Source organism: Camellia sinensis, chromosome 5 (assembly GCF_055761805.1).
Source record: "Camellia sinensis isolate YWXY chromosome 5, ASM5576180v1, whole genome shotgun sequence".
Taxonomy (NCBI): Eukaryota; Viridiplantae; Streptophyta; class Magnoliopsida; order Ericales; family Theaceae; genus Camellia; species Camellia sinensis.
In genome coordinates, this window is record NC_138965.1 from 194,936,971 (window position 1) to 195,009,059 (window position 72,089).

The 72,089-nt window shown below is 34.9% G+C and overlaps 4 protein-coding genes, 1 long non-coding RNA gene and 1 pseudogene across 10 annotated transcripts; 2 read left to right on the top strand and 4 right to left on the bottom strand.

Moving 5' to 3' along the window:
* Positions 1-6,580: 6,580 nt before the first annotated feature.
* Positions 6,581-15,725, bottom strand: LOC114261697 (uncharacterized). The gene is made up of 3 exons (XR_003629044.2): positions 15,355-15,725; positions 13,791-13,874; positions 6,581-6,872 (listed from the first exon to the last, which is right to left on the bottom strand). It is a non-coding gene; the product is annotated as an uncharacterized LOC114261697 (long non-coding RNA).
* A 2,819-nt stretch (positions 15,726-18,544) lies between these two features.
* LOC114261693 (uncharacterized) lies at positions 18,545-21,321 on the top strand (annotated as a pseudogene).
* A 931-nt stretch (positions 21,322-22,252) lies between these two features.
* On the top strand, positions 22,253-31,567 carry LOC114261685 (ATPase E1-E2 type family protein / haloacid dehalogenase-like hydrolase family protein). Of its 4 annotated transcripts, none has more exons than XM_028201975.2 (11): positions 22,253-23,593; positions 24,271-25,604; positions 26,476-26,586; positions 26,733-27,009; positions 27,114-27,202; positions 27,296-27,404; positions 28,271-28,480; positions 29,042-29,167; positions 29,289-29,387; positions 29,602-29,793; positions 30,645-31,567. In XM_028201975.2, exons 1-11 carry the CDS (start codon positions 23,189-23,191, stop codon positions 31,233-31,235), a joined length of 3,543 nt encoding a protein of 1,180 aa, XP_028057776.2. In that variant the 5' UTR covers positions 22,253-23,188; the 3' UTR covers positions 31,236-31,567. The 4 variants fall into 4 exon arrangements, with proteins under 4 accessions (XP_028057776.2, XP_028057777.2, XP_028057778.2 ...); XM_028201976.2 differs by having other exon boundaries at positions 22,255-23,593; positions 29,322-29,387; XM_028201977.2 differs by lacking the exon at positions 26,476-26,586 and having other exon boundaries at positions 22,261-23,593.
* Positions 31,568-34,755: 3,188 nt separating this feature from the next.
* LOC114261684 (uncharacterized) lies at positions 34,756-35,294 on the bottom strand. Its single transcript, XM_082872458.1, has 2 exons — positions 34,908-35,294; positions 34,756-34,773 (listed from the first exon to the last, which is right to left on the bottom strand). Exons 1-2 carry the CDS (start codon positions 35,292-35,294, stop codon positions 34,756-34,758), a joined length of 405 nt encoding a protein of 134 aa, XP_082728584.1.
* A 1,484-nt stretch (positions 35,295-36,778) lies between these two features.
* On the bottom strand, positions 36,779-47,012 carry PERK9 (Protein kinase superfamily protein). 3 transcript variants are annotated; one of them, XM_028201970.2, is made up of 9 exons: positions 46,791-47,012; positions 44,736-46,600; positions 43,711-44,121; positions 43,541-43,627; positions 43,199-43,269; positions 43,038-43,114; positions 42,807-42,954; positions 37,723-37,884; positions 36,779-37,261 (listed from the first exon to the last, which is right to left on the bottom strand). In XM_028201970.2, the coding sequence occupies exons 2-9, from the start codon at positions 46,078-46,080 to the stop codon at positions 37,040-37,042; spliced, it is 2,523 nt and encodes an 840-aa protein (XP_028057771.2). In that variant the 5' UTR covers positions 46,081-46,600; positions 46,791-47,012; the 3' UTR covers positions 36,779-37,039. The 3 variants fall into 3 exon arrangements, with proteins under 3 accessions (XP_028057771.2, XP_028057770.2, XP_082727120.1); XM_028201969.2 differs by having other exon boundaries at positions 46,785-47,012; XM_082870994.1 differs by lacking the exon at positions 46,791-47,012 and having other exon boundaries at positions 44,736-46,773.
* An 8,913-nt stretch (positions 47,013-55,925) lies between these two features.
* Positions 55,926-63,355, bottom strand: LOC114261680 (5'-deoxynucleotidase hdd1). The gene is made up of 8 exons (XM_028201968.2): positions 62,893-63,355; positions 60,332-60,456; positions 59,757-59,794; positions 58,699-58,809; positions 58,522-58,601; positions 57,541-57,577; positions 56,495-56,536; positions 55,926-56,372 (listed from the first exon to the last, which is right to left on the bottom strand). Exons 1-8 carry the CDS (start codon positions 63,157-63,159, stop codon positions 56,287-56,289), a joined length of 786 nt encoding a protein of 261 aa, XP_028057769.1. The 5' UTR covers positions 63,160-63,355; the 3' UTR covers positions 55,926-56,286.
* Positions 63,356-72,089: the final 8,734 nt, after the last annotated feature.

Sequence of the window (72,089 nt, forward strand, 5' to 3'; positions counted from 1 at the left end):
CGGTGAAACACTAGGGCGAACAAAGCCCTTATCTAGCAATTCCTGGAGCTGAACTTTCAACTCAACCAACTCTGCTGGAGCAAAACGGTAAGGTGCCATAGAAATCGGCGCCGTACCAGGCACTAAATCAATAGAGAACTCTATCTCTCGGTGAGGTGGCAAACTAACAAGATCTTCGGGAAAAACATCCGAATACTCACAAACCACCCTCGGTAATACATGCTGGGTCTCACCACGCTCACCACTCTCAAAGCTAGCAAGTAGACTACTAAGCTCACTTCGCCCTCGCGAATCATACCCCGGTGGCAAAACACTACCAACCCGGTCTCCCAAGAAATGGAACCACTCCCCGCTCAAGGTACACAATGTAACCCTCTGGCGGTAGCAATCAATAACAGCCCGGTATGACGATAACCAGTCCATACCCAAAATAACATCAAAACCCTTCATGGGCATGACAACAAACGGAAAAGGAAGCCTATAGTCGGCGACCTCTATATCACATCCTCTAACACCCTGTTTCAGAATCAACTCACCGCCCAAAGGCGATACCACACAAATAGGAGATGCTAACTGTGCTAACTCCAATTCCAAAACAGATGCAAATGCAGCAGATACAAAAGAATGAGATGCACCCGTGTCTATCAACACATTAGCAACTGAGTTGCAAAACAGAAAAGTACCTCTCACTACTGATGGAGCTGGTACTAAATCCTGCGCGGTAACAGCATACACGCGCCCCGTAGGCCCCTGGTCTACCTGCTCACCTCTCGGAGCAAAAGACTGCTGCACAGACTGGGATGACGAAGCTCCCGGATTGGCCCTCGAGGCCTGCACAGACTGAGCTGGCTGAAAACCCTGCGTCTGTCTAGAACCAGACGCTCCCGAAGTGGCACTCAACTGTGGGCAAAACCTCTTCATGTGCCCAGGTTGTCCACACTGATAACAAGTCAAGAGCTGCCCCCTGCCCAAACTCTGACTCTGCGGTCTAGCTGAAGAAGAAGCAGCTTTCTGACCTCCACCCTTCTGCGGGCAAACAGATACCTTGTGACCCAGCTGGCCACACTTGTAACAAGTGAATTCTCCCAGACTGCCTCTCCCCGAGCCTACACTAGGCACTGGAAAGGTCGATCTAGCAACACCACCCTGTGACTGCTGAGGGTTAGAACCCCTCTGTCTCCTGCCATCACTCTGACTATCCTGGCTCCTCTTGGAGCCTCTCTGCCCCTCATCCTCCTCCTGCATCATAAGCTCCATATGAGCTGCAGCATCCACCAGGTGTCTATACTCCCGGATATAGGACCCACCAACTCTCAACTTGAGGCCCCGCCTCAACTTCCGCTCAAACTCATAGCAACGGCGTTCCTCAGACGCCACCAGTTCAGGTGCAAACCTAGACAGACTGGTAAAAGTAGCCTCAAACTCGGCCACTGACAAGCCCTGCTGATTAAGCCGGCTAAACTGATCCCTCAGCTTCTCCCTAGCTACTGCAGACAAAAACCTCTCCTGGAAAGCATTTATAAACGCCTCCCAAGTACTGCCAACACGAGCTTTCTCGTACTTCCACCATTGACCCGCATCTCCCTTCAGTTGGAAGGATGCCAAGGTCACTTTCAGTGCTCCGTCCTCGATGCCAAGCATCTCAAACGTCTTCGTTGTCTGTTCGAGCCATTCATCTGCCTTAAGCGGCTCCTTAGGATCCCCAATAAACTCGTCCGGATTACACCGAAAGAACTCCCTCTTCAAGAAGGAAGGCCCTGCCTCAACTGCCTGATTCTCAGCTCTAAGAATACCTAAAGCTCCTGCTATCTCTCTGGCCAAGGCACCCATAGCCTGCTGACCTACTGGCTCGGCCACATTGGCCTGCCCAACTCCCTCCTGCACTGCCGGAATCTCACCCTGTAACGGTACTTCCTGCCTCGCAGGTCTACCACGCCTAGCACCTCTTCCTCGTCCTGACATCCTAATAAAGGTAACACAGAACGTTAGCACATTCATAGGTGTGCCGAAACTAAACACTCACGTCCTAATGCATGGACAAGTGTATTTCACTCCACATAAGCACATAAACACATAAGCACTTACGAATTTCATTTCCGGATAATGATAGTCCCAAGACGTTACTAGAGTTCCGGTTAGAAACAGCATTGATCAAGTGCTTTTCCAACAAGACTCCCAGAAACTCAAGGATCCAATCAACATCCTAGAAATTAAATCCCATACCCACATAGTCACATAAGCATGTTATCAAATAAGCACATAGGATATGGTACTACATCTAAGTCTCTATCAAGCGAGACAAACCCATTGTGATCTTAATCACTTCCCACGTACCCAAAGTATTCGAACCCGGTACGCTCTGATACCAAGTTGTAACGCCCTCAAAATAATAACAATAACCCATCAGATAAGGCATGCATTTACATATAAACTAACCACATTCTTACATTCATTAGAGTTCCGTTACATAAGTATTACATGTTAACCTCATAACAAAATGCCCTACGGGCTTACAGCTTTCCAAGTTAACACTTGGTTACAACAAAGAGTTCTAACTCGTTTACACATTAAGCCCTTGGCTTGAAATTACATGTAATACATCAAAGTAAAACGACAAAACTATGCCCGCCACAAGCCTCCCAGCTATGTCCTTGGAGGTGGCATGCTTCCTGTACCTGAAAATGATATTCCCATATAGGGTGAGCCACAGCCCAGTAGAAATACACTAAACCAACCATGGACAATGACTAAAACATTAGCAATTGATAGTTGGTCAACACTGATTCAATCACATAATTTACATATTTATGTCAACGACTTACAAGTCCCAATTACTTTTCATTTTCCCTTTATCAACAGATAAGCATTCTAGCTCTATCATCATTTCCACAGATATGTATAAAAACTATATCTCACATTCAGATAAGCATAAAAGCTATATCCACATTCTCAACAGATATGTATATTAACAATATCCACAGATAAGCATACAAGCTGTATCCACACTCTACAACAGATATGTATATCAACAATATCCACAGATAAGCATACAAGCTGTATCCACACTTCACTTCACAAAGATAAGCATATGAGCTCTATCTTCACTTCTCTAGACAAGCATATGAGCTCTGTCTACGGAGTACATCCCCTATCTCCTCCAAATACCTATCCGGTTTAGAGGTACATCCCCTATCTTCCCCTAAACCGCGGAGTACATCCCCTATCTCCTCCTCTACACATAACGTATATAAACACATTGGTTCTATATACAATCACACAATACACACAATTAATGTATTCTATCAACCGTCAAGTTCCATGACACATTCCATTGATTAGTTTCCGTTTACCTAATCATCATGCATTGTCTACAACAATCTCGACTATCCTCCACCGATAGCCCAAAGCAGTTATTTCTAAAACAGAAAATAAACGCACAAATGGATATTCAATCAACATTTCATTTCCTCATTTCTCACCAATTAATTATCCCAATTAATTAAATAATGTAATTAGGCCATTTTCCATAATTACCATTTCAACCCTTAGGTTCCATTTTCATCAATGATCCAACAATCATTCCATTTTCTCTATGCCAAACCTGCATCTAGGTTTATTATGAATAAAACCCCAACTTTTGTAAAATTACACAAAAGCCCAAAACCTTTACAAGATTTCCAAACCAAGCCCAACATCTCAAAATACCAAAATTTAAAGACAAAACCCATAGAGAGGAGTAGGTTATCCCTACCTCAAATTCGGAGTCCCAAAGGAGAAAACGACAAAACCCAACGTGCTCCAAAACCCGAGATTTTCAGATTAAAATGAAGCCCTCGACGATCAACAACTTTTTTGTAAAGGCCAAAGGTGAGTAAATCACTCCTACTAGATCAAAACCTAGAGAGAAGGTAGAGTCTAGAGTGAGAGGCTCAACAATGGTGATTTTGGAAAAGTAAGAGAGAGAAGGGAAAGTGAAAAAGTGATTTGGAAAGTCACAACTTCGGGACTTTAACCCAGGTCTCCGCTCGAGCGCAAAACACCCCGCTCGAGCGTACACTCACAGACTTCCGCTCGAGCGGCCAACCTCCCGCTCGAGCGCAGGATGCACTCGCCCAGCACTTTTGCAGAACCAGGCCTCCGCTCGAGCTCCCAACCCTACGCTCGAGCTCACAACACTGCACAACAAGATACTGGATGGACGTAATCTACGCTCGAGCGCCAACACCTCCGCTCGAGCGTACAGGCCAAAAATCTGGGCAACTAGTTTTGGTTTCTAAACTCAACCAACCTGAAACCAACCCGCCCAACACATCCTATAACTCAAATACAAAGTAAGAAAGGATGTAAACAAGATAATAAACAACTACCAACATCCACGGACACATGTCCGGATCACTATACAACAAGGGTAAACCCCGGGATCGCTATAGCTTTTTGGTTAAAGTATGTATTGATTGAACTGATGCAGTTATCATGGTTTTATATATATATATATATAGAGAGAGAGAGAGAGAGAGAGAGCAGTGCCTAAACCTATACTCCCTCCATCCCAAAATATTAGTCCCTTATTTCATTTTTCATTGTCCCAAAATATTAATCCCTCTTCAAAAATCAAGTACAAAAATAATATAAATTTCTTATTTTGTCATTCTTTTAAATTAATAAACAATATAAAAGTACAATTATGACATTGATATTCCAAAAAATGTACTATCAAAAGGGTAATTTTGGAAAATCAACTTTTTTCAAATGCAATAATTGTATTACCAAAAAAAGTTAGATTCCCCAAAATAGACCATTATTTTGGGACAGAGGGAGTATTTGAATTTACTTTACATTTAACACATATTTTAATTAAATTATTGAATTATAAATTAACATATACTAATATACAAAATTAAATTTTACTTTTACCAGTTAATACAAATGTTATCATAACCTCAAAAAGTTAGCCGAATGATAAAGATTTGAGAATAAAATTTAAGAATTTGAATTCGAATCACCTCAAAAGTTATTGGAGATTTGTTCGATCGTTAACTTCATGATCATAAAATTAGTCAAGAGCGCTGCAAACTAATTGAGACACCCAATCAAAAAAAAAAAAAAAAAAAACATGATAAACACAGAAAAACTTAACTATCCCATTCATAATGCTCTAACATCCCCTTAAAAAAAATTGATAGAAATTCCTACTAAACTTTTCTCCTGAGTTGGTTTGGGCAAAATTACCTATCACATATTAACCTCACTTTTTTTTTTTGTAAAAGAACTGTTTATTTTGGGGCACCCGGCCAGCAGTTCAAATTTATTATTTTTTAGATTTTTTTTTAATTTTTTTATCCACAAGAACAACAATAATTTGAAAGACTACATTATTATCATCCATTTGTCTCTCTGTCTACTGCCGTCATTGGTCACCAGTGACTTTTCCGGCAATTTTCTAGTCAGTAGGCGACAATTAATAGTAATGTGTGAGAATAAATAGCGAAAGTTGAGATAAAAAAAGTAAAAATGAACCAAAAAAAGAAGAAGAAGTTATTTAAAACAATTTATGGCGTTTATTACTAAAAAAAAATTGATGGTTTGTTTTAAAAAAGAGAATAACTTGTCTGCAGTCTACATTGTAGACTGAATACTACTATTTGGACTTGTAAGACCTACGACGGAGTCTTATCTCGATAATTTAAATTGTTCATTTTTAGATTACAACGTATAGATCATTCATTAAAAAAAACAGGTTGGTTTCATAGCCGTAGCCACGTCAAAAAATAAAAAAACACTACCAAAAGAAAAGCATTCACACTCAATAGAAATTGAGATCTCTTTGACTATTCCCAAACATTTTTCCCCCCATTTTTGTTAGTATGTCAATTTTCATTTTTTACAATTTGGGGATAGCTCATTTTCATACTTTTTCATATTTCATTTTTTAGGTTCCACTCTACACCCACAATAATAATTTAAATTGTTCATCTCGTAATCTCAATCATTAGATGAGTTATGTAAAAAATTAGTTTCGTCGGATATCATTAAATACTTAAATAAATTGCATCTTTTTATTTTTTTTTAAATGGACAATAATTCACTACAAGAAAATGCACTTTTGGCGACTAAAGTTTTAGTCGCCAAAAGTAAGGTTTTTAGTCACTGAAGCCTTTTCCCAACTAAATATTTTAGTCGCTAGATTTGTCGCGAGAAAACGGTCGGGGAAGGTTTTGGCGACTAAAAAAAATTTAGTCGCCAAAAGTCCTATAAATGGCTACTAATGTTTTTGTAGGGAAAAGTACGAGGTATTGGCGACTAAATATTTTTTAGTAGCCAAAAGTCATAAATTGGCGACTAAATATTTAGTCACAAAAAGTTTTCAAATAAAATTAATTTTCATTTTCAGTGACTAAAACTTTTAGTCGCCCAAAGTATTATTTATTATTAGCTACTAAATATTTAGTCGCTAAAAAATCTTTGGTTTGTTTTTGACTACTAAACATTTAGTCACCAAAAACTTTATTTAGAGTTTTTTTTTATTATTATTATTAATTTCTGCACAACCTGTATTTATTTCATGCAACCTGCACCCTGTATATAAACAAAATAATACATATGTCTATTTCTATTTCACTTTCAACCATCCAAAAATTTGGTCTTGTAACTTCAAATTCTATACAAACCAAATATAATCCAACCCAAAATAATAATTCCATACAAACAGATAATCATACAAAAATGATGTCCTCCGTATACAAAAAAAAAAATCACTAGTAATCTATACCACCAGAAAATAACTTCATCTTTGTTGGATCAACAACTATTGCAGTAATTGGTAGTGGAAAAACTCGAGTTTGTAAAAGTCTTCCAGTAACAAGGTCCCATACCTACAATACGAAAATAAGTCATTTCGAGAAACAAAAATACTCATACTTGGAAGATATTATTATGAAACATTTAACATAATTAAGGAACCTTGCATGTGCCATAGAGGGAGCTTGATAAAAAAATTGAACTTGAGCCACTTGATGCAATTAATAGGACCGTTATAGAGGATGAAAGCTCTAACGAAAAATTTAGTTTTAAAGCCACAGTCCAATAATATATACGAATTAAGCTAATGGCCCACAACGACAACTATTCAGTAATTTTTTATATTGTGATCAATTTAATGTGAAGTACTGATGAGATTAAAAAAAAATGATCTTTGCATGTGGGGCTACAAAAAGAGTTTATTAACCTCCCAAATTCAAGTGATTGTAACTAATGATCGCTATGATAGATGAATTTTAAAAGTAATTACTAATAGTATTATTACTTTTGTCCAGTTAATCATATGCTATTCACAACGGGAAAGAGAATATTATTACAAACCAAAAATAGAGCAAAAATAAAGAATCCAGCTAATAGGTAATCAATGATAAAGAGCTTTTTCTTTGTCAATACTTGGACTGGACTTTTTCATTAATATAATCATGACATTTAGCTAACCAGTTGTTTTAGACCATCACATCATGTTTTGGATGAGAAGAAAGAAGAAAATAAACCAGGACACGAGGGGGAAAAAACAGCAAAAACATGAAACACTTGTTATCGATTTCAACACATTTTTCACAGTTGTCCCCATAATTTTTATAAATATCATTAACACATAATTTTGGATATATTTTCTATTTAAACTGTCTGTTTTTAAAATACCCAAAAAGTAAGGGATACTTGTAAACAGGGAATCATCTCAATTCACCCCCAATTAATCCAGACAGACACTAGAATTAGATATTCGACATGCACTGAGAAAATTGGTAAGCATTAACACAATATTCACATAATGAGAAGATGAAGGGACATATTTTCCCTCATTTATCACTAACATTTATATGATCCTAGCATTCCTTGTGTTGTATTGGCATTTGTAACCATGTAATATTACAAGTTGCATTTTCTCCAGATGCTATAAAATGAAAATAGAATAATCCATGTTCACACATGTGTAGACGCGCCCTGGGAACTCTCTGATATCTGCACTGCGAGGGCGCGGATCTCGTTTTGTTCTGAGCTACTACAGTTCGGACTCAATGTCACGGTTCTGAATCTAATCTTGCAAAGTGCAATGCAAGATTGATAAATCACCAAAGAGTCCAAATCCAGCAAATCATTTTGAAAAGCTGATTTTTATTAAAGAAGTGCCAAACATGGACTGCTTTGCCAGATACAGAGTCGCCACCTAAATATTTTATTTTGGGGGAATTTAGGAAATCTTGATTCGTGCCTAAGGCCACGTGTCTGTCATCACCAAAGTTGCCTCGGCTCAGGAACTTGGGTACGAGAGGGGAAGATCGTGCAATGAGAATCCCCGCTCGCTCGATCAAAGATCGGCCTTTACTAACATGATATTTTGTTTTTGAAAATCCATGTGTTCTTATTCCGGTTATTAACCTAGAATTACTATGTGATGCGCACAACATACAAGTATAGACTAGATCGCCTAAGTTGGAACAAAACATTGCATGTTCGTTTGTGAAAATAATTTGAAGTTTGCTACTCGCAAGTAGGCTAAAACGAGAATTTTGGTGAATTGTTCCAATTCAAGCAATCCAACCTTCACCCACAGGCATTTAGGCAGTTATATCAAATAAACAGTTAGCCTCATGGCAAGCATGCTTTCATGATAACATTAATACACATGCAGTATGCTAAAGCGTAAACACTTACAGTGTACTCAAGGCCAAAACAAAGAACTAGTTAGAAATCATGCATGATCCTAGTTCATGTTAAGATGGCTAATGCAACACATGCAAAATGTAATTAAAATAGGCTCGGCTATTCTAAAATGACATGTGAAATGCAGATTGATAACTTGTTGTTTGAACACGTATTCAGGTAAGTGTATTGAAATACAATGCAGTTAGTATGATGCGCCGAGCTCGGTGCATACAAAACAGATGAATGGATGCACGCATAAGGTATGCTAAACAAAATATGCCCTAAAAGTAACCATCGTAAGCGGTTAAGTAAAAGGGAGAAATAAATGGGGGTTAGAAGACATGCATCACACACACGCACGCTTATTACAATAGTTGGCCCTCTTGATGGAGGGACCGAATAAAGAGCTAACTAGCTAATCTAAGCTAATTAAACTAATTATTATAGAATAAAGCTAATTAACTAATCATAGTTAACTAACTATTATAAAACAATTGAATAGTTAAATGCATTAACTACTTAAGGTACAAACCAAAGCGTAAACTAGCTAAGCAAATTAGCTAAGTAAAACAGTAAAGCAAGGCCCTCAAAGGGAAGAATGCATGCATGCCCGGTCGCCTCGTTCAGAAATCCGTCGCGATGCCCCAACTTGCCTCTGTTTGCAACTGCTCTCAGAAACTTGCACCAAGCTCTAGATAGCTTCTAACTGATGTTGAGGACCTGTAGGAGGGTGGCCGACTAGTTGTTGGTGTGGGAGACCACCTACCGATCACTTTTTGTTGTTGTAGGGTAGAAAAAGTGGTCAGCCAGCTAGTTTTTCTGGCTGGTCGACCAGTTGTTGCTGCATTCCTCCAATTTGCTGCAACAGAGAGCAAGAAAGGGCATGGCAATGTAATTGCAAGATATGTGTGCACAACCACCTTCTCTATCATTTCGTAAGCTCAAGGGAGTATGGTTCTCGACCCTCGGGCCACCAATCGTGCATTTTGATGCATGATGGCCGAGAGGCGAAGTTGCACAATTCAATATGAAATTAATGCACACATATATACTTAAATGCCTAGAACTCTATCATGTATGATCAAGAGCGTCGACGACCGAGAATCGATGCACGTTTCATCACTTCAAGTATGAAACGTCCCTTGTTTCTCGTGTTTGGACTAACACCTATTCCAAACAAAATGCAACACATAACATGGCATGCACAATGCTATGTAACATGGAGCATGCAAAAATGCAATACAACACAAGCATGCAAATATGCAATATGACTTAAGCATGCAAACATGCAATGCAATATGAACAACCTAACAAGGCTAATGGCATGCATGCACAATGCAATGTAATATAAGCATACACAATGCAAAGAACATGGCATATACAATGCGATGAATCAAAATGCAAACAACCTGGCATACTCAATGCAATAAACCACATGGCATACACAATCCTCAATGGAGTTAAACCAAAATGGGCAGACCTCGGTCATGCCCAAATCAGTGGCAAAAACACCAAAACAAAGGCACAAAAGGGCAAGGCATGCATGCACAATGCATTGGCCATTCGACTAGGCCAAAGAGCACAACTCTCAAGAGTGCTCAAGGAGCGATAAACATGGAAGTGTGACAACACTAAATGCACTGAAATGAGGTAAGAAATGATGCCAAATCATTCAAACAAAGCAAGCATAGCATGCAAAGGTCCTTAAAGCATGAGACTGGCAAAGAGCAACACATAGGAGGCATGCAAAACATGGCACAAATGCATGAACCAAATATGGACAGAGCTCAAAGAGGTCTAAACAAAGACCAAAAGGTGCTAAGATGAGGGCTCAAGTGTCTAGGCATGCAAGCATACAAACTAGGCCACAAGCAAGGCAACAATGCATAACACTCAAAGACACTTAAAGAGTGAATGAAGTGGGAACATGACAGTCCTATATGCTCTGAAATGTCATGGTAAATGATGCCAAATCATGTACACAACACAAATGAAGCATGCTATGATACCCAAAGCTTGAAGCTAGCATAGGCATTTGTACTACAACTATGCAAAACATGAAGCATATGGACAAGGCAACCCAAAACAGTCCTAGAACATGTCAAAATGATATTAAAACATGTATGGAAGGAAGCCCAAGCAAGCTAGCATGAAGGGCATAAGGCATAATGCATACAAGGCAAATAAGGTGGATTACACTACACATATTAAGACCAAGCATGGAATGACTTAACCAACAAAAATCAGAGTTATATCATGGCAAAATAATCCCCAAAACACATTGAAATGATAGCTCGCAAGCTTAGGCATGAAGCATACGCAATGACTCATGTTAAGGCATAAAGGGAGAAACCCTCAAACGCATTGAAAGAGTGATAAATGCAAGTGCATGAACATGAAACATGGACTGAAATCACATTTTAAATGATGTTAAATCATTCAAATAGTCCAAGTAATGCATGCTAGTGAACTTGATACACAAAGCTAACAAGCTATAATGCACTACAGCTATATAAAGCATGGCATGCATGACCAAAACAACACAAATCAGAGCTTAAGCATGCTAAAGCATGGACAAAAGGTTCTTAGAGTTAAGCCAAAAGCATGCTAGAATGACATGTTTAAGCATGATGCATGTTAGGCTAATTCATGGAATTGCACTACAAGTGCATGGAACATGCAAAGGCCAACCAAACCAAACCTTAACAGAGGTATGACATGGCACAACATCACCAAAAACATGCTGAGATGGACTCAAATGAAGCTAGAATGGCATGCTACTTCATGAAGCATACAAAGACTAGTTTGTGGAATTTACACTACAAGTGTATTAGGCATGCATGGAGTGACAAAACCAAGTAAAAACAATGGTATGCCACAACAAAACAACCCCAAATACATGCTAAGATATGGCCAACATAAGCTTAACAAACATGCTCACACATGAGGCATTCAAAGCAAGTAAACAAGACACAAGGAGATGTGATGACCCTCTCCTATTTGGGACCTCAAAACACCACTTCCACCACTGAAATTCCTCTGAGTTTCAGTGGTGAGAAGGCCAAAATAAGGTGGTCCCAAAAGCTCAAAAAGAAGGCACAAAAGAAAGGCCAAACAAGGCTTAAGAGGGGGTAGACAACCCCCAACACAAAAGTGACCTTAAACAAAGATGTTAAGCACCAAAATTCAGAACTTTTTGCAGTAGAAAGTTAAGTCGAAAACACCATGCAAATAGGTCTAAAAGCTTAAACAAAAATAAGGATTCAAGGAGTTAAAGGCTCACCCTTGAAGAACACTTTTGAAGCTACAACTCCAGGAAGTTTTTCCAACTCAAACCAAACCAAAAACCTCAAAACCAGCTCCTAAGCACCTCAGCAACAAAAGGATGGTGTTTGAGTGTGTGTTTGTGTACAAAAGTGTGATAAAATGACATTTTAAGGCACAAAAATGAAAGAGATGGAGGATTATAGAGACAAGAGTGTATGTATCTCTCAATCCACTAAAATCTGAACCTGGAGGAGGGAGGGGGAGCCTCCCTCTTATAGAGAACAAAAGCTCAAGCTTCTTAAAGAAGCTAAGGGTTCAAGGCCATTCCTCCATACACGTGTATGGAGGATGGTTTCAGTGTTCTCCAGCTGTGTCAGCTGGCTAAAAATATCTCCAAAAATGTGACAAAAAGCAGTCGACCACTTCAAGTGGTCAGCCGACCACTATAAGTGGTCTCCCAAAAATGAAATTGGTCGGCCATGGTGGGAGAGGGTTAGCAGCATGAAAACAATGTAGTGGTGTAGTGGCCGACCAGAAAAAATGGCCCAAAGACCAAGGAGACCAGTTGTCAGACCAGAAAACTGGCTGGCAGGAAGAAAAGTGGTTTGCGGGGAGAGAAACTGGTCTCCCATCCTTGTACCACCTTCCAAACAAGGAAAACAAGATTTGTACCAAAAACAAACCAAAATGGATGTAAGACGAAAGTCCGGGAGGCAAGGCGCACAGCCAGGAGACCCCAAAACTAGCTAACAAGCACCAAAAGTGGTTTGCGACCACAAAAGTGATCTCCCAAACCACAGTGGCCCTCTAGGCCAAGAAAACAAGGTGTGGTTCAAAAACCACGCCAAACGGAGAACGTTAAGCGGTCCTGAGACAAGGCGCACGACCGAAGGCTCCGAAAATCGGAAACTAGTCTCCAAGCGGAAAAAGTGGTCTACGATCACAAAAAAGTGGTCTACAAGACCTTTCCTTCCCTCAGGCAAGGAAAACGAGGCTTGGTCCACAAATCGAGCCGAAGCATAAAGCGTTCAGAGGTCTGGAGGCAAGGCACTCAGCCGAAACTCCGGAAACTCGAAACGAGCACAACATGCATTATCACCGAGCGCTCAATCGATGACGTCTGAGTCTTAAGGTCGGTCAAAAATGGGGTGTCTACAATATGTTGAGTGGTTTTCCAATTAGAAACATTTGATAATGAATAATCATCTACCACAGAAACCTGAACATGGCTGTGAACTTTCATTGTTGGGTTGGTTACAATCTCAAGTTTGGTATGTTAGTGCAATTTGTTGCAGCTACAGTAATTTATCAACAAAATTCCCAAGGATTTGATAGGTGTTTAAGACTATTGATTTTTACTACAAACAAATAAATTTCATTTAATGGCCTCTAATATTTAGAATAGTAGTATAAAGCTTAAAAGCAATTATACTACTCTACTTCTAGTTGGTTTAATGGATTCATTATAATATTTTGTCAAAGAACACATTTATTACATAGTCTGAATTTTCATTCTATGTATTGTCCCTGTTCTCAAACTAAAATTATATATAGTTTAAAGGCCTATTTTTTGATGTATGTTTCAAATTTTAAATAGAGTGATTGATTGGACTAGAGATAAGGATATCTAAAATAAGGATATCTGAAATATGTGGACTAGAGATAAGGATATCTGAAATATTTGCATCGCCTCTGATGAAAGATGTGCCAGTCAAATCCAAATCCAAGTATCCAAATGCACCCAAGACATTCAACAAACAGTGGCCTAATACAAAAAGAAGTTCTAAAAGAAGCGCTAAGAACTAGAAACATAACAAAAAAATAAATTAATGAACCTTATCAGCTGCTAGTTGATTGCCAAAAGCATTGATTAAGTCAGAGAACTCAGAGAATGAGAGCTTCCCATCTCCATCATAGTCCTGTATAAACCATAGGGCTCAATTCAATTCAATTAAATCCATTAAAAAGCATAGCTCCCAAAATCTTGTATATTATCAAATATTAATTTTGTATTTCTCCCATCATGTATTGTTTATAATCCTGCTTCATAAGATATGTTTTCAAGCTGAAATGATTGAAGTAGAAACATATATGGAAAAAAAGATCTTGACAATTAGAAATTATGTACGCAAGAGTATTTTCTTTTACTTGACAAGGTATTTATAAATTTGTTCATCCAACACGATAACATAATAGTATAACTGAGATTTAAGTTTATAATATGACATTTTAACCCATTCCATGGATTAATGGAATGCAAACAGAACTCAATGTTTTATAAATACCTCAGTTTTTCACCATAAAGGAACAGAAAATAAAAAGAACATGTAACTGAATTCAATAACTATAACATGTTACTACGTAGTACGTATTTTAGCCACTAATTTTAATATTTAGCTTTCTCAAAATTTCACAACAAAGTTCTCCAAACTTGCCTCCCATTCACCAATAAATATCTTCTCCCACATCACAAAATCAAAAATCATCTCATCAACCTCCAAATCTTGTTAGACCATCATTAAACACCTAATTCCTCTTAATTCTGAAGTAATCAGCCACACCACATCAGGTTATTTATCAACCAAAATTCGATAAAGCCTCTGTACTTGCTACCTTCCCAAACTCCTTGCATTCCCACAGAAGTTTTCCTTCCTCTGATAAACCCCTACTACCCTATGTAGAGGGTCCAAAATGATTAGGAACAATACAATGAGCATGTAATACTGGAGAGATGAAATTATAGACGATCAGCTGAGATGAAGAAATTAGTTGTTGGGTGAAATATAAGGCAGACAGGACAAGAAAGAGAAAAAATGGCAGAGTTTCCCTTTAACCAATCCCGTTATCAGCTTTTATCGTTGTGTATTGAGTTATTCTTTCGCTCTCAGCTTTTATCACTATGTATCAAGCTATTCTTTCACTCTCAGCTACATTACCTTCACAATTATGAAGTGGAGGCCTCTGAATAATCTCGCATTTTTGTCTTGTCAAATTTTCTATGAAATAGCAAAAGAGAGAAATACTCTGTGGAATATGACTCTTCAAACCCAGAATGCATAATACCAATGCCTGACTAGATTACAATTATCATTTGACATCACCCAAGACATTCCAAACCTATTGAAGAAGTGTCACATAATAATTAGAAAGAAAACACTTGGTGACCATGTTCCAATTGTTTCTGATAAATTTGTCACTTGAGAATAGATTCAAACACTTGGTGGGCAAAAAATTTAACAATCCACATATCAAACAAACAATCACCTAAACCAATGGTCCAAATTCAGAGTTTATCATCACGACCCATTTCAGAGTTTGTCCACACAATCCACATATCAAACACATTCAATACACAACAAAAACACACAGAGAAAGTTAAAAATCGAAATAGGTACTCACTAGAACAGCCTTATGGGCAGAGACGGGAATGGGGTTAGACGCGGGTTTACCGGAATCGTCATCGGAAGCGACTAAAACGATGTTGGAGAAGCAACGAGTAGAGCGATGGTGGTAATCATCGAAGGGAGTCCAGAATCTAAAGAAGGAGACTTTGGAGTTGAGATCTTCGATCTTGGCTTGGAGTTGTTCTGGATCTTGGCTCCGAATCGGTGTTCATGAACTCATCATGTATCTGAGGTAACGGTGACCAAAAGGAGTAGGAATCGATGCTCCGGTTCCCGGCGACCGCGAGAGAAGGGAGAGGAGCATCGGAGAGATAAAGAGACGCTGAAGAGAGAGACAGACAGAGGCGCTGGTAAAATTTTGGAAACCAAATATATATAGATATTACACCATTAGCGACTAAAAGCCAATTACTTTTATAAATCCCTCAAATTTAAATTAGAAATGTCTCCCTCCAATTTTTTATTTTTTGGCAACTAAACTAATTTTTGGTTGCTGAAAATATGTTTTGGCGACTAAACTTTTGGTCACGAAATATAGTTTTTTTTTTAAATTTTACATTTGGCGACTAAATATTTTAGTAGCCAATACCTAATATACGATGAGTAAGCTAATTTTTGGTCGCTGAAAATATGTTTTGACGACTACACTTTTGGTCGCCAAAGATAAAAAATAAATTTTTAATTTTACATTCGGCGACTAAATATTTTAGTAGTCAAAACTCAATATACGACGACTAAATTTTTTTTTTATCGCCAATTCTAGTATTTTTAGCGACTAAATTATTTTTTAGTCACCAATAATCAATATATCCTGACTAAAAAAATTTAGTAGCTAAATATTATACTTTTGGCGACCAAAAAAGAGTTTTAGTCGCCAATTCCAAAACTTTTGGCGACTAAATTTGTTTTAATCGCCAAAGGTGTATTTTGTTGTAGTGATTGTGAGTTAAACTTAAACTTTTTATTTTATAAAATAAAAGACAATTTGTTTATGTATTCATCGATATCCAATGAAATTGATTTTTTGCACAAACGGTCTTCATTGTGAGATTTACAAGATGAACAATTTAGATTACTATTGTAGATTTAGGATTGAGCTCCAAAAATAAAATATGAAAAAGTATAAAGGATATGAGTATGGAGGAGAAGCATTTCTCATGTAAAAACTTTAGGACTTGTCCAGAAAGCATTGGGTAAATAATCTCATCAGTAAATAAAATTGAACATAGGGTAAAAAACAAGTTTGAGCTGTACAATATAATAACATTAGCCAACTTTAATAATGTAATGCTTATATAAATATTTATAAATTTAATGAGTATTAAGTATTTATCTATTTAAATTTTTTGAACTAAGAGTCACTTAGATGTTTACCTAACACTAATTATGGCTAAATAGGTTTAGACTTTTCATCAATTAACTCATAAAAATACTATAAATATTACATAAATATATATATACAATTACATAATAAGTACATAAAAGGAATGTAATTGAGAGGTCACGCTTCCAAATTGTTTAGAGGATTGTTTTGGAAAGTTGGTTAAAATTTTTTTTTTTTTTTTTTTTTTTACTTTTAAATATATATATATATATATATAAGAGTAGAGAAATATGTGACTCAAAATAGATTAAAAGTTAACTTTTAACTTTTAGACAAATACCCAAATTAAGCCTGAGTCATTGAGGCGTTTATTGCACGCTACACACTCTTTGTTGCAATAGGGTACAACATCTTTTTTAATCCTTACAATTGTTTTACATAGGGATGTTCGTGGATTGAGTTTTGACGGTTTGGTTTGCAATTTGGATCTGTCTGCATGTTTATGGTTTAGAAAAAATTGAACTTACAATAGTTCACATGCGGATTGCGATTTGTGCGAATAGGGTTTACGAATGTGCAGATAGTTTGCGGATTGAGTTTTTCCTTCAAAATTTTATTTTTGAGCTTTTTTTACCCCATTTTTTAAATATTATTTTTGGGCCTTTTCTCTCCATTTTTTAAATATTATTTTGGGCCATAAAATCACATAGTTCTTATCATGAAATCATTATTTTCCAAATGATTTATCCCAACTAAATTACAGCCTATCTATCCAATTTACTTCTCGAAGGAAATAGACCATAAGTACAGGTTAGGATCAGTCAATTGAGTTACATTCACTATGCAAAAAATGTATAAGGTAAACAATGTATACATATGCGGGCAGATGAGTGTAGATGTGGATAAAACCCATGACTCGCAAAACAGAAAAAAAATCCTAACCCGCATCCGACCCTAACAACTATACGAAATAACCTAAATAGGTGCGGACGATTTGGGTTGGGCAGTTTTCGTGGGTCGAATAACCCTATGTCTAGCCCTAGTTTTACATGTGTTATTTTAGTATATCTTTTTTATTTTATTTTATTTGGATCATATCATCTCTTTATCATGTTATACATCTTTTCATAAAAAATCAAAAATATATTTATTTAGATCATTCTAAACAATATTTTAATTGTTTAAGAGATTAACATGTCTTAATTACTTTTTTTTTTTTATTATTATTATCTATAAACCCTAATTAAACTTTTACTCTTCCTTTATTTTTAGGGGAAAATGGAGAAATTATTATTCAGGGGTGATTTTCAAAAATTATTGCACACCAGTAAAAAAAAATTATAATTATAATTATTAATATTTATCATTTCTTCGTAAATAATTTTTTTGATTACAGGTAACTTTTTCAAAAAAAAAAAAATTTAAAAATTACTAACATTTTACTATGTAGATAAATATACATATAGTTATTGGACTTTATAGACCAACAATTAGGGAATGACTCTTCTCCATATCACTGTGAAGCCTACGATAATTTAAATTGTTCATCTCGTAAGTCCAATAGTAAAGATGAGTTATGCAAAAAAATAATTTCATCGAATGTCAATAAAAACATGAACAAAGAATTTTTTTTAAAAATAAAAAATAAACAGCGGCTATGAGTTTAAATTTAGGAAAAATTAGTCTAAGATCCCTCTCTCATTTTTAGTAATGAAAGAGATCCACGATATTATTTTATGATGTCTAAGGTTTCTTAATTCTACACCCATATATCATAGAGAAATTTGACTCCCTCAAATCAAATCAGTCCGTAAAGAAGGAGCTGCGAGAAAGGATGAGGCGGTGAAGACGGTGATCATACCACACGATCCAAGCCATTCCCAAGGAGTACACTAGCCGCAAAGTCTCCGCTATAGACAGACTCCAAGGCTGAATCCCTGTCGTCATGTTAGCCCAAGACAACGGCGGCCATACCACCATCCCCACCAGCAGGTCGGCCTCCAGAAAACACCTCGTTACCAACGAGAGGACGTAGATTCAGGCCATCCTCAACTCTATTCAACTCCCCTTCTTCTGCTCCACCACTTTCCCTCTCCAGATCCACGCTGGTTTTAGTTCCTTCATTCTCCTCGAATCTAGCACTGTTCTCCCCATCAAGATTCATAGGGATGAGGAGAGTAGGAAGATTTTGAATATGGTGTTTGTTTGGGCTGATGAGGGATCGGAGTTGAAGGTTAATGTGCCCATTGTTTTCCAAGCAGAAGATGTTTGTCCTAGTCTCAAGAAATGAGGTACTTTAAATAGGATAAGGACCACTTTAAAATATCTATGCCCAGCTGAACACATCACCTCCAAAAATGAGGTAGACGTAAGCAATCTAGACATTGAAGATAAGGTGTTTTCTTGACGGGATTGTCTTTCACTTTTGTGCATAACGATCGCTGCTTCTGCTTCGTGTATTGGATTGAATTTTTCTGGTTTGGACTAGAAACCAAAGAAATTCTTTGGTTTGAACTGAATTTGCTCTGGGTTGGTCCAGAAAAATTCTCTGGTTTGAACTGAATTTTCTCTGGGTTGGTCCAAAGAAATTCTCTAGTTTGAACTAAATTTTCTCTGGGTTGGTCCAAAGAAATTCTCTAGTTTGAACTGAATTTTCTTTGGTTTGGATTGAAATTTCTCTAGATTGATTTGAGAGATCTTAGACATTATGAAAATATTAAATATCATTTATGCTATAAAATCTTAATACCAAAGATCCTGAAAAAAAATCCCCTTAAATTTGAACTGTTAATTTTATAAAACAAAATATAATTTATTTATCTAATCATCGGTATTTGATGAAACTAATTTTTTACATAGATGGTCTTTATATTAACATTTACAAGTTGAACGGTTTGAATCATTATTATGAATCCAAAGTGAAGCTTACAAATGAAATACAAAGACGTATAAAAGATAATAGTATAGAGAACAATCTATATAGTTTCATTATTTTATTGATGTATAATATCACATGTTAATAATAATATGATATTATCGTAGTGAAATTTTACCACTCTTTTTATATCTTTTACCAATTTATATATATATGTATATATATATGATTGGTATTTGAATATTACAAGTCACATTATTTTGTTCTAATTTTTTAAAAATTCAGTTTTTATTTTTCATACTTTTTTATTTTTAGTGAATTTTTTTAATATTTTAAACAATTTTTTTTTTTTGTTTTTTAAATGTACCTAACTTAGATATACTTAAAAAGTAAAATATTTGTAAAAAAATATTTAAAAATTTTAATAAATACACAAGAATATAAAAAGGTATTGACTTTATATATATATATATATATTTGGTATTTGGTAAAATTTTTAAAGATTTTTTTTTTCACAAATATTATACTTTTTAATTGTATTTATATTAAGTGTTTTTAAAAAATAAAAAATTATATTAAAAAAATTCACTAAAAATAAAAAATTAGAAATCAAATAGGGAAATTTTTTTTAAGGTCCCTGATATTAAGACTTTATAGTATAAAGGACATCAAATATTTCCATGATGTCTAAGGTCCCTCAACAGGACCCAGAGAAATTTCAGTAATCTAAAGCCCTGTCTCGCAGTAGAATACCAAAACTAGCTCTCGGGTATTCTTCAAATCTACAAGGTTTGTACCTTCTTGTCAATGCATTGATCTATTCCAATTATTTCCATCATTGTGTTCTTGAATCTTGATTGCTTATGTATATACCCGTATGTTGAAAACAAGACGAAGTGGAGGATTTCCATAAGCTAATGCTAGAATCAACATCAGGGATTCACCGATCCAACAAACAAAAGTTCCGATCAATGTCCGGCAGCCCAAATTGTGTCACAGATGTTTGTTTCAGCTCTGACAGCCTGAACGACTCATGGGCCATGGCATCATCAGCATCGGCTTCGGTGTTGGTCTGTTCCTCACCGGAGCCATTGTCAAAGAAGAGCAGAGCTCAGGACCATAAAATTTCTCTGACTTCGCAAATTTCTCTGGCTTTATTAACTACAATTAAACCCGTGTCTAACAAACCTACAAACCCACAAATTTCTCTGGTCCAAAACCACAGAAATTCTCTCCAAACTAGACAAACCAGGGAAATTCTCTGGATTGAAACTAGAGAAATTCAAACACAAGATTCTAAATTCCAAACCCCAGAAAAAATCACAAAAACTCAGAGAAATTCACTGATAAATTCCTAGAGAAAATCACAAAAACTCAAAGAAATTCACTGATCAATTCCCAGAGAAAATCACAAAAATCCAGAGAAATTCAATTTTCTCTGGGTGTTCAAATTTCTCTGAATTGAAATTTTTTGTGGGTGTTCATTCAATTTTCTCTGGGTTTTTTTTTTTTTTTTGGTGCCACAGAGTATTACAGAGCTACATGATGGATCAACTCTATTTGTCACCGTTGCGAAGTATTTATCACCAGCACTTCATGACATAGATCAGGTTGGCATAACGCCTGATGTACAGTGCACAACCGAAATGCTCAACTCACCACAAAAGGGTAAGAGCATGGCCTCACTTTTGGAAGCAGATTCATGTATCATGGTAGCAGAGCATAAGTTGGACATTCAGGAGTCCAAAGGTGCTGCCTCTTAAAAGCCATTTGACTTTGTACTGCAGTTTTTCGGTTTGAGACCACGGTTCGTAGGTTAATGGCTTCTACGAGAGAAGAAGCATGTGGAGGGCATTGAGTCGGTCAGAATCGGAGTCTGAAGTGAGTTGGAGCTCGGCGAGGTGGAAGAGTTCTGGAGGCGGTGGTTGTGGGTAAGAATGTCGGTGGGTTTGGGGTGGTGATGGGTCAAATTCTGACGGCGGTGGTGGTGGTGGTGGGTGAGAGTGGTGTGAGATGCGTGAGTTTGGGAGTGGGAATCTCCACTGGGTAAAGCTTTGGGAAGTGTTAGAAGATGAGGAGGACTCAGAGTCGAGTTGTTGGGGATGGCGGTGGATCAGATGATGAAGATAGTATAAAGGACTAAAATTTCTCTGATATATGTTTAGGGACCTTAGACATCAAAAAATAATTTTGTGGATCTCTTCCATTACGAAAAGTGGGAAAGGGTCCCTAGACCGATTTTCCCAATCAAATAAGGTGAATATTATTTTTTTTATTACCCTTTTTTCTCTCTACAGGAAAATAAAATAAAATATATATAGACAGTATATAAATAAAAATAAGAAATTAATTATGAATTCGTAATACAAAACTCTCATTTACACAAGTATAATTAGGGGTTGTTTGGGGTGTCTTAAATAAGTGTACTTTTTGTCTTTTTAGACTAAAAAATTGAAGAAGAAAATATGGATGTTTGAGTTAACTTTTTGACTTTTTTATAGAAAAATGTGTAATAAAAAATTATAAAAATTGATTTATAGAAAAAAATTTAAATTGAGAGTTGTGTAACCGTAACTGTTGACTTTTAATGAATAGTATTAACTTTTTAACTTTTTTGAATAATTTTTTAATTTTTTTACAATAGGTCAAACTTGACCTTAATTACACTCTATTTATATGATAAACTTTTGTCTAATTGAAGCAGACCAAAGTTTCACCAATAAAATAAAAAAAAAAAAAGTCCTAAAAAATTGCAGAGCAAACTTTTGCCTGGGATGCTTCGCTCAACAACAAAGACACAGAAGGGAATACCTACCGGAGCAGACAACCCACGCCATCGATTCATATCTTGGAAAAACTTTCCCGCTAAAAAAACCGATCTAACTTCTGTGAGTCTGAAATCGTTACAGCTCCAATAAACACATCAAAATTTATCTTCTTTAATGTCCAATTTTTCACTTCACAGTTGTTGATAATCGCTGTACAGGAGAGATTTTTGTGTTGTTCAGTAGTTTATTTTTGGAAAGTTTGTTTAAGTCAATGCCAGTGCGCAAGTCAATGCCAAAGATGGGATAGGCTACTCTCAAAGCGCTCAGACCTCGTCAAAGGTCAAATTCCCAATTTTGGATCATATCTGTGATTTTCATGACCTGGGTCTAGCTGAATCAGAGGTTTTTTTTTTCTTTTTTTCTTTTTTTTTTTTGCGTATTTTTGTTTTCTGACTAAGATTGTACTTTTTTGTGTGTGCTGAGATTCATAAATCTCTCTGCCCCTTCACTGGGAAATTGTCATTTGTTCATCTCTCTCTCTCTCTCTCTCTCTCTTGTTGGTGTCCCTTCAACTTCAAGCTTTTATTTGGTAAAGTTTATCTTCCACCTCTTTTCTTTTTTAATTATTTTTTCTGGGTTTTGGTTTTGTATTATTTAAATTTAGTGGGTCTCTGGGGTTGAGTTCTTTAAAATTATATTTTTGGGTGGGTGTTAAAAGTTTATTTTATTTTTCATTTGGTGGGGGGTGGGGGGAGGTTTTGGTTCTGGGTTTTAATATTAAAAATTTGCAATTGGAATTTGTTCTTGTAATTGGGGTTGTTTGGATTTCTGGGATTGGAATTGGGATTAGTTTGAGTAATTAATGGTTGAAACGAGAGAGATGAAAGCTGGCAAAAGAAAGAAGCTGCGTTTTAGCAAGATCTATTCATTCGCATGTGGGAGAGCATCTTTTGAGGAAGATCATTCGCGGATTGGGGGACCGGGATTTTCAAGAGTGGTTTATTGCAACGAACCATTTGAGAATGCAATTCGTAGATATGCCGGCAACCATGTGAGGAGTACAAAATATACAGTACTAAGTTTCTTGCCTAAGGCTTTGTTTGAGCAGTTCAGAAGGGTGGCCAATTTTTACTTCCTTGTCATTGGCACATTGGCCTTCACACCGCTTGCTCCTTATACTGCTGTTAGTGCTATTATCCCTCTAATTGTTGTGATCGGAGCGACTATGGTGAAGGAAGGCGTTGAGGATTGGCGACGGAAACAGCAGGTATACTTCTCATTTATGTGTACTAGTTAAATGGTTACACAAGTTCTTTATATGCTTTCCTTGTTTTTGATCTACATTGTATAGGATTTTTTATTTTTATTTTTAATGCAATTACTAACTTCTGAATGATTTGGGAAATTTATTGATAGAAATGTTTGTTGTGATTAGTAGTCAAAATTGGATGGACCATGACTCAATGGCAGATGAATTTATTTTTTAGAATAGTTCATAATTTTGAGGCAGTGTCTTTGAGAAATGAAACTCTCACATGCTCCTTATTTGGATTTTTTTCACCATGGATTGTGGACTAAAAGGGTATGTCTGAACCATCCAAGTTGTATATAATGCTAATATTATTGTTTCTTGCTGCAAAACTAAATTGCTTACTATAATCACCTCAAAATGTTTTTGAAGATCGCAATATGTATAACATTGCAGATAGAGTTTCCATTTTACTTGGAATCACTAGAAGATGCCATCTTATCAAAATCTGCATATTGCCATGTGGGATTACTAGGGCATTGCCTCTTGCTTTACCACAAGAGTTATTTACCAGACAGTTCTTATTTTCCTAATGAAATGTTAAAATTAATATATATATATATATATATATATATATGTATTTGCAAGGATCACATTGGCTCCATATGCTCCTTATTTGGATTTTTTTTCCCCAGGATATTGAGGTAAACAATAGAAAGGTTAAAGTACATCGATCTGATGGAGTTTTTGAGCACATTGAATGGAAGAATCTGAGAGTAGGGGATATAGTGAAAGTGGAGAAGAATGAGTTCTTTCCAGCAGATCTTCTCTTGCTTTCATCCAGTTATGAGGATGCAATCTGTTATGTTGAAACCATGAACCTTGATGGAGAGACAAATTTGAAACTAAAACAAGCATTAGAGGTAACTTCATTTTTACATGACTCTGATTTTAGGGATTTTAAGGCCCTTGTTAAATGTGAAGACCCAAATGCAAATTTGTACTCTTTTGTCGGAAGTATGGAATTTGAAGAGCAACGACATCCCCTTACTCCTAAGCAACTTCTCCTTAGAGATTCAAAACTCCGCAACACTGACTACATATATGGGGCTGTTATCTTCACCGGTCCCGATACAAAGGTTATTCAGAACTCTACTGACCCTCCTTCCAAGAGAAGCAAAATTGAGAGGAAAATGGATAAAATTATCTACTTTTTATTTGGTGTCTTATTTACGATAGCTTTTATTGGATCGATTTACTTTGGAATTACTACTAAAGATGATCTTTCAAATGGCACTATGAAAAGATGGTATCTAAGACCAGACGATTCTACTATTTTCTTTGATCCCAAACGAGCCACAGCTGCTTCAATTTTTCACTTTTTGACGGCCGTGATGTTATATGGCTACTTAATCCCAATCTCCTTGTACGTGTCGGTAGAAATTGTCAAAGTTGCTCAGAGCATCTTTATCAATCAAGATGTTGATATGTATTACGAAGAAGCTGACAAACCAGCGCATGCCCGCACGTCAAATTTAAATGAGGAACTTGGCCAAGTCGACACAATACTTTCTGATAAGACAGGAACATTAACTTGCAATTTGATGGAGTTCATTAAGTGCTCTGTGGCTGGGACAGCTTATGGCCTCAGTGTTACGGAAGTTGAGAAGGATATGGCCAGAAGAAGAGGATCGCCGTTGACTAATGAAATGGACTATGCTAAGGATGCTTCTGCTACAAAATCAAAGATTAAAGGCTTCAATTTTGAGGACAAAAGGATCATGAATGGGAATTGGGTAAAGGAACCCCATTCAAATGTCATACAGAAATTTTTTCGCTTACTGGCAATTTGTCATACAGCCGTACCTGAGGTGGATGATCAAGGGAAGGTCTCATATGAAGCTGAGTCACCAGATGAAGCAGCATTTGTGATTGCAGCAAAAGAGCTTGGCTTTGAATTCTATGAAAGAAGGCAAACAAGTGTCTCGTTACATGAGTTGGATCCTGTGTCTGGCAAAAAAGTTGAAAGGTTGGTTTCTCTAAATTTGGTGCATTCATATGTAAATTTTATCATAGTCTTTATATTATGGAAAAAGTCTATGCTACACCCTCTTGGCTGCCACTTGAATGAACACTGAATGATCTGAACTCATCTGTCAGATGCACATTATATCCACGATGTGCATTTATTTACATGCTTAATTGGAAAAAGAGCACCAAAGCTCTGTTCATTATTTAGCTTCTGCAGTACCTCTGGTTGCTGTTCCGTTTTTGCGTTAAGAAAGAACTGCAGGTGCTGTTGAGTTGCTTGAATACAGATACCTTGCCAGCACTTCCATTTCAAAGTTCCATTGTCGCAGAAGTGGATTTTTCTGTGGTGCCCAAGTGGTGGTTTTGGGGTACCATGCCCTGATCAATCCCATCCATTAGATTTGGATAAGGAGAAATCCGTCTGTTGATTGGTAATGAGTAAAACTGGATGCCAAAAAACTAGGTTGTATCCTGGAAAACAAGTGATCTTTCAGTGTTTTTGAGGGATAAAGGAGGGTTCTACTTTACCATTGGAACTGATCCTACTTACTAAAGCCTTTTTAGGGCATGGTGCCCTAAAACCACGCTTCAGCCCCACAGTTGGACCCCACAGAAGTTTTAAGTGGAGTACAGTTTTAACACCGTGTTGGTGATGTCCTATTTTTCTGATTACATCTGGTAGGATGGTAGATGATCATAATGTGAATGACATGTATACAGACACAATGATGCATGCATATATCATACTTCAATTTATTTGAATTTGTGCTTGCACGTGTTGCATTGATTTGGCTTTCTCTACTCCAAAGTAATCAACAACTTAAAGAGTTGAATTATATGTGACATGATGAGTGCTTCCCTTTTTGTAGGTCGTATAAACTTTTAAATGTTTTAGAATTTAATAGCTCAAGAAAGCGGATGTCTGTAATAGTAAGAGATGAGGAGGGAAAGCTATTATTACTCTGTAAAGGTGCTGACAGGTTTGTGAATTTACTGCTTCAGTCACCTGAAATCTCATACACGTGGATTATCTTTATTATTACTTTTGGGAGTGTTCAAAACAACTTTGTGTTTCTTCTTCTTATTTATTTATTTTTTGTTGTTGTTGTTGTTGTTTTCCATGCAGTGTCATGTTTGAAAGGCTTGCTGAAAATGGAAGAGAGTTTGAAGAGGAAACCAGGGAACATGTGAATGAGTATGCCGATATAGGTTTGAGGATTTTGGTACTTGCTTATCGGGAACTTGATGAGAAAGAGTACAAAGAGTTCAATGACAAATTCGAAGATGCCAAGAATTCAGTCAGTGCAGATCGGGAGGAATTGATTGATGAAGTGGCAGAGACGATTGAGAAGGATTTGATTCTTCTTGGTGCAACAGCGGTTGAGGACAAACTCCAAAATGGGGTGAGTTGAAAAAAATTATCTAGAAGAGTCATCATAAGAATGACTACTTTATAGAGATCACTACCGATAATTTAAATTGAGTTTTCTTTTGTTGTGCCTGGTAGGTTCCTGAGTGTATTGACAAGCTTGCCCAAGCAGGAATAAAAATATGGGTATTGACTGGGGATAAGATGGAGACTGCCATCAATATTGGGTATGATCACTTGGTATGAATTTTTATATTATTTGCGTGAGATGAGATTTACTTGTTCAGACATTTCTGACTGAGAGGTTTAAATTTTTGCAGTTTCTCTTGTAGTTTGCTTCGGCAAGGGATGAAACAGATAATAATAAAATTGGAGACACCAGAAATCAAAACACTAGAGAAAAGGGGAGACAGGGATGTTGTTGCCAAGGTAAATCTAGCAGTTCAGATATTTTAAATTTTAAGGACGACATAATTAGTTTAATTACAAATTAAGTCTAAAACCGCTTCCTAAAAGAGTGAGAGCCTCATGATATGCTTTAAAATTAAAATAATGATGGCGTGATTATATTCCTCCACAACATACAATTTTTATGCTTGAGAGGTCATCCGAGTTGGTAAGTGGGTATGCTCTCCGTGTTACTAATGAGGGTTTGAATCTCCTCCCGTTTGCCCAGTTCGTAGGCTTAAGGGGTGGCCTCTGAACCTCGAGTGTACCTTCCTAGGCTAGGGTCAGTCCAAAAGGGCCTGCCTAGTAGGAGTTCTTGGAAAGGGTGCCCTCAAAGCTAACGTGTCAGTTTGAGGGGCAATCCACATCAATGTAAGGAAAGTGAAGGCCCCACCTTGGTGACCTCATCTTGTCCTAGTAATTTTCATCTAATTCAATCATATTGCTCCTTGTCAATGTATCCAGTGGACTTTGTTGCATATGACCAGAGCAAGTTAGTCATTGTCGCCAGTTGTTGCTTTCGAAGATTCTATAGTGATAGTGGAGATGCCTACTAGTTAATAGTTTAAACCTGAAAACCTTCTTAGAGATTGGATTGGAGTGGTTATAAGATTCCAAGTTCTCTTTATGGGAAATATGGCAATCTTTTCTTAATTTAAATTTATTTTATTTGCCAATTGAAACATTAATTTTCGAAAAATTAAGGTCATGTGCCATGGGAAAATGTCAAATGAACAAATGACATTATACTCCTTATCTCAGACTTAGGTTAACTTAGTCTCGTTTAGTCACTAAGACATGCTGGTCCTATTTGTGATGTTGATGGACATTGTTAATTTGTCTTCCAGGCTTCGAAGAGGAGTGTTCTCGACCAGATACGTGGAGGGCAGGCTCAGCTTACTCCATCAAGTGGAAACTCCGAAGCCTTTGCTTTGATTATTGATGGGAAATCACTTGCATATGCTCTAGAGAATGACGTGAAGAATTCTTTTTTAGACCTTGCAGTTCGGTGCGCATCTGTTATTTGCTGCCGTTCTTCACCGAAACAGAAGGCACTGGTCAGTTGTTCAGTTTCCTTAGTAGCCAAACTTTCTTGCATACTTATTCCTTCCTTTCCCCCCTTATTTTCTCTTCATCTAAGAAGCACCGACACTCTAAGATGAGTGTCGTGTTTGTGTCCAACATGGTGGGGACACACGTAACGTATCCATGTGTTTGACACACGACGTGGTGTCAATTTTTTTAGTTATTATTTTTTTGTGAGACATGTTGGGAACACTTCATGGACACGTGTCCTATGTTTGGACAAGCTCAAGACACCTTTATAGTTTTTTTTTATTATATATTTTTAGAAAGCATATTTGGAGTCAAAATAAAATGTATGGGAATAAAAGAGGAAAAAAAGTAGAAAAAAATAAAAATACACCTACATATAATATCTTAAATTTATATTCATATGTATAAAAATAAATAAATAAATAAATTCCATGCTTGCACTGTGTCTGTGTCTATATTTGTGTCCAGGCTTCTTAGTTATTTGTGAATGTTTCTTAATTTCTCCGTTTAAAGAGGAATGATTAATCCTAAAAAGTCAATAAATTAATAATTAATTAACACAGGTCACTAGACTTGTTAAATCTGGAACTGGGAAGATAACATTAGCAATTGGTGATGGGGCCAATGATGTGGGAATGCTTCAAGAAGCTGATATCGGGGTTGGAATCAGTGGCGTTGAAGGAATGCAGGTGCTCAACCAATAGCTGAACATGCTTTGTGTTTATGTTTTTACTCTGTCAAAATTCTCTACTGTTCATTTTATTTGATCGCATTTCTTCTATACTTTTGATCTGTTTTACAAATTATCAGGCAGTCATGGCATGTGATATTTCAATTGCTCAGTTCAGATTTTTGGAGCGCTTGCTACTGGTGCACGGACATTGGTGTTACAGAAGGATATCGTCAATGGTATTGACTCTCACATATATTATCATTTTTTTTTTTGGACTTGAAATCAGTGTTAAAACTTCAATCCCAAATTTTCAAAGATGGTTTCAGCTGTTAATTTGAAACTTTTAAATGGTTGAATGGCTAAATGAGTTTCTACATTTTAAAATTTTCATCAAATTTTAGTACCATCTTATAATAGTCGGTTTGGTTGATTTATTCCTCCTGTTGGCAGATATGCTATTTCTTCTATAAAAATGTCACATTTGGTACAACCGTCTTCCTATATGAAGCACATGCATCTTTCTCTGGGAAACCTGTATACAATGATTGGCTTTTGTCTCTGTACAATGTCTTATTCACATCACTTCCTGTGATTGCGTTGGGGATTTTCGACCAGGACGTATCTGCACAATTTTGTCTCAAGGTATGGCTCTTCTATTATAACATTTGGTTCAAAATTTGTTAAACAACACAGATATTAAGACTGCTGTTAAAATAAGAAATATTTGTGTAATTTTTATCCAACTGAATAACTATGTTACATGGACTCTTCTATTGGATTTAACAAGGATAAGGGTGTGGAATATGTCCGACGCCTGTACCCAAATTATACACTTGCATTCTCCAACTTTGTATAATATTTGAAGAATATTTGCTAAAAAATAAACATTTATAACCTTTGACATAGGTGAGACAAAAATTTCACATTTTTTTAAAAATTTTATTCAATTTGAAGTACATCTAAGCAATTCACGCATTAGAAGTGTCCAACACGCCACCTTCTTAGAAGTGTCTTAGGCCCCGTTTGTTTGGGGTTATAGGGAGAGGATTGGGATTGATAGTGAGGTGGGACTACTATATGAGGTGTTTGTTTTGAGAGATGTGGAGGGGACTCCTAATCCCTTGGTATTAGTAAAGGCCTTGGAAGGGGGATTGGGATGGAGAAAGTAGAGATGGTATTAGAAAAATAATGAAAGGATTAGAATTTTTTTTATTTTTTATATATTGGGAATTTTTTTTAAAATATTAATGTTTAATTTTTTATATTTTTTTATTTATTTTATATAAAAATAATTTAACAATTCCTACACTAACAATTATCATCAAAACAAACACAATTTTACTTAATCCCCTCCATTCTATCTCTAAAAACAAACGGGGCTTTAGAGTAATAGCAAACCTAGTGTATAACTAATTAAACCGCTTCTATTTGTGATTATTTTGACCCCAATAAAAATTTATTCTGCAAGTTTTGGGTGTTGTTCCATTTGGCAGTTTCCATTATTGTACCAAGAAGGCATACATAACGTCCTCTTCAGTTGGCGGCGTATTCTAGGCTGGATGTTCAATGGGTGTTGCAGTGCAATCATCATCTTCTTCTTTTGCACAAACTCATTAGATCCTCAAGCCTTCAACAGTAACGGAAAAGTTGCCGGGTTGGAAATCGTCGGGACAACAATGTACTCTTGTGTTGTCTGGGTTGTGAATTGCCAGATGGCACTAGCGATTAGTTACTTCACGTTGTTCCAACATATCGTCATCTGGGGTGGAATTATTTTCTGGTATATTTTTCTCTGCATATATGGAGCCTTGCCTCCCAAAATCTCCACCACGGCTTACAAAACCTTCGTTGAGTGCCTTGCCTTGGCTCCCTCTTTCTGGTTGGTCACATTCTTTACAGTTACCTCGGCTTTGATTCCGTACTTTTCGTACTCAGCGATTCAGATGAAGTTTTTTCCAATGTACCATGGAATGTTGCAGTGGGTAAGGCTTGATGGTCAATCGGATGACCCTGAATACTCTGAAATGGTACGGCTGGGATCACTGAGGCCCACAACTGTCAGAAATCGTCAACGTGAAAGATAGGTTTCATAATCATAGATAATATTTATCTGCCGTTCACTCTCCAATGGTTAGTATCGAAGGTGGTTCAATGCGACCGGAAAGGAGGCCTGGCACATCCAGTTATAAAAGAAGCATATACTTTCAGCTGTACTGTTTGGGTAGGAAGAAAACATCTCTTGAAAGTTTTGTAAATTTTGATTTCTGCCCTTACGTGGTGACGATCTAATATTCTTTCTTCAGTTTCTTGTACAATTACTGGATTTTATCTTGAAGAATGTGGGAAATTCATTGTAATTATAGACCAACAGTAATATTGTAATAGTAAAGAGAAAAGAATCCCTTGTTAAATCCTATACCTTCCCTTTCAAGTTTTGTTAATTTGATATAGAATGTGAATGAACTAATTGGGATTTGAAGAAAGAGAGAGACAATGATCTAACTACTATATTTTGGAAACCATGCAAAGAAAGAGAGCTCTTGTGCTAGGAATAAACCAAAGTAAAAGCTAGGAATAAAGAAAAGAAAAAGAAAAAGAAAGAGAAAAAGAAAAGGACTGCATTGCAAAAAGAGCAACATTGCTTGGATCATGAGTTGACATAGATTCACAAGCAATATAGCAAAGCAAGACTTCTAAGTGAGAGAAAGTAGGAAAATGACAAGGAAAAGGTGGTAAATGAGAGCAATCTTTCTATGTAATTATGATTATGCATTAATAAGGGGAAGGGAACAAGAAATTTTGTCATAGAATGGTGAGATTCGAACTTTTCATTTCGTTCAGTAAGTAGGAGTCTCATCTACCTAGTCAATTTCTTTGTCTCATAAATATGATTCTACTAATGTACATACATTTGACAAAATTAATTTTGTGACTCGAACCTTTGCAGTAAAAATAGGATGAATAAAAGATCAACAAACTATAAGATGAGTTTAAAAATGTTTCCCTCGTTGAGGAGTTGAGGTGTCAAACTTTCTTTTGTAGATAGCTCTCCTTTTCCTTCAATCATGTACATTGAGGAGATACGTAACCTCACAAAAACAACCGAAGAAACAAAATGAAAAATCAAATTTAAAAAATAACAATGAAGGAAAATGTCAATTTTGATTGAAAAACCAATCCATCAAATTCGGTCGAGTCATTGCCATTTGAGTCCATGTTGGCTAACAAAACATGGAGTTGGTGGCCGTTGGGGCTTGAGCCCAATAAAGCCACGAGTTTGAGGTGTGTTAAGGCATGAGTTGATAAATTACAAATACATCTTCTGAGATTTATTTAAAGTATAGATTATTTTCTATGATTTAGAAAATTATAAATACCATTTTGCTAGAATTTTTTGTTTAACAGAATTAACTAAAAAAATAAAATTCATAATTGCTCTCCTATATAATAATAAAATTACTTAAATTATTAATTGAAACATATTTATAACATCATTAAAAATTGTTAATTAACTTGATGATTTATTAATAAAATGGGAGATTTGTTATGAAATTAAAAATTTCAAAGGGTGGAATGTAATTTCCAGTATTATAGGAGGCGATTCGTATTTTAATTAAATCTCAGAAAATGTATTTGTGATTTATCTCAATGTGAGTCCATGTCAAAGTGCATTATTTTAAGAATGAATTGTGTAAAACTATTATTTGTTTGGAAAATAAAAAATAATAGCATAGTCAGCTATAAGTATTACTGTTTCTCATGTGAGCTATTTTCAATGAACTATCGTAGTATTACCTTAACATTTTGTTCTCCGATCTCATTGCATTGTTAGTTGTACATTATTGTATTTCGAAATTTCAAAAAATTATTTTGTGTAATTTACAGTATAATGAAATAAAAAATATTACGTATATACTTGGTTTTCTTAATGCACACAAAGACAAGGCAATGATCTCATATGTATTTATTAATGTAGACTTAGATTTTTATGTCTGATAATAAGAAAATTTAATAAAAAATCCGTTCATATATAATATTACGCTATTGAATTGAATAGGGTGTCACAAATTTTTTTAAAACAATTGATTTGATTAAAAGTAACGATAAATATATAAAAAATTATACATAATGATGTAATTTAATGTATACTTTCATTTTAAAATAAAACGCTCATAAAAATAAATTTATTTACAAAAATAACATTACCACATTATATTTATTAAACATTTTTGATATAAATTTTATGTATAAATAAATTTTTTCTTCCATTAATATGGAAGATAGGTTTCAAAATTTTGATCTTGATGTTTTTGACCTTTTGTCCTCCATTGGTGGTGGAAAGAATGGAACACAATGAATGGTTATAATTAGAAGATTGGGATTGGTGGAGCCACAAAAATGTACAAGACAGGTCATTGTTTTGCTTAAGCAATGAAGAGGGAATTTGTTGTTTTGTGCAACTCAATTTATCAATCAAATGGAAAAGACAGCCAATTTGAAGGACATAATATAATGAATATGTTCCTTGAAAACATTGCCATGAGGAATCATAACCCAATAGCCCATAATTCACATATTTTAAAATTTTTACTCATTTGATTCGAAAATTTAGTATTGATGCATGGTTTGAATTACTCATGATTCGGATATGAATTATTGAGTGACACATCTTTTTTTAATCATTTTGCTTGATGGTATAATTGTAATAAATATTCTATCTATTGAGTGTGTAAATTGAGAAAAAAAAAATGTATGGAAATAAAATGATTCGTCTTTTAAATTGATCTGAAATAAGCTTTAATCGAATTATTTTCAAGTGAGTTTTAGTGACTTTTTAACAACTTGACTTTTTTTTATTTTAATTTTTTTATGAGGTGAAAAAAATTAATATATTTGAAATGTTTTTTTTTTTTTTTGGGTGTGTGTGTGTGTTGAATAGATAGTTGTGAGAAAAAAAAATGATTGATTCATATATATGATATATTTTAACTTTCTATTTTTAGAATTGTTTATGACTTTTTAAACCACAGAACTACAAACCAAATGGAGCCTTAATTAAGTCAATCACAAGTCTAAGAGCTTGGTTTTTATACCATCCTAAACTATATATTATCAAGTTGAATTTAAATTTAGCTCCACAAATTAACGAATTTTAAAATATATTTAAATTTAATTTATTTACATCTCGATTAAATTTTTTACAAACTAACTTGAGTTGAATTTGAATAATTTAGTTCGTTTTATAACTTTGATGAATAACAAGACATTATGTAATACATAATGCAATGTGCAAGTAATAGAGTTATAAATAATAAAGTACCCATTAACTCTAAATTCCTTACTTTTTATACTTGAGTTAGTAATTAAAAATTGAACATGGTATTTGAACAGTTAATAGATCTTTTGTTCAAATCTCTTTGTCTGCCAGATAAATATAATACTTGCACGTGTTTAGCTTACTTATAAAGAAAAATTTGATTACTCATGAAAACATATTTAACGATGAAAATAATAGAATTACCCATATCTGTAAGAATTCAAGCTTAGTTGACCATTTCTTTCAGAGCAATGCTAGGTATCATGAAAAATTTTTCATGAAAATGATCATGAAAGATTTATGACCTTTAGATTACATTTAAAATAAAACACCACACACTAATCAAGGTAATCCAATGGTCATAAATTTTTCATGATCAGTTTCATGAAAGTTTTTTCATGATCCCTATCTTTTCTCTTTCAATTAAATGACACTGTACAACATTGTGACGATTAAAGTCCTGTTTGGCAACAACACTTGTTCTTGGCAAGCTCCCTGATTCATCCCTGCCCCAAAAGCTTCCAAATGCAAACTCACCCTTCTGAGACAACTCCTCCAACACCTTCTCAACTTCCTTCATACAACACTCATAGCCATGGCACTCATCATCTATCCCAAATCCTTTTCTATCATCATCTCTATCATCGTCTATCATTGTCTTCTCTCTCTTCCTGCGACCGAGCTTCTTCTTAGCATATTGTTTTGTCTTTTGGACAAGCTTGTAAGGAAGTTTGAGGAGGATGAAAACGACAATCTGCAGGATCAAACACTGGCAACAACAAGATATGACAATGCAGTCGGAGGCAAGCGTGTTTCGATCTTCCATGGCTATGGAAAGATGGAAGAAAAAAGGAGGGTGTGAGGGTGATGATTGGAATAAGTCATTTTCTTGGTAAGGAATAAGTTCCTTATAGTCATGAGACTTTATTATATGAAGGGTGAAGCAATTAATAGCTTCTGAAAAGAAATGACTTCCAAGATATTGCAATGACTCAAGAATGCAACTTTTGGCTTGTGAAAAGGGTTAGTAATGTGAGAGAATATTGGGTTCCAAGTAATCATAAGCTGGCATGGTCTGATAACTTGATTTCTACATTTGGGTGATAGCTGGAACCTTGGAAGGTTTTGTTTGATGACTTGAGGCTTTTGTTCTTTGGTGCTATAGAACTTGTCTTCTAAACAAAAAATGAAAAGGAAAAAAAAAAATGATATTTGTCAACAGATAAATTTTACCGGATAATTTTTTAATATAGTAAAGTTTTATATGTTGACATGACATCTTATGTGTGAATTCACGCATGATGTGGAAAAACTGATAAATTTCATCTAGCAATTCATAGAATTTTAGATGAAGTTCACCTCATAATTTTTACATATGGGGACATATGAGGTGAGGGATTTATGAAATATATCATGCCTTAGGGCACTTCACTATTTAGAAGACAATATAAACAGTTGAATTTATTTAATCTTTATAGGATATTTTTTATAACCATTAGATTTATTTTTTGGGTTTTGTTAACAAGTGCCAAAAAGGCACCCAAAAAAAATAAAAAAGAACAAAAAACAGAAACAAAAACAAAAAACCAAAAACCAAAAACCAAAAACAAAGAAATTGAAGATTTTGAGACACTTTCCACTGAACTTATTGCACTTTATACACTTCCAAAAAATTTCATTTCTTTTCAAAACATTTATACCTTAATTCTAACATTAAACAATAGCATTTGCCTTATTTTTTTTACACTCAATCATGCTACATATGACATTTTCCAAAAACCAACTTGTTTTATTATATAGATGTTCCTCTATTCTGCCTGCTGCTTTAGTATCAGCTAATGCATCAATTTTTTTTTTTTTTAACTTGGCAGGTATTTTGCATAACTTCATCAAATTACAGAACCTTGACAGCAGCTTTTTTTTTTTTTACCTCACAAATCCCTCCCCTGTTCAATTCTCTTCACAAATCCAATATCCAAACAGAGCCTAAAGAGCATTACCAATTCCACAATTTAGAATGATTTATTATTCTTGACTGTGTCAGATTATTGAAGCAGCACAGCACAGCACAACAAAGCAGATATAATGCTGGCCATATATGAAAATCACTACCCTAACAGTTCCATTCCTTTTTCTTCTTCTTCTTCCCTTTTTTTTTTTTTTTTTTTTTTTTTTTAAAGCTTTAAAGTTTAACTCTAATGGTTGTAATGTCGATGTTTATTTGACTTATCTTGGACATGTTACTATTAACAATAAAGACGTATAAGCATATTAGCAATTTGAAAAGGAAGAACAACCTTGAATAGAGGCTTTGTCAACAAATAACAAATATATTGATGAACAACAAAAACTCCCCTTGTTTAATTACAGTGGGGAAAACAATTTTCTGTAATATATATAATAAAATCATATCTTATTTGTGAAAGCTGCAAAATAAAGCTACTTACAAAATTTAATCAAGAGTTTGATGTCAGTCTATATCTGACACAGTCGAGTTTGAGACCGAGACAAATAAATACCTCTCAGCTGTATCACCTTTGCATTTACATCAACAGCAATTCAACTCTGTCTTCACAAAGTTCCTGATCTGAACTGCACTTGTCTACTATCTGCTGGATTACTACCGCTACTTTGACTAAAAAAATCTGTACTGTAATCTTGACTACCAAATGCCATCCTCCGAAACAATCTAATTTCTGCGGATTGTTCTGCACTGTTAAATATTTCACTTTCACCTACTCGCATTCCATTGTTTAGATCTGCGGCAACCATACTGTCGAGAGCCCTCACAACCTGAGTAGCACAAGCAAGGTTAGAATAACGCTTTCCGTCTGTTTTGGTGAAGAACTTTTTCCAAGAAAAAATGTTTTGTTATGTTTGGTTACATCATTAAAACTAATGTACTAATTCTTGTATATTATTGGTGGTGGGGTGGTGGTGGTGGAGGTGGAGGTGGGATAGTGGTGTGTGGTGGCGGTGGTGGAGGTGGTGGTGGTGGTAGTACTGTGATGGCATTGGTAAGAACTTAGTCTAAAAACGTTTTCCACCTTTATAAAGTGAAACATTTTCCGCCCAAATGGACTTGTTTTCCATTAACCATGGAAAATATTTTTTCCGTTATGCCAGAAAATGCGAAAAATATTTTTCAAAAAATATTTTCCACCTAAACAGAGTCCAGGAACTCCAACCACCACCATATCCTAAGAAGTAATTAAGGAAAATTTTATGGCCATTTGCCAATCCAAATAACCTACCTGTCCCATTCGTGGTCTCTTCGTAGCTGAGTGTCGCACACAAGCTGCAGCAGCCTCAATCATACGAAACATTTCACTATCAACATAATTCTTTTCAAGGCTTGGATCCGCCAAGCCTTCAAATTCCTCGGTGTCAATAGCATGATTAAGCAAAGGTCGAGCCTGAAACATAAAAATTAATTTTTAACTAAGTGCATGTATTGCCCTTACAATGTCTAGTAGTCTACCATTAACTGATAAATAATAAAGAGGAAATGCGCACAAATGCTACTTGCAGCAATATGAAAAAGGCTGGAGGGGCAAAAAAGATAAGATAATTCAGATTTTGAGGCCTCTGATCAAATTTATTGTGGGAATGAGGTTGCCAATTAAAATGCGGAGAGCCAATCAGAGAACCATTTGTCAGGTAGTGAGCATATTTGACAAGGGGGGTGTTTGGGAAGAAAAAAAATAGCCTAATTTAGGCTAAAATTCACAAAAAGACAAAATAGGCTAAAATAGCTAATAAGACAAAATATTACATCAAACCCATAATCATTTCACTTTTTCTCTCACAAACATCACATCCAACCATAAAAAAATCCAATCATCTTCCCAAACACAAAAATTTTAGCCTACTAAAATACCCAAAAACTAAAATAGCCTACTAAAATAGCAATTTCCCAAACGAAGCCAAGAAATCATTAATGAGTTGAACATTATTCATGAACCTCAGAGCCAAGAGCCAAGAGGACTTTCACATGCTCCTAGGTTGGACAACGTCCTTATCTATAGGGATTTGCTATATACACTTCAAATTTAATTAGCCAGGTCCTCAATGGGAGAATGGTTCAGACCTCAGTCAGTCAATCAATTCCAAGTTCTTTATAGGGTTTAGTGGATCAAATTAAAATGGAAATTAAAATATTTGTATGTTTTCTTTTAAATTTAGGATTCAGGACCAAAAGGAGAGATCTCTTGCTTCGTTAAGTTAAGACTCGTAGCCGAACAGCTATATTTAGTAATTGAGTTATGGAAAAGAGAACATATGTATAATGCCCTTCATATTGAATATCATATTCAGACAGGGACATAACTCGCTTGATTTCAGAAAACTAGTTGGCACATTATTTGTTGGGTTCACCATTGTTCAGAACTTTGATATGAAATCCTTTTTGGATTGGTTTTTTGGTGGTTTCTCGTATTCAGGCAAACAAAGAAAGCAATGAAAACACTAACACTCTAGAGGGATCCAGACTTCTAATAATATGGCTGATAAGGTGACTTCATTTGACCTAGTAAAAATACTCTTCCCTCTTATGTTCAAGTGTCCTCCATTCAAGGGACAATTCTAGACATGGTTTCAAAATCAGCTGTAAAAACAATAAATAGGCCTACATGGGATGGAAGGAGTTGAGGGAAGGAAAGAAAGGCTGATTTAGGGAAGGTACACTACCGTTTGTGGAGAGCTAAATAAGCTTAAAGTCAAAAGCATGTTTGTCATCAACTAAAAAAGTTAAAAAAGTGGCAACTTTTCCATTCACAAAAAAGCAACTTTTTTAGCAACCTCCCAAATGCATCAGTTTTTTTAGATTCTAAAAATGTCAAAAAAACATGCCTCTAAGTAAGGTGATTAGTTTTTTCCAACTTGGTATGGACCTAGCTAGTGACCATACATTGGTTCTCTTTTTTTAATAGGGTTTCCAAGGTACAAGCTCTGAGCTTGGTAGAGCAGGATCAGAGCTGGACTCTATTTATCTGGCTTGCTCTTTATCTCAATCCCGTTATGGACCAAGCCAACATGACAGTAGGAAGTTGCTTCACATGTGCAGTGATTGTTACTTACTACCATTACATAACAGCTGCTACATCCCACAACAACCTGCTATACTATCGGTAACAAATAATATAGGACAAAAATTACACTAACCTCCCTCAAGGTTTAGGAAAAAAACAGCAAGCCCCACAAGTTTTGACACAATTGCACTGGTTCCCCTAAAGTTTAAACTCCGATACCACTCTGCCCCTTTAACATCAATCATTCTATCAATAATATGGATGAAAAGAGATACTATCATCTCTTTTACATTGAAATGTATATTTTAACTTCGATTATGCATTTAACCATACATTGCCTGCATTAGTCACACTTGTTTTATCATTACTAAAAGGGAAATTGGTGTAATTATGTCAAACTTATGAAGCTTATTATGTTTTTCTCAATAACAAGAAGTTAGCGTAATTTACACAATAATATATAGTATTTCCATCAATTAGCAGGTCCTTGTGTATCTTGTGGGAGGAGGCAGAATTTTGATATAATCAGGATAAAGAATCAACTACTTTTAGACAACAATTGCCGGAATTATAGTTAACCCTATTAATATGGGGCAATGACACTGGCCTCTGCTGATGGGCCTAAAAAATTAACTCCAATAACAGAGGACATGAAAAGACAAAAAACCCTCATATGTCGAGTAAAAAGACAAAAAAAAACTTGAAAATAAAACAAGCATTTGGTGGTGGCCTCGGCAACTGAGCATTGACGATGGGATTGTCGTGGATCTTGAGTTTGGGAGTAGAGGTGATGGTTGGTGCTTGGCAGTGATCATTGGGTGGTGCTATGAGTAGTGGCAACCATGGGTTTTCCACCATCTTCGTCATTGACCCATTGCACAACAAAGGAGCTGGAGGCTGCGTTGAGGTGGGGGGATCGCAGATTTGGAAGGTGAGGCTGAAGAAGTCGTGAAGCTGGCTGGAAGGCAGACTCACAGCACCAGCAATGGCAGCAATAGACAGCATTGGCGAGAGAGAGAGAGAGAGAGAGAGAGAGAGAGAGAGAGAGAGAGAGAGAGAGAGAGAGGAACATAGGTTTGTTTGCGTGAGGAGACTTTTTTTAATCTTTTTATTTTCTCTCAATTAAATTTTTGAGTAAATTCTTTCCTCGTGGTTTGAAAATAATACAAGAGTTCCACAAGTTTAACATAATTATACCCGGTTTTCATTCACATAACACTTTGCCCGCTTTTCATCATTTATTCATTAGTTAGATGAAAAAATGATGTTGCCATCTTTTCTACACTAAATATATAATTGGGCAAATTACACTAACAGTCCATATAGTTTGGAACTTGTGTTACTTTGATCCCCCACTTTTTAATTGTGACACATCTAACTCTAAATTTTGAATCTTGTTCCAAATAAAGATAATTGAAGATACCATTGCTCAATTTCAAGAGCAAAGTCATCAATTTGATAAAAAATAAACTAATTTAACAAAAATAAATGTCAAAAAAATATTTTTGAATTTTTAAAAATTATTTCTACTCACCAAAGATAAAATTATGTAAAATTGATAAATCTTTTACACATTTTTTTTTTTTTTTTACCAAATTAATTATTATGTATTTGAATGATGATCATGCAATGGGTGGTTGTTAGGCTTTTAATGTGTAATCGATATATTTAATATATGAAATGTTTTTAGTTTTGATTTTTTTTATTTAATGGATTGGTTTAATAATGATATCAAAGTTATCGCAATATTTAACTTTTGAAAAAATAGAAATTAATTTAATGAAAATAAAAACAACCACTATTACACGATCATCATCCGAACATATAATACAAATTAATTTGGTAAAAAAATAAATAAATAGATGTGTAAAAGATTTATCAATGTTACATAATTTTATCATTGGTGGGTAGAAATAATTTTTAAAAATTTAAAAATATTTTTTGACATTTATTTTTGTCAAATTAATTTATATTTTATCAAATTGACGACTTTGCATTGAAATTGAGTAATGGTATACTCAATTGTCTTTATTTGAAACAAGATTCAAAATTCAGGATCAAATGTGTTACAATTGAAAAGTCAGAGACTAAAGTGATACAAGTCCTAAACTATAAAGACCTTTAGTGTAATTCGCCCTCTATAATTTACCACTGTTTATCTCTGTATCTACATACCATCTGCATTAATTCTATTTACTTTAGTCTTATTAAAAGGGAGGTTGATGTAATTATGACAAACTTATGAGACTTATTGTATTTTTTTCCAAATCTCAAGGGTGGTCTTATAATTTACCCTAATTTTTTCTTCTTTTTTTATTGTTGAATATTGTTAAAAAAATACCCAAGGGTAAAATTTATACTTTTATTCAAAATTTGATGACATCATCAAATTCCATCCTTCTGCCTGATGGTATAATAATGGCATGGGTGTAAGTGTAATGAGATTAAGCTTTTAAGTGAGGCTGATGTCATTTCTACTAATGAGGACAACTAAAATTTGGGCAATTGTCAGGGAGGTCAGTGTAATTTTCCCTTGCCTAATTTATGTGGGGTTAATATGTACCGATCCCTATGGTTAACTCTTATCGATCTATTGTGTTTAAATGTGCACTTGGACGTGTGCATGTGAAAAATTTCACAGCATACATTCAAAGTTTTTTAGGTTGTTTTAGTTATCCTCTATTCATCTATAGGGACTAATACTGCAATCTTCGTAGATTTGAATAACTAACGAGTACAATAGTTGCCAATTGAATAATCCAAAACTTCATTATTAAGAAGTCCTTTCAATGATAAGTGAATTTCTTTTTCACCCTTTGATTTTAATCTATCCTGTCATGGAAAAGAAACCAAGTTTGATAAGAACTCAGAACTTTTCAAGCCAGTTTGACTTCATGATTCAATCAAAGTAAACTTGAAAGCACTTACAAGTTTCTACATCAGAAATGTGGTTTTAGAGCAATAGGAGACTTGTTTTGCTTAGAGAAATAATTTCACTTTTTGTTGCAACGACTACATCTAGTGTTCTACAGGTGTGCAAAGTTTGTTCGATCCTGTGATGCCAATAATAACTAAGTATCATGAAATAAGGAGAAGAATCCACGCATTGATTGTACTGGTATCAAGCTCATGCCTGATGACCCTATCCTAAAGTGACACCCTTGGCCAACCAGATCTGCTAAATGCATCACTCACTAGTTCATGCATGCCTAGATATAAAAGTAGCAATTTAGAAGTTGGTTAAGGCTGCAGGTGGTTGTAAGAGAAAACTTATGCCCTGAATCCTGATTAATAATTCATTAACTTACCCATTCAACCAGACTCTCCTCTCCCAAAGGTTGAGATGAATCCACAGGCTTGCGTCCAGTAATTAGCTCCAAAAGAACAACCCCAAATGAGAATACATCAGATTTGTCCGTCAATTTGCCACTTGATGCATATTCAGGAGCCATATAGCTGAAATCAAACCCATTGAAATATTTAGAAAAATGTCCTTATAATCATTTATCCAGAGACCAATCAAGGATAGGGTCTCCTACCCAAAGGTACCCATAACACGTGTGGTTACATGTGTATCTGCATCAAGAGCTAATTTAGCGAGTCCAAAATCAGAAACCTGTAAGATGAAACAGGATTGGTAAAACTCTTTCCTACATAACATGAGACCGACAAAAACAAAATTTGTTAAAAAGACATATACCCGGGCTTCAAAGTTGTTATCTAAAAGAATATTTGACGACTTAATATCCCTGTGAATAATCCGAGGATGACCTGTCATGCATATTAGAAAACGTCAGTATGCATGCAGAATTTGACTCATGATTGAATGGTAATGCATGGTCAAAACAAGATGTCAATCTGTATATGGTAGTGATTCTGATATTTGGTACAACTTTATTTCGTACTTCAATTTTTTTTTAATTTAAATTTAAGAAAAAAAACTTTTTTCTGGAAGTTACATAAATATATATATATATTTTTTGATAAATTCTGGAAGTTACATAAATGGTGAATTAATCAAATTAAGAAAATAAATAATTACAGTCTTCATGGAGATAAGCAATTCCACGAGCTGCACCAGCAGCGATCTTCACACGTGTCACCCAATCCAAGACCGGTCTAGCTGCTCCTATAAAATGCAAGAAACAACAACGAATGTTAATCAGGCAGTATGACAAACCAAGCCTTCACATCTTAAGAAAAGAAATTTACTGTGAAGATGGAAGTAAAGGGTATTGTTAGGGAGATAGTCGTAGACAAGCAGCCTTCTGTTCTCAGAGATGCAGTAACCCACTAGTGAAACCAAATAACGATGATGTATGCGACTAATAATGTCAACTTCAGCTTTAAATTCTCGCTCCCCTTGTCCTCCACCAATCGTTAGCTGCTTTACTGCTACCTCTCTTCCATCAGCTAGGTATCCTTTGTACACAAAACCAAATCCACCTGAGCCCAATAGATTCTGCTCCGAAAACCCATTTGTGGCCTCAACTAGTTCTTCATAAGTAAACCATGATCTTGAATTTCCTAATCCACCTGGCTCTGATTGTGAAGGTACAAAATCACTGCCAGAAGCACTTCTAAATTGGGGTGTTGATGCCTGTGCCTTTAGTAAAGTAGAATCTGGACACAAATTACAAACCTTCAAAAGTTTCAGTTACAAGGACTTGCGTAAATATACATTCAATATGCATTGTGTAATATGGATAGCTTGCAGGGATTGCAATAAATTTAGGCCTACTATAGTGTCTTTTTCAGTTGATACTAATCATGGTCTCTAAATTCATGGTTACAGCCAGCCATGGTTTCTAAATTCTTGCTTTGTCAATAATTCTCAATAATCTAAAGGTAAGAACAGAATATGTACACAAACATGCTGAAGGAACAATCTGAAGAGAGATGAAGGGAAAAAGCATAACACGCTGAAGTAACACTGGCACAATGTAAATACTCCCTCCATCCCATTTTTTTTGTCCACCTTTCCATTTTGGTCCGTCCCAAAATATTTGTCCACTTTCTATTTTGGGTATTGAAATTTTTTAGATTTCCAAAATTACCCATTATACACAAATATAAACACATTTTAAAATTCAAAATCAAATGGTATTATGATAAAAAATATTTCAAAATTTTGAATTGATATGTAATGATTGCTTGTCTCCCTAATAAGTTGGATTTCCCAAAATGGACAAACAAATTGGGACAGAGGGAGTATACAATATTGTTTGGAGAATTACCTGATTTTGGGGAAGATCCCATTGAGGTTGGCATAACATGCCTGGCATTGAGTCTAGAAATTTTTTTCTTTCGCCTCCTTATGCACCAGGCAGCAGTTCCAATGACACTAAGTAGTATGAAACCTAGTACCAAACCAATAGCCACTGTACCTCCTGTACCAAGGCCCCCATTACCTGTGGAGTTTGCATTGTCACTAGAATTGGTAGTATTTGGATTACCTGCAGGTGGAACTGAAACTTGAGAAGGGGGAGAAGGGGAGGGTGGAGACAGAACTCGGGCAGGAGGAGGTGATAGACGGATTATTGGTGGTGGTGGTGATTTTGGAGTAGAATTTGAAGGTGGGGAACCAGATGGAGGAGGAGGTGGGGGTGATGTACTGGGTGGCACTGATGCTGGTGGAGGAAGTGAACTTTGGGGTGGGTTTGATGCCGGTGGTGGTGGTGAATTTTGGGGTGGGTTTGATGCCGGTGGTGGAGGTGAATTTGGGGGTGGTTTAGATGCTGGTGGTGGGGGTGAATTTTGGGGTGGGTTTGATGCTGGTGGTGGAGGTGAATTTTGGGGTGTTTTAGATGCCGGTGGTGGGGGTGAATTTTGGGGTGGTATAGATGCAGGTGGTGGGGGTGAACTTTCTGGTGGCTTTACTGATGGCGGGGGTGGAGAATTTTGAGGAGGCTGTGATGACAGAGGTGGAGGTGAACCCACTGGTGGTTTTGATTGGGGTGGAGGCGGTGAATTCTGTGGGGGTGATGGCGGTGGAGGGGAACTTCTTGGTGGATTAGGTGGTGGTGTTGGCGGAGGCGAACTTACTGGCGGATTAGATGACGGTGGTGGAGGTGAACTAGTTGGTGGGTTAACTGATGGAGGTGGGGGCGAACTAACTGGTGGATTAGATGATGGAGGAGGAGGTGAACTGGGTGGTGGATTTAATGACGGTGGTGGCGAAGAATTTGAGGGTGGAGGTGAAACATTGGCTGGAGGAGGTGGAGAAGGTGAAATGGGCTGAGGAGGTGGAGGTGTCACCAATGGAGATGAACTCCCATTAGTAGGTAGTGGTTGTGGTGAAGCCACAGAGGGTTGTGGTGGTGGTGAAGCCACAGAGGGTTGTGGTGGCGGAGGCGATAATGATGCTGGAGGAGGAGACGTCACTGTAGTGGTAGGAGGAGATTGAGGTGGTGGGGATTGATTAGGAGTTGCAGGGCTTGGTGGATTTGCATTGGGTTGAGAAGATGGAGTTGTTGTAGGAGGGGCTGGTGGAGGAGAGGAAGGCTGAGGTGGCGGAGGGGTGGACGCCGGTGGTGAGGCAGCAGTGGGTGGAGAATTTGGAGATGGTGAAGTACTCGCCATCTAATATGTAAGAATGTGTACCAAATAAAAATCAATTGCAATATAATATCACAAAAATCTCCAAGCATTCATCACACTAACCCATTTCAATTTTTAAGCAAATCGAAATGTCTAAACAATCACCCAGCTAATTTCCCAACAACCACAAGTCACTACCCAAACACTGAGTTTTGTCGAACACCCCACTCAAAATGTAAAAATAAATCACCATCCAGACTCATTAATCAACTGCCATACAGCAACAAAGAAAAATTTCAAGCTTTTAACCAAGTGATTAACTTGGCTCATTCCCTAGAGCAGTGCTCAATAATTAATTACAGGCAAAACCAAGTAGCCCATACATCACCAAACTTCACCAAACAAACACACAATTCATCGAACACTCCACCTGCAATCACAAAACCCTTTCCAGAGCAAAACCCAGATCAATAATAACCTTGAGATCAGAACCCAGATCACCAATCGCGTCGGGAGCAAAAACACATCAACCCAGATCACTGAACGGAGTTTCTGCAAGAATCTAAATCAACAAGCACCGAAAAATTCCAAAATTTAGCAAAAATATTGAAAAGAACTCAATTCTGTGTAACACTCAAAAAGTTCAAACACAGTCACCGACATTCGAAATGCAAACAATCTAATCATCATCTAAATAATGCACATAGAAGACAACCCAAATGTCAAAACTCTCTTAAAACCCTTACCTTTACCTTTCTCTCTCTAGAATCAGCAGTTTTTTGAAAGTCCGAAGAAGCTTCTCTCTCTCCTCGAAAGCTCCTAAACACACGCGGTAACTGGCGTCCCTCCCAAATCCAAAGACCAGTGAGAGCGACCTCAAGAACAGAATTTTCCATTAAAACATGCGGAGATAAATAATATACATTTGATTTTTTGTATATAATAGTTTTTGACATCGTCATCATGGCGATCATAGACAAAAAAAAAAAAAATATATATATATATATATATATAAATATAAATATAAAGGTTGGGTTGATTTTTTTAATGTTTTTTTAAAGCTTCGATTTAACTTCAAATCAATAAATAGGAATTAATTAATATAAGTAATAGATAAGTTTTATTTGACATTCGCTAGGTTTGTTTGAGATGTTTTAAATAAATATATTTTTTTATTTATTTATAAAATATGGATTGGGTTTGAAGTAATGTAGTAGAGATGTGATGTAATTTAAATAAGATGATGTGACCTAAATAAGATAGTGACTTTTTGACTTTTTTAGGAGATGCCAAACCTAGCCTAAATAAATAGACTTATTTAAAGTAAATACATTTATTTAGATCACATTGTTTGGCTCTAGTTTTTAGAAAACCGTTTTCAAAAAATTTTATTTTTTTATTTTTTGTATTTTAATATTTTCAATGATTTTTTAAATATTTTAAGCAAATTTTTTTAATTTTTAGATACACTTAACATAAATATACTTAAAAAGTATAATATTTGTGAATTTTTTTTTAAAAAAAAAACATTAAATACCAAAAAATATAAAAAAAATACCAAAATTCAGTACATTTTTTAAAAATATTTTTCGGTATTTGTTAATTTTTTAAAATATTTTTTTACAAATATTTTACTATCTAAAGTGTATCTAAAAAAATAAAAAATTGTTTAGAATTTTAAAAATATTCACTAAAAATAAAGAAAAAATACGAAAAACAAAAAACTTAATTTTTAAAAAACGGAATTCAAAAAACAAAAATCAGGCACATTTGTTTTTTGTTTTTTTTTATTTATAAATATCTATACATAGGGGGTGTTTGGCAAGAAAAAAAATAGGCTAGTTTAGGCTAAAATTCACAAAAAAATAAAATAGGCTAAAATAATTAATAAGACAAAATATCACATCAAACCCATAATCATTTCACTTTTTCTCTCATAAACATCACATCCAACTACAAAAAAATCCAAACATCTTCCCAAACACAAAAATTTTAGCCTACTAAAATAGCCAAAAACTAAAATAGCCTACTAAAATAGCAACTTCCCAAACGAAGCCTATATATTAAGCAAAAGGGGGTTTTTAACCCCAAGCCTTATCTCTCAATCTAAATTTCTTAATTTTTTGATTAAAAAAAAAAAAAAACCTTAGCAATTATTAACTTCTTCCAATCCCCAAGTCTTACCCTCATAATAACACTTTAATGCATTAAGAATAAGCATAAAAAAAATTCTTTGAAATCCAACACATATGAATTTCTTTAAAAGTCACAACACATATGATTATTATCCCTCATAATAACACTTTAATGCATTAAGAACAAGCATAAAAAAAATTTTGAAAATTCCAACACATATGATTATTATCAAAATATTAAACTTTAATATAATATAATAAAAAAAAAGACAGTTAATTCTATGAAAAGTCTAACATATATGATTATTATCAAAATATTAAATTTTAATATAATATAGAAAAAGAAAAAAAAGTAGAAGACATTTAAAAAAAAGATATTTAAAAATCATAATTCACATATATAAATAATTATAAATATAATTCATGTATAACACGGGTGATATATTAGTATATGAGTGGTGATTCATCCCACTAATTTTTGGACCACTAATAGCTCTAAAAAAAAAAAAAAAAAAAAAAAAAAAAAAAAAACTCAAGCCAAAACATCACATCACTTTGGTGAGGGCTACTGTGCCACATCATTAGTGATGCTCTAGAGCTCCCAATTTAGTGCTCTAAAACATTATTCATTAGTATATATAAAACGTAAAAGTTGTTTACTAGATTATTTCAAATCACGCTGATTGTCAGCGCGTATTAGAAGAAATATAATTCAGAACAAAAATATTTTGCCGTTAAAGCTTTGGGCTTTTCTATGTATATTCAAAGGTCTAATTTTGAATTTTGCAACTCGCACAACGTGGTCTTGGTCCTTGCATCCAATACCATATTCAACGTTGCAAAGGGTTATTTATAATTGTTTTTTTGTTTTGTAAATTTGGTAAATTCAATTTCTATATTTTAGTTTTGGTGTCATTTTGGTCTAAATAATTTTAATTAATTTGATTTTGATTATGAATTTATGATTTTATCATAATTTGGTCTAATTAATTATAATTGTTAGCATTTTGTTATGAATAATGTGCACACGCGTCATAATTTTAAAGCAAAATTATAAAATTTATAAACCTATTGAGTTAATTTCAATCAACTCAATATTAATTTTCAGACAAAAATTATAACAACATTATTAATTAGATCAAATTGACAAAATCTAAAATTAATGATTAAAATTGAGTCAATTGAAAAAGTTTAGAGACAAAAATGTAAGGACTAGTAGTGTAATTTGCTTTTGTAAATTTGTGTTAGAATATTTTGTTTAATTTTGACTTATTGCTTATTATGTAAAAATAATTTAGATTAAATAAAAAATTGGTTATTGAAAAGATAGTGATAAATACTTTTAGATTATATTTTTTATTATTATTATTTGAAATGAAGAAGAAGAAGAAGAAGAAGAAGAAGAAGAAGAAGAAGCAATTGTTGAAAATAATGCCTTTAAATTTAAATTTTAATGCATTTGTTGCATGTCATCTAAAAAGTTGAAATCTCTAAAATGAACAAACAAAATAATACTAATGGAGTATCAACTTTGAAATCATAATAGTAAGTGAAGGTGATGTTTCAAAATAGTAATTATTGATCTAAGTTATGGGAATTCATTACTTTTATGTTAAAGTTTTATGAAAAATAACATTACTCCAAAAGTATGGATAATTTCTCGCTAAGTAAATAGATACCAAGTTTGTGGACCACTGTGTGGTAGCATCTCTATACTTTTTTTTTATCGTAACTTCTTTATTCTTTTTAATAATAATAATAATAATAATAATAATAATAATAATTCTTTTCTTTTTTAATAGAATCAAAATAGAGGATATATAGCTAACTTATTTTTAAGTAGGGCTCTGCAAAATACCGCCTAATCCGTTAAAACCGCACCAATCCGTATCTATCCATACCGCTCTAACCGCTAACCGCGGTTTATACTTTAAAATTTATAATCCGCGAACTGAACTGCTCCGCTCCGCTCCGCTATAGTTAATACATATATATTTTTTAACCTCCAATGAAATATCAATGTAAAAATAAGTGTGAGAGAGATATAAGATATGAAATTTATTACAAATTAGTGGTTATATATGTGAAACATATTATGTAAAATTACTTTGTGTTATATATTTAAAAAATATTATACAAATTAGTGTTATATATTATGCAAATATATGATAATTAGTTAGAATACTCTTCAATCCGCCAATCCGCCAAAAATCGCCCAAACCGCAATTTGTCAATCCGCTAATTCACCAACCCACCATTCGGTTTGTAAATTTACCCTCAAACCGTTCGAACCGCACCGCGCACACCCCTATTTTTAAGGATATGAAATGAGGAAGTTGCTAAGCAGCATCAATGGAGAACCTACAACAAGTTGTAAGTGATACATATAGAAAATCACGAAACTTATAGATACGATAACATCTCACATGAGAGTTTTTTAGGTGATGCCACCAAACTACAAGCCCTTGCTGGTCTAGGAAGTATCAAATATATAGAATACATAAAAACACAATTGAGAGGGTAATTAATAAGTAAAATTGGGCCGAGCTGGGTAAATAGGCCGCAGTAAAAAGGACCGAGTGAGAGAACCTTGCAGTTAAGCTCGGTCCATTTGTGCTTGTGGTTACCACGGTTGGTATGATATAATTAGCTCGGTTATACCATTCTGAACCGAGCTGATTTGAACCTTCCTCTGGACCTTGCTCTTGATTAGCTTGGTCCAAGCTAGCAATGGTTAGCTCGGTCTCAACAGGTGAAACCGGGGTATAGGCAATGAAGAAAAGAACCGCGCTAGCCAGAGCTCAGTCATTTCTGCCAGGTTAGCATGGCCATGTTAGCTCGTTTGTTTTTGTCATACTACCGAGGTAGAACCATCTCACTTGGTTTAAGCAATGAGGGGGTGTTGAAGGATAAGCATTATCTTTTAGGAGTGTGATTCCTAGGAGCACTCTATATGGAGGAATAAGAGTTCTACTAGGATTGTGCTACGCAGAACCTATAAAAGCTCATAACATCATCTATAGAGAGTTAACACAATTTTGATTCTCGAATACACAGAACTTTTGTCTATTTGTCTATTTTGCTGACTTAGGCATTGGAGAGGTATTCGGCATACACCAGCCGGGTAGCTCACGTTTGTGTTTTCAGGGAATAAAACGACGACGTTTGGAAGAGCACAGACTTGATCAACAGAATTATACGAGAAGATTATTTCTTACTCGTACAATTGGCGCCGTCTGTGGGAAGATCAGAAATAACAAAACCTCTTGATAAATAAGATTATACGAGAAAATTATTTCTTACTCGTACAAAAATGATAATAATAAATTAGTAGAATGCAAGTGGTGCAAAAGTATTATTTTGTATAATTCTCACTCGCACTAGGCACATTATAGGTTACTTGAACTTTATTGTTTGCAATATAGTTTCTTTCTTTCTTTTCTTTTTTTTTTTTTTTTTTTTTGATGTTTTCCCTTTTTTTTATTCATTTTTTTTTGTACAAATTTGGGGGTCCCCAATGATGAACCAACCAAGTTAGCTGACATGTACATAGTATTTTGAATATTCGGTCAAGACGGTTGGATGTTGGGTTATTATTATGTTTAAATCTTTTATTTTATGTCCCTACAACAACCTCTATAATTTTGCATAGATTGCACATTAGGTCTCGTTGGGAACATATTTTTTTAGTAATTTTTTAATTTTTTAGCTAAAATGTGATGTAAAAAAAATTAGTATGTTTGTTATAACTTTTTGATTTTTTACGAAAAGATGTGCAAAAAATAGAGAGAAAATAGAATCTTTGACTTGTTGGTATGTGTTGTTGGCTTTTTAATTTTTTTAGTAAGTTTTTAGCTAAAAAGGACACTTGCCAAACGAAACTATTCCCAAGATTTGTTTTATAATTTTATGTAAATATGTACAACCCCTATTTAACTCAATATTCATCAATTTTAATGAGATTTAAATTAAAATTTTTAAATATATATATATATATATATATAAGAAGATGATATATAAATCTATTTTTTATACTCAATAATGTGTAAATAATATGATTAGTCGATAATGTCATCCTTGTACACTTCTGTATAAAAGATTAAAGGGTCATTTCTTATTAAATGTGAATATTGGTAATTTATTTCTTGTTACACGAGACTCTTGTACTGTTCAATTTTTTAAATTTGTTTTTTCATAATGAAAAATGTGTATAAATTTTTTGAAACTTTAAGTTATAAGTTGCTGATTGTGGTTTAAAAGTTAATTTTATATAAAAATTGTGTACAAAAATCTGTCGGTGTAATATTAATAATTGTAAATTATATATAAGTTATTGATTTTACAATATACAATTCATTTTAAGCAATGTGATAATGACATTTTTAATTATAAGAAATTTCAGTAGTTAACAAGATAGATAATTCTATGGGTGATGATTGAGACCCTCTCCAATCACCACCCCCACTACCCCCCACACACGGCGGGTGGTGATTGGAGGAGAAGAAAAAAAAAAGTGGCCAATCAGGTAAAGAGGGGGTCAAGGGAATGGAAAAAAAAGGGGGTCTAAGTCATTTTTAGACCCCCACAGGGGCACCCCTACGACCCTCTCTCTCTTTGATTGGCCAATTTTTTTTTTTTTTTTTTTTCTCTTCTTCTTCTCCTCCAAACACCAGCCCCCATGTCTATGTGAGGGTGGTGGAGGTGATAATTAGAGGGGGTCTTAATCATTTCCCATAAAGTATAACATTAAAAATTGTAAGTTATATTATAAAGATTCTTGGTGTTCAATATAAAATCCATCTTAGTGACATTTTTAATTACAAAATTTTTTAGTTAATCTTTGTTTTAAAACGGTGAGAGTCTTTGTATACAAAAAGTCTTATGACTCCTAATAATTAATTAAGGTGCATGTTTACATTGGGTTACAACTAATATAAAAAATACATAAAAACTGAATTTGTCGGTACACTTGGACTTTTCTGATGGAGCCTGGAGATTGACCAAAAAACTGAATTTATTTTTCTTGATTTTGTATTTTATTTGTGAATATTTTAGCATAAATACTGATTTATTTCTTGACAAATTCAAACGACACCTTGAGAGCCTAACTATTATTTTATTTTTATTATTGTATTTAATTGGTTGACATAATTTGAATCGGAAGAATTTGGATCACTGTAAGCGTATTAGTTTCAGAATTTCAAATTTTAGGGTAAATTAGATTGACACATCTGAAATTTGGTCCAATTAAATTTCATCCCAGACGTTTTAGGAATTACATTCACACTCTTGTGATTAATAATCTCATTTCACAAATTCCCTGCTTATATAAAAGGCAGCAACTCCTAGTAAAAAAATAAAAAAAATTACATTAAAAAATAAAAAGTAAAACAAAGGAAGAAAAAAAAAAGAAGAGGAAGTAAAGCAAAACAAGAAAAGAGAGATTGCATGAGTTTAATGTCATTTTGTCTAAATAATTATAATGACACAGGGTTAGTGTAATTTTCTAAATATTATGAGGCGATATGTATTAAATTCAAATCTCAAAAATTGTAAGTGTAATTTATCTTTCTTATTTTATTTTATTTTATTTTTACTTTTACTTTTTGGTAGTGAATGTATCTTATTTACAATCACTAGTAGTCATATAATGTACACCTAGTTTAGTACTATTTTAGAAAGTTGGTAAAAAATTAATTTTTTTCGCTTTTTAAGTTTATTTTGTTTTTTTGTGAATAAAAAATTTGAGAGGTAATATAACTCAAAATGAGTAAAAAGCTAAAAGCTAATCTTTTTTTTTTTACTTCCCAAAAGACCCCTTGGTATAAATACAAGTTTTATCACTTTTTTATTTTTATTTTATTGAGATGTAAACATGAAAGAAATTCAATCTTTTTTTATTTTTCAAATTGTTCTCCAAAATAAACTTGCATTCCATAGGGTCACAACCATTTTTGCATTTGTAATTTTACATTTAAAATTTTGTATAGTTTGATAATTGTGGACAGCTTGACGAATGAGTAAAGTTGTTTACTAATTTAGGGCTATTTGATAATATTCATGAATCAATTATTGATGTGGCCATAACTAGATGTAGAAGAATCAATTATTGATGTGGCAATTACTTAGATGCAGAAGAAAAGAAGAAAACTTGATAACGTTCACACTAAGCCTCCCTTTGGAGAGTGGATTGGTTTTTTAGTTTTTTGATTTTTTTGACTATTTTAGTCTGGGTTAAAAAGTTTGATTTGGGAAGGGTTTTTTGATTTTTTGAATTTTTTGACTTTTTTTTTACGGGAGAAGAGTGTAATAATTATGAGTTAGATGTGATATTTTATTTATTGTGACTAAAATAACTTATTTTGTCTTTTGTGACTAAAATAGCCAAAAAAACTTTTGTCAAACGGAGCCGAATGACATATACATTTTATAAAATAGAACAAACAGTATAGATATATGCATATTTGTTTGGGTATCATTATAATAATGTAATTCAAATAGGTATTGGTGATAATATGTGGACTTTTATAATACAAGACATTTTTGTTATATGAAAAAGGAAAATGCTAATGACCTTGAAATTATCAACAGATTCAAACCGCTATTTAAAAAAATAAAAATAAATAAATAAATAAAAAATTGAAATGGATAAATACTATTAATAAATATGTAAACGTCTATAAAATTCTGGAAAAAAGACAAAAAAAGAAAAAAAGAAAAAAGAAAAAAAGAAGGTACATTTAGATTCTCACTATTTTATTTTTATTTTTATTTGTTTGTTTGTGTTTTTTGTTTTTCTCACCTTGATGATAACCTAATTATTCTTAGCACCCTTTTAAATAATAATGGTACACCTCTCAAAATAATAGAATTCCAAATGGGTTGGTGGGTGTTCAAGTACAAAGAAACTTTTTCAATAAGAAAATTGGTGGAGCCTTGGTGTCAGATTTTGTTTTCAACTCATTAAAATTCAACCTGGTTACAAGTTATTGACTTGTTCAAAAAGACCATTTTTAATTCCAAACCATACAACTACACAAAAATTATGTCAAAACTTTTTACTTTTTTAATTTATCTGAGACAAGTTTAAAAATATATTTTTAAATTTTTTTTAAAAAAAAATTCACTAAAGATAAAAATTAAAAAAAAAAAAAATTATTTTGGTTTATTTTTGTCATTTCCGATTTTTTTTTAAAATTATAATTTTCTAATCTTGTCGAGTTGAATCTAAAAACCTAAAACTCTTTTAAAAATTAATTTTTTTTTTCTAAACACGAAAAAAAAAAAAAAAAAACACTTCCTAGAACACCCTGTAGTCTCTTGCCCATTAAAGGTTATTACAAGAGTTGAATTTATTATTATTATTTTTATTTTTCATTTTTGCTGCTAAGCCAAGCTAGTATGCAAAATAAGACTCAACTGTGACAATGAAAGATTGCTGTTTTCATTAATGTATTCAGATGTCGTTTTGATTTTAATGTTTGTTCTACATTGAAGTTGTTACCATTATCCTGAAAATAAAAAAAAATACAATATATAGAATTCTCTCTTCCTCTCCCTTTTTATTTTTTATTTTTTTTAAGAACTATAATAAATGGTAAGCTGCCTTTCCTAAAGATGTCACTATCCTAATGAAAATTTTAGTGTTCAGCATTTTTACAAAAAGAGTAGAGAGAACATTTAGGCCATTTTCCTCAGCGGATGGTGGTGAAATTACAGGAGAGAGACATGTGAAACAGAAAACTAAACACATGCCAAACCAACAAGGATAGGCCCATACATTGATTCAGTTACAAAATTATGCTAAATTACATTATCCGAAAAGACGCTGAATTATATTGGAAATTCATCAGATAAAATGTAAGCACCATAGTATATAATACCCTTTTGAGTTCTAAGAGTTCAACACCTTCGGTCATTTAGAAAATGATGGTGAATCCTTGTCATGCTTGCTGTCAGATGTAAAATTGTCGTACTTTCACATTCATGGACTGCAAAAATATCAGACCGAGGAACATCTGATGACCAGGTGAGAGGGCAGCGCAATTTTGAATTCAAAAGGAATCGGCTAATGCCAACCAAGAAATGTAAGAACTTCTAGTGGAGCTGGTTATCAATTAGGCCTGTTTGCCAACCTTGAATTTCTCCTAGAAATGATCTCAGCCGCCCAACTCTTTCCTATTTCAGTTTGAAATTTCCCTGCAAAAAAGGGAAAAACACATAGGATGAAAATACTAGGGAGGCATGGAAGTAAGCTTACTGTACATCAGCCGTTTTTGTGTATATATGCAGGTTGAAGTTGAAGAAATTATTAAGTTCACCTGCTGTTGAAAGGAAAAACTCATCCAGCACTTTCCCATGCTCTGATACATCATCACGACACAAAACATGAGAAATCAGTTCACCGGTGCTAAATTCAGATAATCAGCATTCTAGACTTTGAGGACATAATACAGCAAGCAAAAGAAGAGAGGTCTGGATACAACATTATCATAATAGAAAAATGAAAAAAATGGGCTTTGATCAAACACTTAAATTAGAAAAACCATATCAATGAATGGAGCTATAGGCAGGCTAAAGAATATGGTCATTGATAAGATTAAACCAGATTCAAAATGACTCATAATGCTCTTTACAACAGATCTTTAAAAAAAGTTTCACTCAGAAAGAACCTACACAAACACGTCAACATTGCTCTGGCTTAATTGTTAATCTGGTTTAAACTTTCAATACCATGTTACGAAGACGGGACCACAAAGAACAAATATAGGCATTGCCTTTTCAGTCCCGAGACTACACAAACCTCCATTAATATCCTAGGTTCAAAGATTGAATAGAATCTAGTCTCAAGAAAAAATTATAATTTATAAATAATATTTCTATAGAAAAATCAATTGAGATCAGAGCTGATGAAACAGGTAAATGCATCAATACTCAATTATTTGTTGAGTATATATTACAATCAGAAATGTCATGTATCTAGAAAAACCATTAGTGCCAAAATTTGAATCTATATCATAGATCTACACATTTCAGATTGTGGACACTAAACTGGTTTTTTTTTTCTTTTCTTGGTAAGTAGTCTTGTTGTAATATAATTATGTTCAATGTATTATGACTAGGCCGAAAATAGAGGCCAGTTGTGTTTAAAGGCTTGCAGCTTGCCCTAAGAACTTCAAATCTGAAATCACATAGAATGACATAAATTCTAAACAAATGAATTAAAATATTGGATGACACTCAATTAATTTAATCATGATGCCAAACAATAAAAAAGAAAAAAATTATATTCTACACATCACAGAAGCTAGTTGTATACTAGTACATTTATGTAAGTACATAACCATTTGAAAAACATAAAACTAACCCGTTTCATACTCCAATGCTTGCAGAATCATTTCAACCTGGAGACATGAAAATAGGTTAGACGGCTTGTGAAATCATCATTATGAGACAGGAGAGCTTAGGATTTCGTTGCCTACAAAACTGTACACACTTGAAATATTTACTCGAACACACAAACACAAACACAAACACAAACACATGGCAGGTAACAAAGATCAGAGGCCGCCCTGGGTTGGATAGTTATATAAAATGATAAAATTCATCAAGTATATTGGTGAATGACTTAATTCCAATCTGTGAAAATCTAACCAAGTAAAAAGAAAGAGGGGGAGGGGGGGAAACTTTCATGATGAAATGTAGTTCAAAGCCTGCAAAGCGGATCCTAGTTTGCATTCATGGCAGATCTATTAATCATCAAAGCAAGCACTTATTTTCACAATGATTTTTGTACAAACAAGCAATTCTCAAAGCTAAAAACACCAGACCATTCATAAACATTTTTATAATCTTAAAAAAAAAAAGCATAACATTAAATTCATTGGTTCAATTCCAAATGGATGCATGCCATTGGGACCCTCCAATAAGTCTAGAAAGAAATTAAAGCCTCGTTTGGCAAGAGGCTATTTTAGCCAATTAGCCAAAAAGTTACTAAATTAGCCAAAAAGCCAACAACCCATACCAAAAAGTCAAAGATTCTCTTTTCTCTCTACTTTTTGCACATCTTTTCGTAATTAGCCAAAAAGTCATCCCAAACATACAAGTTTTTTTTACCTACCTTTTTAGCCAAATAGCCAAAAAGTTACTAAATTAGCCTGTTCCCAAACGAGGCCTAAGTCTCAATAGAGATTCAGCATATGGTGAAATTTTACTGGTGCAGAATATCATGTCAAAAGATTGGAGTTAATAATGAGAGGTAATACCAGTAAAAGAATTTTTCGAAATGTAAAGACTATTTGGTGTGAAAAAATATTTGGAATATCAAATGGCGTTAGTAGCTACGCACTTTGTCAAAATCTTTCACAAGATTAGCCTCAATAGAAGAATTATTTTCATACTCTGCCCATAGTTCTTTCATCTCTTCAGCTGCAAACAACAGACATTTAATTACAATTTACAACTAAGTTTTAAGGCCAAGGAAATGAACATGAAACAAACCAAGATACCAAGTGTTAGAGAGTACCCCTGAGCCCTCCACCAAGAACTTCGCACATTTCATTTAAAGCTGCCTGCTCTAGTCTGCTCTTTTCTTGTTTAGGCACACCATCAGATGGTGTTATATCTCCAACAATTGCTACATGAGTCCAACATGCATCTCAAACTCCAAACTCAAAACCAAAAAAGCATAGCTAACTTTTTCAAAGTAAGATAAACACAAATTGCCAACAAATACAAATGATGCATTGAATATGAATTAAATAATGTTATAAAACAGTATGCTGCAAAAAGATTGTGAATCTTTGATACCATTCCAACAACACCAGTCTTCTGTATTAATCTTAGGTTTTGTGCAGGGGATTATAAGAAAAAGTGAAATCTAGAATTGGAAGAAAGAACACGCATATGTTAGAAATTCTCCCATCATATTTGCCATATTTATAGGAAACAAAAATTGGAAGAAATGAGACAAAGAAAGATAACACCAAGCATATTGCACTGGCAGGACTTCATGGTACAACTCTTAAAGAGAAAAAGCATCACATTTTAAAGCTTGAAAGAATTTAGATCCTTCCAGTGAAACAGTTCAAACACTTCAATAATTTTCAAATGCATTACATTTGAAGCTCCTGAACCTTAATCCTAATAATATATACACTAGAGTCATGTCAACCAACATTCAAGTGTAGAACAATATGAAACCTAGAACATACTAAAGGTTGTGCTCTCATGATGTAAAAACTGATGTGCTACGATACTACTGTCGATACTTGTACCATATGATTATTATTATCACAAAAGATTAAAGCATTATCTCCAAACTCAAGAAGGGAATTATAATATATATATATATAAATAAATAAATAGAAATAAATAAATAAATAAAAACTTGGTTGCACCTAAAACCAACCTCAACCTACACCAGAAACTTAAGCTTCATTCAGCATTTGAAAAAATGATAGTTAAAGAGATGATGTTCAAAGCCTGATCCCTCTTCATCTTAATGAACTTAGTCTTGGAATATGACGATTTTCAATATAAGATATCAAGAAAGAAACAAAAAAGATGGATTCAAAAAGATACCTTCTGCAATATCGTGCACAATTGCTATCTTGATGCACCTGTTTGAATGAGAAAAAGAAGACAAAAAGTAATTAGACTTAATTGGAATGCACTTGGGCAACTGAAAAACCATCGAGTATCATACAGTGTCTGGCTAGTGTATGGAAAGGTTTTCAGAAAATGTAACCAAGTTATCTCCTATATGTATGCAATTACTAGCTATTTTTCCTTCAAATTCAAGTTACAGCTCTGTAACATAACGTCATCAGACTCATCACTAAAAAAGAGGGGAGATAAGAAGTGTTGCTGGATGGGCAAATGTAGGAACTCCATGCTCTGAGTACAGTATTGATAAGGATTTGAAGGGTAATAGTTAATGATTAATTTAATCAGGCTATCAGGTAGCTGAATGTTTACCTTATCACATACTTATCATACATTTTTATTGGCACAGACAAATTCACAAGATAGGTGTAGCAAAAAATCCAAACTTTTTCACTTAGCACGCAAACATACAGAATGTCATGGTAACTAGCTAGCAAATTTATATAAGGTATAAAAAAGCACAAGTCTTTGTTAATTTGACCAAAGCCAACCTTTCCCTGTTCACACCAGGAAGGTCACCAGCAATTAAAGCCATCAATGCCATGCGATACATATGATCAGCAATAGACTCAGGACCCTTTATTCCGTGATTGACCCATCCCTTCCGCTTTGTGGTCTACAAAATGGGGAGAGAGAGATTAGATGATACTATACAAGAAACAATAGAATCTTTCAAACAATGAATGCTTCATAGAAAATTATATCATTTTTTATTTTGAATGACAGATAATAAAACAAAGTACGCACAGTTCAGTCCCATGCTTGGGAGGGGTTAATTGGATACCGACCAAAGCTTTGGCAATACATGTACAAAGTGGCTACTCTCAAGTTCAACCCATTTGAATTAGTGATTAAAAGATAAAATCAAGTAACATAACTCAAAATACCATAAAGCACTTAAACAAATTAATATATAAGAAAAGGAATATGATAATCATCAAAACATAAAAGGACGATGCCAAGAAATGGAATGAAAAAATGAATCAGGATTAAATTTGATTCCAAATAGGTAAAAAATAAAGTCCATATATATACTCCCTCCGTCCCATTTTATTGGTCCAAATTTCCATTTTAGTCCGTCCCAAAATGTTTGTCCACTTTCTATTTTGGGATACTAAATTTGATTAGATTTCCAAAAGTTGCCCCTTATAAATCATTATAAACTCATTTTAAATTTTAAATAGAAGGGCAATGGTGGGAAAAATGTTTCAAAATTTGAATTAGAGTGTAATGATTGCATGTATCCTTAATAAGTTGGATTTTCTATAATGACAAATAAATTAGGATGGAGGGAGTATATTAAATATGTATCCTATTTTGAAGAAATTTCAAATATAAAAAAGCCTTTCAAGGCAACCTCAATAAAGCAGGAACTGGGTTAGGAATAAAGCAAGGAATAAAAATTGAAATAGTTCAGTGCTCTCTACTTGGCAAATTCAACAGCAGTTTACGAGCTGCAAAATGAGCCTCCTTGAGGCTGTTTCACTCATAATTACACTGTTGAACACAGGTCTAGAAGAGTAAAGTTATCTAGTCAGTCTAGTCAGTTCTTGAAGATCACAAAGCAGGAACTGGGTTAGGAATGAGAGTGGAGACTGGGGAGGAGGGCCTATGTAAAGTTGGGTGTGGGAGCGAGGTTCCAGAGCAAGGAGTGAGGCTCCTATAGAAGTTTCCTGGTGCTCAAGGATGAAAAGGTACACTGACTCCCAATGAAATGAAAAGGAAACAGGAATCAGGATATGTCTCTCCTTATAGCTTTGTCATCAACCTTTGATAGATCTTCCTCAATGCTAGAAACTTCAAAATTGGTAGTTCGGTACTTTGGATCCCATCGAACTGTGCAACATATCTGACGGTGGCTAATCACAACTCAGCATTACCAAATGAAACTAAAATCACCCGATACTACATGTTTCTTTCTTAAAGAGATGGATGACATGGAAAAGGGCCACTGATCGATTAGCTGTTAATTGGAGTATGACAATTTAGGGTTTGAACTTGGAAGGTGTTGCATAAGGAGTGAAAGAACAGTAAGCTGGTAATGCTAGCCAATGGTTAATAATTCAATTGCTACAGAACATATTACATGATATATAGTAGTGAATTACTTTGCAGGTTACTCAACCCAAAAAAAAAAAAAAAAAAAAAATTACTTTGCAGGTCATGAATTTTTTGTCTGTTGAGTATGAAGTTCCATGATAAAGATTTCATAACCAGCAAGACGATCCATAAGCCCCATAACATAGCAGGTTAAATGAGTGATAAGCCATTACAATTTTCTCAACGTTAACCAGGACTCCATCAACGCCCAATTCCTTTATTTTCTTTCAACTTGAGAAACACTCTAGTCCACTGCTCACTTATTTTCACACTCGAATCAAATGGAACAGTGAACCATTGATTCATCTGCTGGCCCATCTACCTCACTAATACAAACCAGACCAATACAATGAAGCCCCTAGGACCAATGGAATATGCTAAAACAACATTTAATAGTAGTTAAAACCCTTTAAGACTCTCAAGGACTTCCACTTTGTTGGCAGGTAAACCTTTTCCCCTTGGTATACTCCCTCGCACTACACAGTATTAGCTGTTTTATTCCCGGTAGCAAACTAGAGGTTGGCAGCTCATTTTACCCAAAATTACCTTTAATAAATGTTACTAATAGACCAAAATCCCCAAGATTTCATGTTAGGATAGCAATGCTCACAGATCAACAAAACTGATTCAATGCTCCATTAGATAATATCCAAGCATTAAAAAGAAACTACTACTAGATTTTGCCATCTCCTACCCGCCATGGAATTCATTGATTAATCGCACATCACAGCTATATAAAGACGAACCCACCATTTTATTTTATTTTCTTGTCATCATATGACACAAACCCAATTTCATGCTTCAATTTCATCATAAAATCTCTCAATTGCAACCAAATATGTCCAATCTCAAGCAATCAATCAGCTATAAAACAAGCAACAGGTACAGCATGTAGAGTCAATACAATTCAATCACCGATCATCAAACCAATTCATCAAATTCAAAGACATACCTTAAGACGATGGCACAATGTGAGGAAATCAATGGCCGAAGAAGACGACGAAGCTTCTGTTCCATCCAAATGCGAGGCCATCTTGGGCCCCGACCCAGATTCGGAACTGGGGTTCTGGGCACGAACCGAAACGAGCCTCGGACTCGGAGGGTCGTTGTTGAAGAAAGCAAGGTTCAACGAGGTTCGATGAAAACGGGGAGAGATAGAGCGGTTGAGTGGGAGAGAACAGTGAGGGGACGACGAGAGAGAAGAGGGATTAGCTGCCATTGTTGAGAGGAGAGAGAGAGAGAGAGAGAGAGATTGAAAATAGTTTTGCTTTTGAAAAACACAGAGTAGCGGTGCTGTTTTGCTTTCGGTGTTTCTGTTTTCCAATGATTTGTGGGGAAAAAAACGGGAACCTTTGGTCTTTCGAAGGTCGTAAATTCCGGGTATTAAAAGACGAGACGAGAGAGAAAAAGGGAGTCTCATTGATTTTGACTATAGCTTAAAAAAAATTAATATAATTTTTTATTTTTTATTTTATAATTAAAATTTTAAAAAATAGACATAATTAACCCTAATACCAATAGTAATTAAAAAAATTTATGAATTATAATTAAAATAATATTATAATTAAAATAATAAAATAATTAAAAATATATATAACACATCCCTATGTATATTAGAATTTCCTTTTTGACTCTATATGTGGCTATTATTCCGGACAAAAACGTGACAACAGCCTTTGAGAAAGGCCTGGTTTAGTCAAGATTTTATTTTAAAAAAATTTAAAATTTAACTTATTTTTTTAATTTTTTTTTTGAAATTTAAAAATTATTAGTACAAAATACAATCCCCAAACCACCCTTACTTTAATATTTGTGTTTGGTACGGTGGGTTCGGTGGAGCAAAATTTGATGGTAAGGTCATGTTTGGCGGATTAAGTTGGATGAGATTGTTAGTAAGAAAATTGTCAGTAAAAAAATTATTAATATGAGGATTGTTAGATCATCTCCAACGATGTATCATTTATTTCACTAAATTTGAGTAAAAACTCTATCTGATATCTAGCACTTCAACGGAGCATTTTTTGCTGTCATCAACACACCGGTCGATCGGGAGAACAACCAGGCGGAAGACCTATTGGTCGACCGGCAAGAGTAATCCATCGATTCCAAGAGTGTGCTTTGGTGTAGGAATTTTTCAACTAAGCAGATGACCGGGGAGACATCCGGCTGGACGTTCAGTTCTGCAAAATCAACAGCACCAAACAATGAAATGCTAAAAGCTCCCAGATGTCCTTTATTTGGTGAAACAATTTTGATATTCTCGATTTGATACCGATTTGATGAAATCATTGGAGCTGAAAATGAACCATTTTTCATCAAATTCAAATTTGATGATAAGTTTGATACACGATTGGGAAAATTCTTAGTGAGGTGGATTAAGTAAAAGTGTGTTTGTTATGATGATAGTGTGAGAGATGATTAGTAATGGGATTGTTAAATTATTTTTATATAAAATAAATAAATAAATAATTTTTTGGGGAATTGACTAGTAAATCCCATTTTGTGATCTTGTAGATCATGTGGTCCTAATTGTTTTCTTTTGAACCGTATAGTCCTTATGGTTGGTCGTTTACATTTTTGCCACTGATGAGTTAATTTGGGAATTGTAGGGGTGCGTTTGTTTATGGGAATTGGGATGTGTTTGACATTAACGCAATGGAAAAAGTGCACTAGTAATGTTTTTAGCTGGTGTGTATTAGTGGCGCGTGTTGTGAACGTGAATTGTGGAAAGTGTGAAACCCATGCAGAAGTTAGATACATGTTCGTGGGCATACCCGACCCGCTGGTTGTATTTCCAAAATTCGAATCAAACATATCCATTTTTGGACAGATGAAACCATGGTGATTGACAAGAAGAACCCTACAATTTATTAGTCATTGTAGATTTGAATTTCAAATTAGTGTGATTTCGAAACCTACATTATTAATGGAGGGAATATTTGATAGAACTATTGTGTGAATTCGAATCTGTATGATCTGCGATTTCGTTGACAACGTGTTCGTGAAAACCCTAATTCATCCCTGCAACTGTGGGATATTTTGTGTGAACACCTCAATCAGAGTTGAGGTGCATTGATGGTGTCTGCAGAAATCGTGTTCATATGTCTCATAAACGTAAGTTGTTCAATGTTTGGATTATTTTTTTAGGACCACTGTGATGTGATTAGGGTTTAGTTAGTTTGAGGCTGTGGTATCCCCTTTATGATGTATGCTTTTTATATTAGTGATATGGTTTTTGGCGTGTTTACCAATGTGTGTAATGTGTTGTTTGGATGTGGGATGGTGGACGTACATCTTGTAAGAATTTATTTTATTGAATGTGGGGCACTTTGTATATGTAGGACTATTGATTATATGGATGTGTGTGTGCATGTGGTAATGTGGGGTTATGTGAATGTTAGCTCAGGGGGTGTCTGTGTTGGTAACTGTTTTGTGGTGGGAATATGTTGTATGAAGACTATTAAATGTCCTCTCGTGGGGAGGAGTTTAATGGCTACAAAGTACTTGTAATTTGGGGGTTTATTGTCACTTGGTTTCTTTGACTAGATTTTTATATGTAATGGTTAATGATGTGTTAGTTGTACGTTAACTGGAATGTTGAATGTGTTTTTATACCGTTGAAGACTTAAAACGTGATTTATTGTGTGGATTTATGAATAATGGTAATGTTGGTTGGTTGTGTTACGTCGTTGTCGTACGTGGTAGGTTTTTTTTTGTTTTTTGTCCATGGTTCTTGTTTTGAATTGGTAAGTATTATTGGGCCGTACTGTATTTGTTGTGTTGTTGTCACATTGTTGTGGAACGATTGTAATAATTGTAGTCTAGTTGGGTGTGTTACTGTATAGGTAAAAACTTCAACATAATTGGTTGTGTGAATTTACGATTGACGGTAATGTTGGACGATTGTTTTTTGTCGTTGATGGACGTATCGGTGGTTTTGTTCTTCGTGTCCATGTTTTTATTTTGATGTGGAAAATGTTTTTGGATCCCAGTGCATTTGATTTCTCTGTTATTGTCAGCTTGTTGTCAAACAAAATGAAATTACTATAGTCCTGTTGATTATTGTTTGATTGGTTAATGGGTTTGTTATTTTAATTTGTAAGTGTTGCTTATGGTAGGTTGTTAATTACAGGTACGAAGATGGGTTCTGTCTGTGGACGAGGTCGTGTGAATGTGAATAGTGTGCCGCTGTTGGGTTGGCATCTACAAGTAAACTTGGGGTGAACATGCCAGGACGAGTACTGTTCAAGCAGCCTAACGTTGAGGCTTGTTCTGTTGGTGTTAGCAAACTGCCGAAATTGAGACTGAATTTCCATTTTAACGTTACCGGAATCATTAAAATGGTTTACGCTACGAACTTGAGGGACGTGCATTTGGCACATTTGAGGAAGACGCCTTTTTGGGTAATGATTGAAGTTATATTAATCAATCAGCTTGATCACACGGAGTTCAGGAAAGGGGATGACCTGATTGTGCGAATTATAAGGTCGTACAACGTCAGGGAGGGGAAGTTTTATTAAGGGACGAGGTATTGATTTTACAGATCAGGATGTGATGTTGTTGTTTAGTTTACAAGGTGGGAATGCATTCCTTCATTTGATGCCAAAGCCAAGACTTGCATCTGATTTTGTACAGCATAGATGCCCCGAAACAAGCCGCATTACTGCAAAACTTGTCAGGGATTTGTTGACCGAGGCGGCAGCCGGTGATACACCCCGTGACCATGAGGACACTGCAAAATTCCTGTGTCTATATGTGTGTGGTAAGTTGTTTTTTGCAACATTCGGAGAGACAATAAGTTAGACGTTCATTCGGTACGTGGACAACAATGATGCAATGAAATTGTATGATTGGAATAGAGCTGTACGTAACGCGTTAATGTGTTCGATGAGGGATTTTCATCGAAAATCGGAAAGAGTGATCGGTTATGTAGTTGCTTTGACGGTAATTATTATGTAAATAGTTTGATTGGTATTTTATTATTTTTTTTTACCACTGTTATGGTTTTTGTTAGTAAATTAGTTGGTGGTTGATTGGGTTTGTTTTGTGTTTGATTGTACTCCAGTTTTGGCTATGTGAACACATGTCTAATGTGAAAGCCAAATATACGCATAGATTTCCCAGGTTCCTGAAGTGGGACATTGGTGAGGTGGTATCGCGTTTGCGTGGTTTGAAATTATCTGGCCCAAACAACTTTAAGGTACGTTTTTTTGGTTAGTATGTTCTTTTGAGCCGCCAGTTATTTTAGTGGTGTAACTGCTATGTATCTTTATTACAACATGTGTGGTAGGTTAATTGTGTTACTGTTTGCTGTAGGTGGTGACGGAACAGTTAGTTGCCGAAGAGCATGAGTTGATGATATTGCAAGAGGATTCTGCGCGAGTGGAAGGAGTTGTTGGAGTGGGTGCTGACTGTCGGAGGGGGTGTATGGTGTCGGGTGGTGTTTGTAACATGACTGAAGGTGTGGACGTATTAGGTGTTGAATTAGGTAACGAGTTTTGCAGGAACATGCAGACCAACCCGAGGACGGCAATTTCAAATATAAACAATGGACGACATGGAGAAAAAGCTAGTGAAGATTATGCTGCGCTATGTACGCAACCTATACGACAGTGTAGTAGTGAAGTTGGATAGGACGGGTGTGTTAACGTTGATCTGTCTGAAGCCGAAATGATGTTGGGGGATGGTGTTGCAAGCCAGATTATAACAGAGCTAAAAAATGAAGTTGCTCGTTTGAAATAGAAAAATGAGATGCAAGCAGTTAACCTGGTGGGGTGTTTTGAGAGTACCAAATGATGTTAAATATTAGAAAAATAGAAAAATGGCCGTGTGTCGTCGTATACGATTACCCAAAAAGAGCCATGCAAATATAATTGTTCTAGTCAACATTGCATATACAGATGACTTTTATTTAGTACTTGTTGAAAACATTTAACTAGCTAAGGTATTATTGTAGATGGGTCCAACTGTGACGTTGTTATTAAATTGGTTCATTACGCGTTTTCCTGTTGTGGTTCCCCATGTATCCACATCAGCCGCATTTGATTTATTGCACTTGCTCTCCCTTCGACAGTAATCTCTTCTTTTTTGGCTTACCAAGTGGACGTTTCATGGCGGGTGGGTAGATAACGTAATCATATGGGGTTAAATGGCGGTTGCTCCACGGTAGGAATTGTGAAGATGTTTGTGTTGTACGTTGAATGGTATTCACTGACATAGAAGTACGGTTCAACCAAAGTGTTCAAATCCTGATCGCTCTTCCGTACGGCAACCATGGCATGAGAACATGGAAACCCATTGAGCTGCCATTTGAAACATGAATAGGTGCGGTGTCCAATGTCAACAGTGACCGACGGGGAAAGAGTGGACTTCATACATGTCCTCGTTAGATTGGCTAGCTTTCCATGACCTCCTTTCATTGAATGCTTTTTCAAGACGAGACTCTATTTTGGGACATATTGTGCCAGCCCATGTTTGGGCTGCAAGTCTATGCTTCGCCATTTGTCGCATTAATTTCGCTCTAATACTGTCAACCATTCTTGTGATTGGGAGGTTGCGTGCTTTCTGCACCCATGAGTTGAATGATTTAGCAGCATTTGAACACATCTCACCGTAACGACGCCCCCTGTAAATGAGGTGGCATTTTTGGAAAATAAATATGACATGTATGTCAATATGTTTGGTACATATGAATATTGTGAGTAACAATTGTGACGTACTTGAAAAATGCATTTGCCCAATGTTGTGGAGGTGCATTTGCTAAGAATTCAGATGCTACTACACGACCTGATTATGGAATTGTTCAACTTTGTGGTTGAAGGCAATAACAGTTGGTGCGTAAGTGCAATGGCGTAATTTGCTTACCAAACCCGCTTGATGCATACTGTTTGTGTACCGCAATCTGTCCCTTAGATTTCTTTGCAAATATTGGAGACAGAAAGCATGTTCTGCATTTGGGAATACGATGGGCATTACTTCAAGGAGCCCGAGATTCCTATCTAATATGAATGTGAGGGGTCTATTCCCATGCACCACTTGGGCAAGATGTTGAAGAAACCAAGACCAGTTTATTTTTTTTTCAGAGTCAACAACCACATAAGCTAAAGGGAATAGCCCTGCACAATGAAGGTAATTATGGGGTTGATGTTATTAGGTACATAAGGTGTGTTATGAAAAATTTGGCAGTATAGGTGAATGACAGCAATACAGATTATACATGTGATATGTTTGGGTACATGTTACAATGTCATTGTGGAAGTTTGAATGAACTGACCTTGGTTCTCGTCTTTCGTAGTGGCGGCAAGTAAAAACCCTTTGAATTGTCCTTTGAGGAATGTGGCGTCGAGGAAAAGCAATGGCCGGCAATGGTTGAACTTGTCAATACATGCTTTGAATGATATGAAGTACCGTATGAACGGGTGTGTGTTGTCAGCATATTCAATGTTGATGTAGGTTCCGTGGTTGTGTTCCATTGCCGCAGTACTATACCAACGTAACTGATCGAACGAAATTGAGTGTGCACCTAATAGTTCGCCTCTTGTTTTTTCGACCCCTAGCCATGCCACACGGTACAACTCGTAATCCTGTTTCAGGTCCAATATAACTTTGGTGGGAAGTGTTAGTGGCCTGTCCCGCACACGTTCGACTATGATGTCTGCTACAAGTTTAGAACCAACAAGAGGGTTTGTGGATGTATGGACAGCAACGCCGCAAATGTGTTCACTGTTCCATTTACGGAGACAGAAAAATCCGTTGGCCTCCAATTTTTGTGCGTGGACAGCCCACTTGCAGCCCTTCGAATCAACCATAGCATAAATGGCCATCACCCGGACAAAGTCATTTTTGACGAACCTGAATTGAAAGCCACATTCTACGGCGTATTTGCGTAAGACATTGCGAAATTTGGAAGCCCCACTTTCAAAATGCTGTCCAATGTGTGTAAATCTATTGGCCTAGGGAGCAGAAAGGAATACCTTCTCTTTGTGCGGACAAAATGATTGCAATACGTCCGCCTCGTCGTCCATTTCCAACTCACTTGGTACCTTGTCACCCACGGTGTTGTGGACGTGAATGGCCGTGTGGTCGCTGTTAGGAATTTTGTTTCCCCCACATTGGTGAAGTTCAATGAGCATGTCAACTAACTGCAATCGAAACGAACGGGCAAGGCAAACCATATTTCGCATGTCCACATTGTTCTGTAACGAGAAGTTGTTGTAACCCGGGATCTTGTAGAACAACAAAATTGTTCCCGGAAGTAGCCCGTCGAACTTCGAACACACATAATTGACAAGTTCGACAAATGTATCTGATGGTTGCAAACTGTATGCGACATTTGTGGACCGATAACAACATAGAAGCATCATGAAGTCTTCCATCTATAAAAAGCACATGTATTTGTGCACAAATACGCATAGTTAAGCATCTGAAAAAGATCTGCCGTAACGGAATGAAATAATTAACTTATGAATACTATTGAAAACCTGACTGTTTGTCACGGTTTGTGATGAAGCTATCGTGTAAAGTCATGACTTTTTGAAAAATGAATTGGTCAATGAATGATTTCCCATCCCATACAATGTGTTATAACCATCACTGGGTCATAAAAGTTTCCGTGAATGTATAGGACATATGATGGGGATCACTGAACAATGAATAATGAACCGCATACCTTTGTGCCGCCGAATGGTGTTCACGCCAAGTGCAAAATTGACGATGGCCAGAGAATATGACTGAAATTACAAACAAAACCCTAATTACAAAACATTACCAACGAATATTCACCACTTCCCACCCCAGGAAAGTTGGGATTACACGCCCAAAACAGAACAAACATTCCATAACCGACGGAAGGGCATATCCGTCAAACAACCAATCACAAACATTCAAACAGGGACTTCCCAGAACGCAATCACACCGCAGTAGGACTTGCCAAATGAACAAAAAATCGAAGGGACCAAACGGACCATAATTTAGCCACATAGGACTTTCCGATAAATTCCCCTTATTTTTATTATTATAAAAAACTAAAACAAATATTAAAACAAATAGGTGCACTTGGTAAATTTTTTTTTATATAAAATAAATTCAATTCGCTCATTATTTTCTTAATTTCACTCAAAATTTAGCCAAGTTAATCTCTCTACTGAGGGGGATTAGTAAGCCCCTCGGACTATTACTCCCTCTTCCCAAAATCATCATCAAATAAGCTGTGGGTGGGACCCATAGCTATAGCATTCTAATCCCGCCTATCACTTCAGTAAACAAACATGGCCTAACAGTAATGTTTTATAAAGGGGAACTATACGCAGATGAGAGTTGGGGAAAAAAAATTATAAAAACATGGGATGTAAGTGTTGACACTTGCACCCTTCCATGTGTTGTAATTTTTTTTCCTAACTCGTACTTGCATGTAATTCCCCCTTTTATAAATAATTTTTTTAATTATTATTATTTGATGTAGAACTATTTAAAAGGTTTTTTAGGTTAGGCAAATGCTAGCAAACATAATGTTGAAAAAAAAGGGGGGAAAAAAAAAGAGAGAGTAAATTCTAGATCGAAATTTGTGAATTGTGTGTGTGTGTGTGTGTGTGTGTTTTTTTTTTTTTTTCAAACCTTGAAAAAGTGTAAAATGACTAAAAAGAATTTTAAGATTTATAAAACATATATATATATATATATATTGAATTTTGTGATAAATGTCTTGAAATTTACAATATTTTTAATTATTTTCTTGTGTCTTAGGTATATTTGTTAGTACGACGTTTTATTTGAAGGAATGAATTTCTCTCAAATTGAAATATAAAGTCGAGATAATTTGAGAAGCATATGAGGTTCATTCTGAATCTCATTTCGATCATTCTAATTATTCAATTCGTAGGGACTCTCAATGTATTAGATTGATTAGATAATGACAATATTTTCATTTTAAATAGATGACAATGTATTTTTAAAAATAGATTATTCATTTTTTTTTTGGTACAAACAAAATAAAATAAAGAGATTACTATTATCAGATGGATTTAAAAGAAATTTATGTGTGTGCGTTTTTTTTTTCTAAATAAAATTTCAAATTCATCATCCCTCCCTATCCTTTTCCATTGTCAATTACCACATCGGTCCATCCTCCATAGTAGGTTCTCATTATTGACA

Excerpts from the sequence above, each read along its gene's own strand:
- LOC114261680 (XM_028201968.2), bottom strand. The coding sequence starts at position 63,159 with ATGGCAGCTAATCCCTCTTCTCTCTCGTCGTCCCCTCACTGTTCTCTC. Across the intron at positions 59,795-60,331 it reads CCTGGTGTGAACAGGGAAAG|GTGCATCAAGATAGCAATTG; the intron begins GTTGGCTTTGGT and ends TCATTCAAACAG. Across the intron at positions 56,373-56,494 it reads GTTTTTCCTTTCAACAGCAG|GGAAATTTCAAACTGAAATA; the intron begins GTGAACTTAATA and ends CCTTTTTTGCAG.
- LOC114261685 (XM_028201975.2), top strand. The coding sequence starts at position 23,189 with ATGGTTGAAACGAGAGAGATGAAAGCTGGCAAAAGAAAGAAGCTGCGT. Across the intron at positions 27,203-27,295 it reads GAGACTGCCATCAATATTGG|TTTCTCTTGTAGTTTGCTTC; the intron begins GTATGATCACTT and ends AAATTTTTGCAG. Across the intron at positions 27,405-28,270 it reads ACAGGGATGTTGTTGCCAAG|GCTTCGAAGAGGAGTGTTCT; the intron begins GTAAATCTAGCA and ends TTTGTCTTCCAG.
- LOC114261684 (XM_082872458.1), bottom strand. The coding sequence starts at position 35,294 with ATGGAAGATCGAAACACGCTTGCCTCCGACTGCATTGTCATATCTTGT.
- PERK9 (XM_028201970.2), bottom strand. The coding sequence starts at position 46,080 with ATGGCGAGTACTTCACCATCTCCAAATTCTCCACCCACTGCTGCCTCA. Across the intron at positions 43,628-43,710 it reads CCTTTACTTCCATCTTCACA|GAGCAGCTAGACCGGTCTTG; the intron begins GTAAATTTCTTT and ends TGCATTTTATAG. Across the intron at positions 37,262-37,722 it reads AGAGACCACGAATGGGACAG|GTTGTGAGGGCTCTCGACAG; the intron begins GTAGGTTATTTG and ends TGTGCTACTCAG.